Below are 60,948 nucleotides of genomic sequence, written 5' to 3'. Positions count from 1 at the left end.
ACGCTCGAGTTAAACCTGAGGCAATATCGAAGATTTTTTATAACTAAACCAAGATAGACCACAGCCTGTCGTTTCCAACGGGAACAAATGAGTCATAGTGGGCAGAACAATCTATGAGTTTGGAAGAGCCAAGTAAGAGTTAGCGAGATCATATTGGCCCGTTCTAATGACATCCCGTTAGGGAACGACTACTTAAAACGTTGACAAAGGGAAAAGTCTACAAAACTCAGTGCACTCTGTTAATAACAGAATTCTCGTTTTGGGAAAAGAAAATTGAGATCAAATATTTCATCGATGAGAACATTTGCAGAATATCGGCCATCTTCTTCCATATTCTCCCCCTGCCGGCCACTGGGCTTCCTCTACTACCATATTTGGTAGTGAGTGGAAACGCCAAGCGGATGATTCACATGTATACATCCGGTGAATATCTGCCTCATTGTTCTATCTGTGGTAACATTTGTAAGCCAATTTTTGTGACAGCCACACTGAATTTGCGGCAGCCAGCCAGTCTGTCCTCTGCTACCACTCGAACAACGTTAAAGGGGCTCGTCTCAACATAGGCCAATGATTTCCAGCTCAGCATTCCTCAAAGGGACCCGTGCGGTCCAGTGCTTCAGACCGTTACACACCACACTCATTGCCAACATGCCTATCAAGGTAAGAAATGCCGTCAGAAAAATGTTTGATCTAAAAATAACGCTCCTTCATGACCTTGACTGCAAACTCGATTCAGTTTTTTTTATTTTATTAAACACGTGATTCTTCTAGTTATTCTCCTTGTTGTCCATGATGCAAACATCCTCCATGCTCAAGCCGCATTATCTAACGTTACTCGATGGCCATAGTGCCCTGATGATGGATGGGTAAAGCATGATCGACTGGTGCATTCAATCAGTGAGCACGGTTACATGCACACGCAAACGAACTATAATCTGACTAAAACGTTTGACATGCTTTGCAATAATACAATTTTCCTTAATAATCATGTTTACATGACACATCTGAAATAAGGCTAAAGTTACCTGATGAGACGTTTTAATACATTCAGAAAATCGCCAAGCCAAATAAAAGTTATACTACACATGTTATTTTTGCGAAGTCTATTTGACTTTGAGTTCGGACATATCGTTTTCACATACACTTTATATAAAATGCATATACTTTCCTAACTCACTTCACTTGAGCATAATACCCACCAGATGCATGCGTTTTGTTTTTACAGATGTCTAGCCCGAATTTAACCGTACTTGGCGCACATGCGCTTCGCTTTTCAACTAGCTAGCAAAGCGGAAGTGTGCGGCCCAATTTGGCGGAAAATCTATTTCTCTTCAGCAGGTAGCGTTTTTTCATTTCGCCCATTTATTGTTTATTTGCTACATGAGATTTATTTTATGAAAGTCTATTCGATAATGCTTAAGTTAAAATTGTACTTATATAAGTAGGACACGTGACATCTTGGCAACTTTGAGAAAAAAAACACTTTATAGGAGTTGCCTCGATGGCTATGCATATTCATAATGAGGCAAGTAGCATAGCATCTTCTCCATTGAATTACAGGCGGTTGATGTCAACAACCCTCATCGAATATTCAAAAAATGATTACAGTAATGATATGTATCCACCAATCCAAACAAGGGATAGGCGTGATGCTGTACAGTCTGCCATGCCGCTTTGTGGACAACTACTCCCATTGTTAAGTGTCAGTATATCTATAATCTTTGAAGCTAGCAAGTTGGAGTCTGTGTGTACTTCCGTTTGTGCCACGGTGAAGCCAACACATGACTTGTTGAAGATATTGAACACAAGCAGTACACAGAACAAGGCTTCATGCCCACCAGATGCATCGAACTCTGCGTTCCAGTGGAAGTCATTCATTGTCAATGGAGCAGTCCGCAAAGCTGCGTTGGGGGGACCGCATTAGGCTGGGTGGGGTGTGTTCTGTGTACCTCATGCGTTCAATGTTTTCAACTCGTGCGTTGCTTTAATGTGTGGGGGTACAAACAGAAGTACAGACCCCAACTACCTAGTTGAAAAGCGAAGCACATGCTCGTCAATTATGGAAAATGCGGGCTAGACATCCGGCAAAACAAAACGCATATGCATGCATCTGGTAAGCCTCGTTCACATTACTACTAAGCGTTCCGTTGCACTGGATGTCATGCATTTCAATGATGACGTCCACAACGGAGTGTAAACACAACGCCCCTGCGGTTGAATGCTCCATTGCGAGACGGATGATGTTGCATACTTTGAAATTGTTCAAATTTTGCATCTTCAGTCCAGCCAGGGTCCGTCGAAGAACCGGAAGTTACCAAAGTACAGAAGAAGATGAAAATATGTGGTTTTCGGTGATGGGTTTTATGGGATAGCTAGCAACTTGGAAACAATGACCCATTCCTATAAGTGAGTACTATTTTAATAATAATGTTAAAATACACGTTGGCTGTTAAGCTAATTATATTATATAACTGTTGCCTCCCGTTTAAGTTTATTGTGATGATAATGGCGTTTGTTTTTGATCATTATTAGGTGGAGGTCGCTAGCTACAATGGTATCTTCAGCCTAGCTTTTAGCTAGCTAGCTGCTCTGCAGCACAAATCAAATCAAATCAAATGTATTTATATAGCCCTTCAAACATCAGCTGATATCTCAAAGTGCTGTACAGAAACCCAGCCTAAAACCCCAAACAGCAAGCAATGCAGGTGTAGAAGCACGGTGGCTAGAAAAAACTCCCTAGAAAGGCCAAAACCTAGGAAGAAACCTAGAGAGGAACCAGGCTATGTGGGGTGGCCATTCCTCTTCTGGCTGTGCCGGGTGGAGATTATAACAGAACATGGCCAAGATGCTCAAATGTTCATAAATGACCAGCATGGTCAAATAATAATAAGGCAGAACAGTTGAAACTGGAGCAGCAGCACGGTCAGGTGGACTGGGGACAGCAAGGAGTCATCATGTCAGGTAGTCCTGGGGCATGGTCCTAGGGCTCAGGTCCTCCGAGAGAGAGAAAGAGAGAAGGAGAGAATTAGAGAACGCACACTTAGATTCACACAGGACACCGAATAGGACAGGAGAAGTACTCCAGATATAACAAACTGACCCTAGCCCCCCCGACACATAAACTACTGCAGCATAAATACTGGAGGCTGAGACAGGAGGGGTCAGGAGACACTGTGGCCCCATCCGAGGACACCCCCGGACAGGGCCAAACAGGAAGGATATAACCCCACCCACTTTGTCAAAGCACAGCCCCCACACCACTAGAGGGATATCTTCAACCACCAACTTACCATCCTGAGACAAGGCTGAGTATAGCCCACAAAGACCTCCGCCACGGCACAACCCAGGGGGGGGCGCCAACCCAGACAGGATGACCGCATCAGTGAATCAGTCCCCTCCAGGGACGGCATGAGAGAGCCCCAGTAAGCCAGTGACTCAGCCCCTGTAATAGGGTTAGAGGCAGAGAATCCCAGTAGAAAGAGGGGAACCGGCCAGGCAGAGACAGCAAGGGCGGTTCGTTGCTCCAGAGCCTTTCCGTTCACATTCCCACTCCTGGGCCAGACTACACTCAATCATATGACCCACTGAAGAGATGAGTCTTCAGTAAAGATTTAAAGGTTGAGACCGAGTTTGCGTCTCTCACATGGGTAGGCAGACCGTTCCATAAAAATGGAGACTACACTCAATCAAATGACCCACTGAAGAGATGAGTCTTCAGTAAAGATTTAAAGGTTGAGACCGAGTTTGCGTCTCTCACATGGGTAGGCAGACCGCCTCCAGCTGTTTGCTTAGAAATTCTAGGGACAATTAGGAGGCCTGCGTCTTGTGACCGTAGCGTACGTGTAGGTATGTACGGCAGGACCAAATCAGAAAGATAGGTAGGAGCAAGCCCATGTAATGCTTTGTAGGTTAGCAGTAAAACCTTGAAATCAGCCCTTGCTTTGACAGGAAGCCAGTGTAGAGAGGCTAGCACTGGAGTAATATGATCAATTTTTTTGGTTCTAGTCAGGATTCTAGCAGCCGTATTTAGCACTAACTGAAGTTTATTTAGTTCTTTATCCGGGTAGCCGGAAAGTAGAGCATTGCAGTAGTCTAACCTAGAAGTGACAAAAGCATGGATTAATTTTTCTGCATCATTTTTGGACAGAAAGTTTCTGATTTTTGCAATGTTACGTAGATGGAAAAAAGCTGTCCTTGAAATGGTCTTGATATGTTCTTCAAAAGAGAGATCAGGGTCCAGAGTAACGCCGAGGTCCTTCACAGTTTTATTTGAGACGACTGTACAACCATTAAGATTAATTGTCAGATTCAACAGAAGATCTCTTTGTTTCTTGGGACCTAGAACAAGCATCTCTGTTTTGTCCAAGTTTAAAAGTAGAAAGTTTGCAGCCATCCACTTCCTTATGTCTGAAACACATGCTTCTATCAAGGGCAATTTTGGGGCTTCACCATGTTTCATTGAAATGTACAGCTGTGTGTCATCTGCATAGCAGTGAAAGTTAACATTGTGTTTTCGAATAACATCCCCAAGAGGTAAAATATATAGTGAAAACAATAGTGGTCCTAAAACGGAACCTTGAGGAACACCGAAATTTACAGTTGATTTGTCAGAGGACAAACCATTCACAGAGACAAACTGATATCTTTCCGACAGATAAGATCTAAACCAGGCCAGAACTTGTCCATGTAGACCAATTTGGGTTTCCAATCTCTCCAAAAGAATGTGGTGATCGATGGTATCAAAAGCAGCACTAAGGTCTAGGAGCACGAGGACAGATGCAGAGCCTCGGTCCGATGCCATTAAAATGTCATTTACCACCTTCACAAGTGCCGTCTCAGTGCTATGATAGGGTCTAAAACCAGACTGAAGCATTTCGTATACATTGTTTGTCTTCAGGAAGGCAGTGAGTTGCTGCGCAACAGCCTTTTCTAAAATTTTAGAGAGGAATGGAAGAATCGATATAGGGCGATAGTTTTTTATATTTTCTGGGTCAAGGTTTGGCTTTTTCAAGAGAGGTTTTATTACTGCCACTTTTAGTGAGTTTGGTACACATCCGGTGGATAGAGAGCCGTTTATTATGTTCAACATGAGAGGGCCAAGCACAGGAAGCAGCTCTTTCAGTAGTTTAGTTGGAATAGGGTCCAGTATGCAGCTTGAAGGTTTAGAGGCCATGATTATTTTCATCATTGTGTCAAGAGATATAGTACTAAAACACTTGAGCGTCTCTCTTGATCCTAGGTCCTGGCAGAGTTGTGCAGACTCAGGACAACTGAGCTTTGAAGGAATACGCAGATTTAAAGAGGAGTCCGTAATTTGCTTTCTAATAATCATAATCTTTTCCTCAAAGAAGTTCATGAATTTATCACTGCTAAAGTGAAAGTCATCCTCTCTTGGGGAATGCTGCTTTTTAGTTAGCTTTGCGACAGTATCAAAAAGGAATTTTGGATTGTTCTTATTTTCCTCAATTAAGTTGGAAAAATAGGATGATCGAGCAGTAGTAAGGGCTCTTCGGTACTGCACAGCACTGTCTTTCCAAGCTAGTCGGAAGACTTCCAGTTTGGTGTGGCGCCATTTCCGTTACAATTTTCTGGAAGCTTGCTTCAGAGCTCGGGTATTTTCTGTGTACCAGGGAGCTAGTTTCTTATGAGAAATGTTTTTAATTTTTAGGGGTGCAACTGCATCTAGGGTATTGCGCAAGGTTAAATTGAGTTCCTCAGTTAGGTGGTTAACTGATTTTTGTCCTCTGGCGTCCTTGGGTAGACAGAGGGAATCTGGAAGGACATCAAGGAATCTTTGTGTTGTCTGTGAATTTATAGCACGACTTTTGATGTTCCTTGGTTGGGGTCTGAGCAGATTATTTGTTGCAATTGCAAACGTAATAAAATGGTGGTCCGATAGTCCAGGATTATGAGGAAAAACATTAAGATCCACAACATTTATTCCATGGGACAAAACTAGGTCCAGCGTATGACTGTGACAGTGAGTGGGTCCAGAGACATGTTGGACAAAACCCACTGAGTCGATGATGGCGCCGAAAGCCTTTTGGAGTGGGTCTGTGGACTTTTCCATGTGAATATTAAAGTCACCAAAGATTAGAATATTATCTGCTATGACTACAAGGTCCGATAGGAATTCAGGGAACTCAGTGAGGAACGCTGTATATGGCCCAGGAGGCCTGTAAACAGTAGCTATAAAAAGTGATTGAGTAGGCTGCATAGATTTCATGACTAGAAGCTCAAAAGACGAAAACGTCATTTTTTTTTTTTGTAAATTGAAATTTGCTATCGTAAATGTTAGCAACACCTCCGCCTTTGCGGGATGCACGGGGGATATGGTCACTAGTGTAGCCAGGAGGTGAGGCCTCATTTAACACAGTAAGTTCATCAGGCTTAAGCCATGTTTCAGTCAGGCCAATCACATCAAGATTATGATCAGTGATTAGTTCATTGACTATAATTGCCTTTGAAGTAAGGGATCTAACATTAAGTAGCCCTATTTTGAGATGTGAGGTATCATGATCTCTTTCAATAATGACAGGAATGGAGGTGGTCTTTATCCTAGTGAGATTGCTAAAGTGAACACCGCCATGTTTAGTTTTGCCCAACCTAGGTCGAGGCACAGACACGGTCTCAATGGTGATAGCTGAGCTGACTACACTGACTGTGCTAGTGGCAGACTCCACTATGCTGGCCTGCACCCTGTTTCATTGTGGAGCTAGAGGAGTTAGAGCCCTGTCTATGTTGGTAGATAAAATGAGAATGATAAAATTATAAAAGCTAGCTTGATTTGCTATGAAATAAAAACAGTTGAGGAAAAGGTTACTAAACAAAACATGTTTTATTATCACCTGAAACAATATATTTATCATGTCTTGAATGAAAAGGTCATATTGGTCAATCTCCCAAAATAAATGCTTTCTCTGACGAGAGGCAGTTGCAGTGTGTTCAGTGTGGTGCATACGTTGGCTTTATCGAAAGTATGCGTCAAACTGTATGCGTAGACGGCTTGACAGAAATGGTAGCAGAAGGTGAATGTTGCATACATATCCAGATGATGCTGCATACTATTTTGCGCAGTGGGGGTCGGTGTGTTTGAAGTTTAAGACTCTGAAGATGATGTACGGGCGTATTGAAATGTGTCACGGTGTAAACAGGGCATCAGCGGGTGGCTGGGACATGCGCACATCAAATCCCCCGCGGGAACTCAGATTAATAGTGTTTTCATTGTCCTAATCATTTGAAAGATTGCTCAGAAAACCAGATGTTTTTATCGGTGTATGCTTACTTTGATTTTGACTTTACACCGATTTAGATAACTAATGACTAATGCCATACTCAGCCTTCAGTTTAATATTTTAACTATTAGTGTGAATGTAAACATACTCAGTCTACCTTTTTTTTTTATAGGTGCAACATTAGATAACCGGATGGGGCAGGTTTAGAAATGGTTACCACATCATTTGTAGGGAATCAGATCTGATATATAAAGGCATATGGCACGAAATCAGCTTTTCTACTTACCACTTTAGACCCCTGTCCTTAGATTTTTCCCAACATGCCATTTTTATTTGTGGTAATATAGCTGAGTCAGGGGTAGACATACCAACACTGTGCATGACTGAGCCAGCTGCTGTTAGTGAGTGCCCCGGAGAGGGCTCTGCTTTTGGCTCTACACATTCAGCAAAGTCACGATGCTCCAGTAGTAACTTTTCAAGGCCATTGTGGTGGCAAAATGTCCATAACCACTCCCTGCAGGTCCAATACATTATTCAAATGTTGCTATACAGAGTCAAGTTACAAATTCAATATCTGTGACTAATGGAATGGGGGTTGCAGAATAAGATTTTAAATTTTTCATGTATAACTTGATTGACCATCAAGTGTTTAACTGAATGCTTCACACTCTCTAGGTTGGAGAAAAACTTCCGGCAGTGGAGGTTCATGAGAATGAGCCAGGCAATAAGGTGTCGATGGACCAACTCTTCAAGGGGAAGAAGGGAGTTCTCTTTGCTGTGCCAGGAGCTTTCACGCCTGGGTGCTCCAAGGTAACCTCCTTTCAGATCATCCTCATTTCAATGAATTTACCTGGATGTGCATTCCTCTTTATTATTTTTTAAAAAGTTTGTTCACTATGTACATTCTGCATGCATCATCTGAAACCACTGTTTCACCGCAAGTCCTTTCTTGCTCTTATCCCTCAGACTCACCTTCCAGGGTTTGTGGAGCAGGCAGCAGCGCTGAAGAGCAAGGGTGTGCAGGAGGTCGCCTGCATCTCCATTAACGACGCATTCGTTATGGCTGCCTGGGGGAAGGAGCATGGAGCAGGCGGCAAGGTGCAGAATGCTGTTTGAAATTAACAAGCTGATACCTTGACCTTCAGCCTTCTGAATTGTCTGTTCTTGTAGTCTACATAGTGCATTATTCAGTCCTGGGCTGAATATCTCCCTTCTGTTATTCTGGTCTCCAGCACTCTACTAGGTACAGGAAATCTTAGTCATCTGGTTGCAAGTCTTTGTCCTAAGTAATCAATCTGCAGTTGCTATATACATTTTTAGACTTTTAATTGAATTATATGTACCCAGTGATGAGCGTATTTCTACTGTCCTATACTATCAGAACCCCATATATAACCTTTTCTTACTCCATTGTTGATAAACAATGTAATTGTAAACAAACACTCTAGGCTAAAAAACTTGATTAAAACTATAATTTTGAGCTCATAGATGGCCTTGCATCCATAGCTGTCTAGGAATTTGAATGGTTACATTTCCCAAGCCCCATCCCTCAGCAGTTTACCAAAAACAGTGGCGGGGTGTACGGCTTTGATGTTTTAACCTCAGATTGCCTCTTTAACATTCATTGGAAATATCTTCTTTCCCAGAGACATTATTACAACAAGCCCAGAACTGGTTAAATTATAGTACCAGTCAAAAGTTTGGACACACCTACTCATTCAAGGGTTTTTATTTGGACTATTTTCTACATTGTAGATTAATAGAAGACATCACAACTATGAAATCATGTAGTAACTAAAAAAAAGTTAAACAAATCAAAATAATTTTTAGATTCTTTAAAGTAGACACCCTTTGCCTTGACAGCTTTGCACATATGTTGAGCACTTGTTGGCTGCTTTTCCTTCACTATGCAGTCCAAACCATCTCAATTGGGTTGAGGTCAGGTGATTGTGGAGGCCAGGTTACCTGATGCAGCACTCATCACTCTCCTTGGTCAAATAGCCCTTACACGGCCTGGAGATGTGTTTTGGGTCATTGTCCTGTTGAAAACCAAATGATAGTCCCACTAAGCGCAAACTAGATGGGATGGTGTATCGCTGCAGAATGCTGTGGTAGTCATGCTGGTTAAGTGTGCCTTGAATTCTAAATAAATCACGACAGGGTCACCATCACACCACCACCTCCATGCTTCACGGTGGGAACCACACATGCAGAGTAGGATTATCTCCGCATCTCACAAAGACACGGCGGTTTGAACCAAAAATCTGAAATTTGGACTCGCTTACACCAAAGGACAGATTTCCACTGGTCATGTTTCTTGGTTCAAGCAAGTCTTCTTATTAGTATACTTTAGTAGTGGTTTCTTTGCAGTAATTCACCCATGAAGGCCTGATTTCACAGTCTCCTCTAAACAGTTGATGTGTCTGTTACTTGAACTCTGAAGTAGTTATTTGGGCTGCAATTTCTGAGGCTGGTAACTCTAATGAACTTATTTTCAGCAGCAGAGGTAACTCTGGGTCTTCCTTTCCTGTAGCGGTCCTCATGAGAGACAGTTTCATAGTGCTAGACGGTTTTTGTGACTGCACTTGGAAGTTCTTCAAAATTGTCCGGATTGACTCGTTTATCTTTGCTTAGTTGAAGTGTTGCCATTATATGGACTTGACTTTTAGTCCTATTTGGTTATCGTCTGTATACCACCCCTACCATGTGATGCCAACTGATTGGCTCAAATGAACAAAATTCTACAAATTAACTTATCAAGGCATTCCAGGTGACTACCTCATGAAGCTGGTTGAGAGAATGCCAAGCTGTCAAGGCAAATATTTATGTTTATCACAATGTAGAACATATTCAAGTTTTTTTTTTTTTTTACTGAATAGGTGTGTCCAAACCTTTGACTGGTACTGTATATTGATTGAGATCTTTCAGTCTAGGCATGTTCTTGAACATGTTGCATCTCGTGTTAGGCCGGGAATCAATCCAACTTTCAAAGTTACGTTTGCGAAGATTGCATTCAAGGTAAAAGCTGCAGATTTCGGTTCAATTGGAAATGACCTTTTAATTCATTGCCATGAACGCTACGGCTTGGTTTCGGATTGAATCCCGGCCCTAATCTGCACAGGATTGGATATAAAACATGTATGCAAGCATGAAATGAATATACCGTTTGTAGTTTAATCATACATACAGCTAGTGTACCCAATTTATACTTGCGTGTGTGGTGTCTACGGCCTGTCTTTTGCAGGTGCGAATGCTGGCTGATCCTACTGGCGCATTCACTAAGGTCAGATACGTCTTCAAAGCCTTGATTTTTATTAGTGTACACTTTGTACACTGAATGTAACCCCTATTTTATTTACAGGCAGTGGACCTATTGCTAGACAACGATCAGATTGTTGCTGTGCTTGGAAACAAGCGCTCCCAGAGGTGAGGTCTTTTCTCATATCAGTGTTAACTTGCTGCAACAGTGGGTCACAGTTAACACTTCTGTTTAGTCTCAACATTTGGATTTCACACTGCAAAAAGCATAATCAACCCCAATAAAGTAATTCATATTCCTTATGTCTCTCAGGTACGCTATGTTGGTGGAAGATGGCGTTGTGAAGAATATCAATGTGGAGCCTGACGGTACTGGTCTGACATGCAGCCTGGCCTCTAATATGCTCTCTGAGCTGGTGTAGGCCTGTTAGGACTAGCTCACTCCAACCAGACAGCAGAAGTCTAACCTTAAGTTACAATGCACTCTCATACTACTTTACCTGACCCTTGTCACATGCCTGTGAAGATAGATGTGGTTTAATGGACAGACATTGTATGGTTCATAAACTGTGATTAAAGCAAAACATGTAGACTGCAAAGATGTTCAAGTTTTTTTTCCACCTGCTTGGGGACTTTCTGGATGATGGCATGGCAGTCCAACTTGATGTTACTGGAGATTCACTAATTGCCAAATTCAACATGTAAAATTAACTCATCCTAGAGGTTTAGATATGCTTTAAAAGGCATAGCAGTTCATTTGAGTCCTTAAGGTTTGTGCAATCAACAATGCAAAATGACTACAAGCAGACATGAATACGTTCACTTTTAATTATAATGACAGAATGAAATGCTTGTTATCTAGTAATCCAGGAGGGGAATAAGAATCAAAAGGGAATAAGTGACAATTTAAAAAGCTCCAATCATTCCTATTCACTTTATGAAAGCGACATCTGGGATCTTTCCATGAGCCTGAGGAGAAACAGAAGTTCAGTATGAAGCATTCAGTCAAACGAAAGCAACACACATTGCTCCATTAGATATACTAGGATCAAGCATTTACCTTAAGGTCTGTGAAGACCTGCCCTGCTCGGTTGAAATCCCACTCATTGTCCTGCAGGCATCTGAAATACATTGATCAAGTAAGTTAAAACCCAACATCATACGAAGCAGTGTTTGTCACTACTTGAGCCCACTTAGAATCTAGGCCATGGCTGCAGATCTGTAGAGAGAAGGCACCCAGTGTCCTGTCTGAAGCATAAGCGCTACTGCGTTGCAACCTAGCGGTGGCAAAAGTCCTGGTGTGCCCATGTAAATTACAATAAGCCCTCCCAAAATGTTTTGGGCTTTAAAATAAGTTTGTGCTGAAACAGACCAATCACAGGTCCCGGTTGACTCAGGCAGGATGAAAACGACTACGTCGACCATGACCCTTTGCTAGTTACAGCCGCTTACAACGCGATTTTTTGTTGTTGGTACCATTCAGAAACATGGCACGCTTCAATTCAAATGCTTAAAATCTGGAGTTTTCCATAGGAACAAGTGGATGACGTCAGCGCTACCACTATCTACTGGTTTTAGTGTCTGTCCACCCCCCGGATCCCTTTTCCCCAGAGCTGAAGATCCTAATCACATTCTGCGCATGTTTCTTTAGATCTACTTTACACACACACACGGTCCCACTGTCAATTGTGAATGATGCATATTACAGGTGTAACGTCCATGCAGCATCTGCATACCAACCATTTGATCTCAATCAGTTTCAAGGGGAGATGCTTTAGAACTTGAGTTAAACGGTGTGTTTCGAATTATGTACAGTGAGCAACCTTTACAGCAAATGGCGTAAAACTGTAGCATAGCCTACCTGGGTCTAATTTAATCAATGTACATATTTTGCATAGTGGCGCTCTGTTGAGTTCTGGCTACATGATTACAAAAATGGACCAATTGATTCTCCTAAAATCTCAAAATGAGGTGTTTTTGTCTTACAGTAACGTTATGCTGTTATATTGGGTTCTGTTATGTACAATATCATTATGTGATCTTGCAGACATTGATTCAGCTTTGATCTAACTTTATTAGACAAGCAGCATTCACCAGAATAGCCTGTTCTCTAGAGCACAGACTGCATAAGTAGAGAATCATGCGCAGACGCTTCAGGGCCTTTAGCTGTCGGGAAGAGGGTCCAGAAAAGTCAGATCCGCAGCCACTCTAAAATCTAATGCAAGTTAACTGTGTGCCACTCACTTCTGGGACCATTCCAGGTTCATGCCGGACTTTAGGGAGAAGGCAGAAAGCATCTCTTGCTGGGGAGCTGAGAGGGTGGGGACAGGGCTGCTGGATGGTGTGGGGGCGGGTGCAACAAAGGCCCGCCGGATCTCCTCAGTTGTAGCATTACGAACAAAAAGCTCGTCGTTTACTATGCAAAGACTGTTGAAACAAAGACAAACAAGAAAATATGACATTACACATTTCCATTATCTTTTATTATACTGAGTTACAGTCAAGACATCTAGCAGAGTTGTCAATACACTACATGACCAAAAGTATGTGGACACCTGCTCGTCAAACATCTCATTCCAAAATCATGAGCATTAATACTGCTATAACAGCCTCCACTCTTCTGGGAAGGTTTTCCACTAGATGTTGGAACATTGCTGCGGTGACTTGCTTCCATTCAGCCACAAGAACATTAGTGATGTCGGGCACTGATGTTGGGCGATTAGGCTTGGCTCGCAATCGGCGTTCCATTTCATCCCAAAGGTGTTCGATGGGGTTGAGGTAAGGGCTCTGTGCAGGCTAGTCAAGTTCTTCCACAACTGACCTTGACAAACTACTTCTGTATGAAACTCGCTTTGTGCACAGGGGCATTGTCATGCAGAAACCGGAATGGTCTTCCCTAAACGGTTGCCACAATGGTGGAAGAACAGAATCTAAGGGGCCTAGCCCAAACCATGAAGAACAACCCCAAATCCATTATTCCTCCTCCACCAAACTTGACAGTTGGCATTATGGTAGCGTTCTCCTGGCCTTCGCCGAAACCCAGATTAATCCGTCGGACTGCCAGATGGTGAAGCGTGATTCATCACTCCACGGAACGAGTTTCCACTGCTCTAGAGTCCAATGGCAGCGAGCTTTACACCACTCCAGTCAATGCTTGGCATTGTGATCTTAGGCCTGTGTGCGGCTACCCAACAAACAGTTCCTGTGCTGATGTTGCTTCCAGAGGCAGGTTGGCACTCTGTAGTGAGTGTTGCAACCAAGGACAAAGCGCTTCAGCACTCGGCGGTCCCGTTCTGTAAGCTTGTGCGGCCTACCACTTTGCGGCTGAGCTGTTGTTGCTCCTAGACGTTTCCACTTCACAATAACAGCACTTGACCGGGGCAGCTCTAGCAGGACAGAAATTCGAACCGACTTGTTGGAAAGGTGGCATCTTGTGATGGTGCCACGATGAAGGCCAGTCTACTGCCGATGTTTGTCTATAGCGATTGCATGGTTGTGTGCTCAATTTTATATACCTGTCAGCAACAATTGTCGCTGAAATAGTCGAATCCACTAATTTGAAGGGGTGTCCACATACTTTTGTTAACATAGTATATTGAGGAACCATCTCTATGCTTGTGGTCTGGTACAAATGTCTAGACCTACCTTGTCCCTCCAGCCGGCACTGTGATGAACACCCGAGAGAAAGCTCTGACAGAGTCTCGGGATTTACCTTCAACTAGGGTGAAAGAGAGAAAAAGAGACATGGTTAATGACTTTTTTTGTTAATGAAAATGTATATGGGGAAACAGTATAATAAGTTTTAGAAGTTTTAAAAAGCATACCTTCTTTGAACACTCCAGTGACTGTGAACGACAGTAACGTGTTCTGTAAAAGTGGAGAGAGAGAAGAGATTGAAGCTATGAAATCAAGGATGGTCATGCATGCGAGTTGATGGTTAGAAGTGAATTCTACTCACAGTGAAGGTGTTGACGTCCACATTTAGCGATGCAGTGTCATGGTGCGTTTTGGGCAGTTCGTTCAGGAAAGCCACCACATTCAGACGGGTGTGCTTCAGTAAGCGGAATCGTGTGGCTGAAAGAACAGAGGGCAAGAGGGTTTATTTAAGAACAAAGATGTTACTCTCAATGTAGTCTTTTACTTTGTGTATATGAGTGACTTTCACAACCAAGAGGTTTACTTTATTCAGAGACTAAATTTGCACTGAAAGAGATGACAACCATTACTTCTCAAAACTTTGAACTAGAGAATCAGAAGAGACTCACAGGGATCTTTGAGCTTTTTCAGGTTCCGAGTGTCTTTATGGTAATCTCCGAGACTGCACCTAGAGACAGTGACTGACTATGTTAGAAACAGGTGACAAATAGGTGCTGCTGAGCACGTTTATAATACACTGTTTATGCTGCTGGAGACATTAACAACTAGCCGAGGGGGTACCTGGATGGGTTCTGCATGGTAATGAACATGCTCAAGGAGAAGGTCGCTCCATCATGGTAGGCATCTAACAAAGGTTGTCTGTCCCCGGAGTCATACACACTGTAGTATCTATAAAAAAAAAAGGGTGGGGTGGGGGGCGGGGGGGTTATTTTATTTTTTAAAGTTACATCAGAAGAAACATAAAACTTACATTTCCAATCGGTACAGATAGATGTTCTACCTATTGCAGATCAATTTGTCGTTTAAAGAATAATCCAAATTACATCAAATCATTCTCCCCTTTTGTTCTAACCATTTATAACAATAATATACATTGTAGCGAGTCAGTGTTTTGGGTTCAGGCTTAGTGTGTACAGTAATAATCTGTATCTGTGGTTTCCATCGTCTTTCCCTGTTACACATATAAAGAGCTAAGTGCAAACTCACTGTTGTAGGAAGGCGAGGATGGGAGTCTTGATCTCTTCTGAGCAGAAGTAGCTGGCCTGTGACAGCAGTCAAAAGTAAAGAAATTGTAAAGAAAAATCTCCTATTTTGACAAAGGTGATTACATGCACACCCCCGAATGATAAACAATTGGTTGTATGTATTACCTTGCAGGGTGGAAGGGCAGCAGGAGTCACCTCCACATCAAAGACTATAGGAGGGGGCAGATCCTGACCATCCTAGTGAGAGACAGAGAGAGGTCAAGGAGAGAACTAAAATAACTCATTAAAGAGTTGAAAAGGTTTCACAAATACAATTATAATAATATCAAAAACGGAATGGAAAAGGATGAATTTAGAATCCTTACCAGTTTGAGAAGCCTGGGGAACCTCTCTCTCACCGTGCTGTCCGACATTCACAAAAACACAGAAGATACAAGAGACGGGAGTTAGTGCTGCTGACCAAATATAAGAGACTCGGAGTCATCCCCCTGAATACCATTTAACCACACACACACACACACGTTTGCTCATGCACTCACAGCCTCATCCATGGATTATAATCTCTAATAGCTGCCCAAATGTTGATATAATCCCCGTCCAGACAATTAACAAAAATTAGGGGAGGAATTTGGCCAAAGACCAATGGACTTGATTCGTCATTATCAGGGTGGTTTGAACTTCATATTTGATTGTTCAGGATAGACCACACCCATGCCTGATCATGAACTAATCAGCTCTGCATATCAGTGAAGAGGTACTTAATGTTACACGTCCTCATGTACTAATATGAACAGGGATACAGATAATACAGATAAATCAAATGTCAAATAAATCTACGGCGACAGACCCGATTTCGCCACCCACCCCGGCCCCCTTTCCTGTGGCAATGTACTCACCCCTTTGTGATACTCACCGTCCCCCCTACACGCCGAAACACACTGACACACGCTGTCTTGGAAGGGGTGGTAGGGGTAGGGGTGTGAACGTTGGTTGTGAGCGCTCATACCAACAAGAGAAAGATCAGTGCTTTTCACACGCATAGGGGAGTGGACTGGTAATTCAGACGTGTGATGTGGCCAATGTGATTGGTAGAGTCCACAAGGGTGGTACCGTGGTAAAACTAGATGTTGCATGTTTGAGCTGTCCGATACACACGTCATAGAACCAAGAGATAGTGAAATGGAATCTAAAGACTGCAGGGATGAGATGTAGAGGTGATGATAGAGACTGTTGGAGATGACTGAATTCCATGAAGCAGGGTTATGAGGGGTTAATCCGTTACATAAAGGCTGGTTAAAGTTACACCCTGTCGTTTCATGTAGAAAGCAACTACACACTTGCCATCTGTGTATTTCACCAAAGCCATAGCGATATGTAGAACAGAGGGGGATGAAGGGAAGCGCTAGACTTATGGTAACATAGAACAAGACACGAGTCGCCGTATCAAACCAAAACAGCAAAGGGGAGTTCACGAAAAGCTTTGATAGATGATGCAATGTCTCTAGGAGTAGAAAACGAGTAAGTTGAGGAGGCCATGCACAGCATCCCCTTCAGATGAAGAAAATACACACAAATAGAACTGAAAAGATAAACAGAGTGATAGAGAACATGGAAGTTGGGCCCTGAGCACCACTACAGACAGAGCACTATTGGAAGTAGCTCTTTGTTGCTAGCATTGATTGACGTAAGAATGATACTGCATCTCACACAACGCATTTTGTACCAGAATAAATTATAAATTACATTTTGGACCCCACTTCAACTTTAACATTCCGGGGGTGGTTAAAAATAAATAAGGCATTCATGCAAAGGTGTTTTTGTTTGATATTTTTAGGGAAACATGTTGAGAGTGATATGTGAGGACTTGATCAGTGATCATTGACATGACTGCATGTCTTTATGCCCACAGAAGCTTTAAGAGTCATATCCTTAAAAGGAAATCAACTTCCTATATTGAAATCCCACTGATTGAGGGTCTCTCAATAAATGCATCTTTGTGTCCCTCATTTTCAAAGCTTCTCCTCCTCTCTGGCTGTTACATTCTGAGGACGTGTCCACCAACCTGCGAAAAACAAACAAGCCTTGAAGTAAAGGCATGTTAGATTTAAGGGAATTATGAGAAAGCTTGTATTTGGGGACTCTGCTTGGCTTTGTGGAAACCTCTCTCCCTCTCCAACCCCAGGCCTGTAGAGCAAATCTTCACCTTCGTTTTCTTCTTCACTTCAATGTCTTCTTTGCTTAGCATATACTGCATGTACGTGTGTGCGTACGATGTGGCCAGATGCACGGCTGTGCCTGTCTTAGGTTGTCCCGGTATCAAAGGTGGGATCTTACCCGTCATTGGCTAACCAGCCCTCTTCACTGGCCACATTTCAAGACCCGTTATAGGGGAGGATGGAAGGAGGTACCATCAGCCCAATCAGCATGTAGCACAAGCAGATAGTAAATACCATGTTTCCCATGTTTCCCATATGAATATTTAAGGAATCCCTTTCCACAATGCAATTTTCTTAATCCAAGCTCCTCCCAAAGTATGGGTCTCAATGACTACTACGGGTCAAAATGCTGTGGTCAGTATTATCCAAGATAAGTGTGTGTGTGTGTGCTCGAGCGAATACTTCTCGACATTTAAATTATATGGATTTCCTTTTTTTATGTAAACATTTTATACAGAGGTGTCTGTAGGGGGCACAGGGCCATCTCCACTGCAGAAAAAGATGGAAGGTAAAGATGAGCTGCAGAGTTTCGGAGAGGTAGAGCGAGACAGACAAAGAGCACTCAGACAGTTGAACCTGCATCTAGAAGGGGGGAGGGATGGAGAATAATTAAAGTGATAGATGTAGCCATTATCCTCAAATACACCATGTGTTAAGCTGGTTAATGTTGAGGTATATGGCGTGAAGAGGTTAATGGTTTGATCATGTCAAAACTTCGGCAGGTATGGCATGCATGGACCTTAAATTAAAAGAATCATAAAGGTGGCATTACATTTGAATTCTGGTGCTTCCCCACAAGCATTGAGTAGGGTATTTGTAGGAATCCAACATAAACCAAAACATTGTCAAAGAACAGATCATCTGAAATCTTAACTTCTTCACCACATATGTTATTGTAGTAAAGTGGGAGGGCTCAGTGAGAGGCTCTCTGATAGGATGGTGTTCACTAAGCCACTCCAGTTCTTTCAAATTTGAGCAGCGCGTTACTATTCAGTAGTACCACACCCAACATGTCCTTCCTGAATCATAATCCATAAATAACATGTAATTTCCCGCAGCACAGGAATTTTCTGAATACATTCAAGTTCCCCCCTGAAATACAGGGAATAGAGAGCTAAACTACCCCCCCCCCCCTCCCATACACCTCACAACACACTGTCAGCATCATACTATTACCCACCCACCCATCCTGAGCACAGACTGACCTTATGTAAGAAGCATGGTCCTTGAAATAGTCGCAAAGGGGATTCCTCTCCAGCCATAGCTCCACCAGCTTAAGACCCTTGATCCTATCCAGCTCACGCTCTGTCTTTAACTGGAATGGTAGGGACAATAAAATCTAATCAAACAACCAGTAGCCTAATTTATACTCTAAAGACCTGACAGAGAGAGAACTCATAGTCCCCAAGAGTAGTCAATTTACTAAATGAATTATGTGGATAACTGAAAAGCAACAGAACTTTGTGCAATCCCAGTAAAGATCAGTGTTTGAGTAACAACCCATTGTGCCTCAACCAGACCCGATCTCCTCACCTCATTATGAGAAAGATTGAGTGTCTTCAAGTTTGGAGCCTTGTTGACCAGCTCTGACAGGTCATCCAGCCTAAACAGCTTGTTGTTGCTGATGTTCAGACAAACAAGCTATGGAAGGAAACAAGTAGGGATCAGTGGAAAGGAAAGCATACATATTATTCAGCTACAAGTAAGGGCCACATCCATACCTCTGGAATGTTCTCCTCAATTATCTTAATAACAGCGTGCATAGAGTTCTTTCTGTTCAATGTCACATCAATGTTCTGGGAAACCAGGTCTGTGAAAATCAGGGAAGCGTAGGACTGTTAGATGGCACTACCAAAATCCATATCATATAATGTAAATGTACAGTGAAAAATATTTGATGTGACTAACTGCTCTTGCCGTGTGCTTACCTGGGTCTATCCGGATGTTGTTCAAGTCCAGGGCTTGTTGAGAGTGATCAAAGCGTTTAGCCATGCATTGCTAATGAGGGGAAAAAGGGTTTTAATAGACATTCAGCCCATACATCTCCATGCATAATAATATACTTTATTAAAACCCATCACTCCATCTCCTATTCATTAACAGCTGGTCTCCTTGTCTTACCTTTAGGTGCTCCAGATCTGCTGGCTTTAGTTCAGACTGAAGACCAGGGGGTGGAGGACAGGGATTCATCAGTACAGTCACCTGGAAAGATGGAAGTTGGAGGAGTGAATGGCATGTCTTCTAATGAGTATCCCCAAGGGGAAATGGTTCTCCTTGAATTCCAATTGGAAGCCCTAATCATTAACCACCGCTTGACCCCTTCTCAAGATCCTAATGATGGTCCTATTCTTACTGATTTGCCATCCTCAAACCATTAACCTGGCCTCAGCTGTTTTTATATCAATATCAAATCCTTTCTGGGTAACAATTAAGTACCGTACTGTAATAATCTCCATTAAAATGGGCAAAAATAACCTTTGAGCGAAAAACTATTTCTCAATAAATACTTTTGCTAGGACTGCCTGGCTGTGGTGTGAGTTGAGGGGAAAACTGAAAACTAGCCGTTATTTGGACGTCTTTGTTATTGTTCTAAAAAAAAAATGTTTTACCGCATAGTGATGTCACCATGCAAAGCCGAAACTCCCACCCATGCAAATCTGCTGATTCGTAGGTCCTGTGTAGTCCAGCAACAATCAGGAAATATGATTTTTTTATTTATTTTTTACATTTGTAAAATCTCACTTTTACAGTGTTAGTTTCATCAGATGTTGTTGTACAATTTGATATAAAAATAGGTTTGTCCTTGACTAAAACAGAAAGTTCTGTTCTTTTGGCCAATCGATTGGTCAAAAAAATAAGAACATGTACGTGTATTTCTCCATATACACACACACCCTGTGTTTTAGTAAAATCAACTATATGTATTGAGCTCGCGGTTTGATGAAACAAGACATACCTCAAGAGGGTGCCAGAGATCTAGATAACCAGAAAAAAAAAGGGGAAAAAAACTTAACCTGACCCAATTTTTCTCCTCACTCAGATTCTGCTATTACGCTCCTGAAGTTGACAGTAATAAACTACGTGAGGAGTCGGCAACCTTTCTCATGTTGAATGCCAATTCATCTTACTATTTCTACCGGTCTGCATGCCAGTTATGGTTTTCAGACAATGACTAAATTGACAAAACTCGTAAATGAAATAAACCAAAACTTGATTCTCACAAGTGTAGTATACAGTGGTTCCTCCTTTAAAAGTTGCGTCACACTGCGGCACAGCTTGTGTGCTTCCGCAGCACGTCATTTAATTATCAGCCATTTTTCCTGTTACTGCAAGTTATTGCTAGTTTGACCACCAGAGGGCATTCCGTATTGGCATTACCAGAGAATTTAAAACCTTTTTTGTAATAACATAGTTTATGGGATTAATTTTAATAAATGTGGCTCAATTTGATTAATATTATGGTGAGAGGAAAACGAAACTCTCAGGGTGGAATGGAAAATATGGTGATGCACAACATGACTGTTGGGAGTAGGCTAAAGGATTGGAGGATTCTAAATTGTTTGCCTTCATTAGACAACTTTTTTCCAATATTTCTGTAAATCAGTGATATTTATTCCCATAGTAATTCATTATGGATCCATAACTAAATCAACATCTGCTTTTTGAAAGTATTTATAATTATTTTATAAAGGAAATGTGTTTATTTGTTTATTAGGCTACTGTGCAGTCAACAATACATACTATAGAAAACATGGGAAAGTCCCTAATTCCTTACATAAGGGAGAGCAGGCCATGTCTGTACAACATAATGCAGGGCACGCGGGAGACCGGGGTTCAAATCCCCGTTGGGGAGGAAGGAGTCGGCTGTCTTTGTAAATAGGTATTTGTTCTTAACTGATTCTGTGTGTTATTTCATAGTTGTGATGTCTTCACTATTATTCTACAATGTAGAAAATAGTAAAAATAAAGAAATCCTGGAATGAGTAGGTGTGTCCAAACTTGACTGGTACTTGCTTAATTAATTTGAATAATATTATGGTGTTTCTATACCCTCAGGGTTTCTGTTAGGATGGAATGGAAAATATGGAGCTGTACAACTGCATTTTGAAAGAGTATTTATCATCATTATTTTATTAACAAAATGTGTTTTAGGCTACTGTGCCGTCTACAATACATACTGTAGTAAACATGGGAAAGTGTCTAATTCCTTACATAAGGGAGAGCAGGCCATGTCTGTACTACAGAATGTTGGGCACGCAGGAGACCAGGGTTCAAATCCCCGTTGGGGAGGAAGGAGTAGGCTGTCCTTGTACTGATTCCATAGTTGTGATGTCTTCACTATTATTCTACAATGTAGAAAATAGTAAAAATATAGAAAAATCCTGGAATGAGTAGGTGTGTCTAAACTTTTGACGGGTACTTGCTGGAACGGAAAATGATGGTCGGCAGTGCAGTACTGGGCTATTTACGAGGAAGGAGTAGGCGGTCATCGTAAATAAAAATGTGTTCATAAATGACTTGCCTAGTTACATAAAGTTTGCACTAAGAGCATAACATTTCTGCACCCTAATTTTCTAATTCTTGTCTAACCAATACCCAAATGGAGATTAAGTGAAAAATAAACATCCGCATTTGAACGTCCTTTTTTCTCGTTATTTTATTTTATTAACGAAAGCATAAAGATGTTGAAGAAATACTGTACTGCTGTTTTGAGTTAGAAATGTAACACTTTAGAGTACTTAAGCATCGGATATACATTGGAAGTTGAGGGATTTTCACAACAGTAGCCAGGCTATAAAAAGTCTATTGTCCTGCTAATAGGAAACATTTGCATGATGGGCTACATTCTTTATTGTAACCACAATGTCACACATCATTTGTATCTACCTTTCCAATTACTTTTAGAGTTTGGGAATTACAAAATGTGCGCTCTCTTTTTAGTTACACTGTTTTAGTTTGAACGTGCAGACTTAAACTCCAATTAAGCCCTCTTGTTGTTTGTAAAGTCAAATTCAAAATTCAAAAAGGCACTCGCACATCTGATCTTTTTTGCAGGTGCAACAGCCGGATAAGATGAGGAAAAAGAGGAAGGAACCCGCACACTGCTCTTGATCGTATCACTGATCTTTAATAAGCTTTACATATCGTCCTCACAGCCTCCGTCAGAGCTTTTGTGAGTTTTTTTTAATTAGCACTGTTATGTAGACCTAGCCACACCCACATCCGGTCCACGCATCGAAAGGGGTTGGAGGCGAAGTTAAACAAATAAGTGCTACCAAATATAACAATATGCATTTAAAAAATATTCAAATCAAATGTGTACATAAAACGTATTAAACACGTCTGTAAAACCACAATGGGGACATCGACTTACCAAGCAAGTTTTCATAAATCCTTGGGTACAGTGTAAGAAAAACGTCATAATTCATGTTCAAATTTACAACAACATACATATGCATTTCATCATTAAGACCTCTAGTAAATAATGTCTGGAGGGTGAAAATCCAAAAACATTCTGGCTGATTTTCTTTTGTGGCAGGCAGTTGGCATGGACCAATTTATCACGTAAATAAAACATGCCAGTGTTTCTTGACCGCATCTCCCACTTTTTGCGAGTTCAAAGTATATGTAGTTGTGAACATTACAGAGGGTTCTTTAGCGGGTCTTTTTGGTTCATCTCGTGTTTTCCCCAATGCCAAATTAAGAGCTTCATCCACACATTGTGGAGAGTAACCTCTTCTTAGAAACCTATTGCACATCTCTGCTGCTTTTTCTAGACAGTCCTGAAAATGATTTGTTCCAAGTTGGGGAGGAGGGGCGGTTCACACCTAGCTCGGCTATTAGACAATTCTTTAGTAAAGGTTGAATAGTCTATTGTTCAGCTAATAGCCCATCCTACTACACTTGTGAAAAACAAACTTTTCCCCCTTTCCACGTTAAAGATTCCAATTGATAGTGTTTTTAGCCACAATCGGCCCCAACGAATACATTTGGGCACAGTCGATAGCATGCTGGACTTCGGGCTAGAGTGTTGAGGGTTCAAAACCTGCTCCCTGCTTGTTATAATGATACACCTGGTATTGGATATGGCTGGGGAAAAAAACTTGCTAAATAGGGATTTTCGTAAATTAACTTTGACAAAATAATACGCACAATCGTTTGCCTACATTAACATATTCCTCTCAATTGTACAGTTTTTGCTGGACTAGTTATGACGCTATAACTACATACATTTGCTTCCCTGTAATGTTTTGTCAGCCATCTTTGCTGAAGTCACACTCGATATGATTAGTCATATAAAAACCTTGGGATCCAAATGCATAATGAGTGCTCTAATTCCTCCTTGTGGTGGTCTGGAGCAATGAAGCCGTGACACTGGGTACCTTCAAGTCCCGCAGTGTAAACTCGCAACTTTTAAAGGAGGAACCACTGTAGGTTGTGCACTCTGCCAACAATGTGTCCACTACGACAATGATAAGGGAAGACTGGAATAATAATATTGAATGCATTAAGATAAATTCCCAAAATCAAAGTAACAAACACGGTAGATTAGAAATTATAGGAATTAACGGTAAATGTACAACTGGTGATATATGTAATGGGGAATTGAATACACTAACAATTCACACAATGAAGTTATGAAATAATATACGTGCACAAATTGGTGGGAGAGAGCGCATTCTGGAGAGAGAAGTGGTATATCCGACATCTGCATTGGCCATGCAGCATTTATGACGATACGGCCTCAGCAGAAGTCAGGGCATTCATACTTCTTGAGCTTTGTGGAGCAGTTGTCAATGAAGTGAGTTTGTGTTTTCTATAGGATAAACCGCCCCTATCTACCGTCAACCAATCATGTCAATGCAGAGTTATACAGAGCCCTCCGCATTGTTACAAAATTTGGGAGGTGTAAGGTGATGGGGTACTGAGCTCGATTTGGCCTCTGCAGGCTCCGCAATTGCTTCACACCCTGCATATGGCGCATCCGACCACATCTTCAGATCAAACATAAATTGTCTTTTAGTTGAGGCCTCCGCAATGGATTAGTTTACTGAGATGGGTGCATACACACACACATATATATATACACACACATATATATATATATATATATAGATATACATATGTTACTGCTCCACTAAAACAATCGTGGTCCACTAATGGCCTAATGACCAAACAATCAACAGGTCGATTAATTGGGAGTCAGCCCTATATAAAACACAGGAAAAATACAATTCACTGCACTGGGCCTTTAATTTAAAAATCCTGATGACATAATGTGTTTTTATGTCTGGTTCCCAGTCTGCCAAAATCTTCCACTTAACACTAATTGATAAAACTGGCAGAGATCTTGTGGAAGGGGAAAAAAATTGTACCTTGTAGCCTTCTTTGTCTGTGATCTTCCGAGATATCTTTAACAAGGCATTCGCAGTGATGGAATCGTCAATATAGAACTGTGCTCGGTTGCCCTCTACTTGGTACTTTGGAAAACAGAGGTGTAGAAAGAACGTAGTTTAGGTTATATTAAAAACAATCAAATGAAACAATTTCAAGGGACATGGGAATTAAACTATTTATGGACTAACTTGCCAACGCAAAAGAGCCATTAGGCAGTGGTCACTTACATTTACTGGGGTGAAGGGTATAGAGCAGATACTCTGCAGTGCTGTTATGAGCCAGTCTTTGTCATATTTCTTTCCATAGGGGACCTGTAAGAGTCACAAATTAGCATTGGTTAATTACAATCCAATCGATGACAGCTTAGTAGATCAGTAAAGCCACCCAATTCATTCACAATGTTGACTCACAAATATCTTGAACCAGGTATTGCGGCCATCTCCACCTCCATCCCCTCTGTTATTACCACGACCCCTGTGACCTCCTCCACCGCCACCTCTGCGGCCACGATCAAAGCGGTCATCACCACGGCGATTCGGCCTTCCGTAAGGGTTACTGGCAAGGTAAAACCATGAGAGGGTTAAAAGGATAACTTCCATGATAAAACCTATAAACATTTTAAATGAAATATTCCCTTTCATTTGCATGACAAACCCACAATCTGTGTTGGGAGGACCCATCTTGGGAGTTGCTGTCTGTCATTGCCACATCTCCATCCTCATCGTCAAATCTCGCTCTGGGTCCCTGGCCGCCACCGCCTTTTTGGCCACCACGATATCTTGTTCTTGTCCCTGGTGCTCCTGGCCCCTGGTCACTATACATATGGGCCCTAAAAGGACCCCTGCCTTTGCGGTTGCGAAACGTTTGTCCTCCAACTCTGTCATCATGATCTGATGGACAAAGTCACAAAAATGTGTTCTTGCTTTCACAGAATAAGTACTTCAACAAGGTCACGGCAATTAGCCTGGTAATGGCCCATATTTATTGTCATCGTCGTCTGTTATCATGCATGTTTGGCAGAAGCGCTAGCTAATGCACTCTTTTACTACGCCAACACGTTCAGACTTGCAGCCACGTTACGATGTAGTTAGCTAGCTAGCTATGGAATTACTCAACGTTGCTGTTGTCTAGCCAGCTAGTTACCTAACGTTACTTCTGTCACACAAGATGTGTGAATGTTAGCTAGCCAGATATATATGCTGTCAGAGTGAGTATCAGCATGCGAGCCATGGGTCCCAGTGTAATAAAATAAAAACAGTGCTAACTTACTTATAAACCACAAATAGCTGGCTGGCTAGCTAGCTACAGTATCTAGCTGCTTTCTGCGGATAACCCCTAACGTTCGCTGGCTAACTTGTTTATGTAGCTAGTTAACGTTAGCTACCTACGTATCAATTGATAGTTACTGTCGTATTACATTTAGTATTACGAAAAAAACTTTAGCTGACAAGGAAGAACATTTCTGTTAACAGGTTTGTTAGCGAACGTCAGTTAGCTAAGCCACAACAGCTAGCTAACGCGTTAGCTAACTAACCCTCATCGTACCGTTGTGGTAACGTGAATCGTCGGCTGTTGACATAATCAGGAACCGAACACACACTTAACACGAATACGTAAGTCCAATAATACTGGATATTATCACTTCTATATGTAGATCAATTCGAGTTTATCATCCGTAGCTAGCAAAGACATTCACTTTGTTCGTAGCATGCAATGTATGACCCCGCAGTCTGAGCATGTGCATTCGATTTGAACTCGTTTTGCTCACAACACGCTCTGATAATGACGTCATGAACACTTAATTCTCTAGCATTGTCTTCAATAGAAAGAAGTATTATGTGTGTGTAGTCCTCAGATGTTGGATCTCACACTGATCTCAGTGTGTGCATTTTTTTTATTTTTTTGTTTCATAGTAGGCCTACCTGGGCCCATATTCATAAAGCATTTCAGAGTATGTGCTGGGCTGGCCTAGGATCTGATGCCTAGTTAAATAAAAAAATTAAGAATCCGTTTGGCCTTTAGATTATTATGAATGAACAGTACCTGATCCTAGAGATGACCAGGAATGTTCTCTTGATAAGTGCGTGAATTGGTCCATTTTTTGTCCTGCTAAGCATTCAAAATGTAACGGGTACTTTTGGGCGTTGGGGAAATGTATGGAGTAAGAAGCACATAATTTTCTTTAGGAATGTAGTGAAGTTAAAAGTAGTCAAAAATCTAAATAGTTAAGTACAGATACCCCCCAAAACTACTTAAGTAGTACTTTAAAGTATTTTTCTGAAGTACTTTACACTACTGGCTTTTTTCAACATTGGTGTGAACTAGGTACAAAGAAACCCCTGTCATATTTCACATCAAAAGCCAGGAAGTTAGAGCAACATCACAATACAGACTACCATCCTACTGCTAGGACAAAATTAACTAAAACTACTTCACCAGAAAATAACCTCATATTTGTTGTCTATCCTTAACATATGTAACAGATGTATATGTACTCTCCATGCGTTGTGTTTTCTCAAAATAAATCACTTCGGCCAGTGGTCCCAGTTAAGCATCATTTATTTCTGCTGTTGTTAAATGTGAAACAGCACGTTAGTTGTGCAGTGCTTAACGGTATTGATGGTTGTCGATGGCAAAATTATTTTTTTAATAAATACTTTTAAGTGCTATCCTCTGGGAATACAATGTACATCTTGCTGTATATGTTTCGACCCAAATAAATTAATTTAAATTCAATACGTGGTGGTCCTTGTAACAGCTCTAAAAAGCATATTTGCTCAAGGAAAGTCATACAATAATGTATTGCAAAGGTGTAAACATAATGCATGTTCCTTATGTATAAAAATAACAACTATACTGCAAGAAATGGAGAAACATTACATTTGTAACAGTGTAATCTTCAGGGTCAGCCTTCTGCAGCTCAGGGTACTCTGATTTATATGGTAACCATAATAAAATCAATCAAATCTATTTATAAAGCCATCTTTACATCAGCTGATGTGACAAAGTGCTATACAGAAACCCAGCCTAAAACCCCAAACAGCAATCAATGCAGATGTAGAAGCACGGTGGCTAGGAAAAACTCCCTAGAAAGGCAGGAACCTAGGAAGAAACCTAGAGAGGAACCAAGCTCTGGCTGTGCCGGGTTGAGGTTATACCAGTACATGGCCAAGATGTTCAAACGTTCATAAATGACCAGCAGGGTCAAAAAATAATCATCATCACAGTGGTTGTAGAGGATGCAACAGGTCAGCACCTCAGGAGTAAATGTCAGCTGGCTTTTCATAGCCGAGCATTCAGAGTTAGAGACAGCAGGTGCGGTAGAGAGAGAGAGAGTCGAAAACAGCAGGTCTGAGACCATAGGCTTCAATCCCAGGCACCAAGACATTCTCAACTATGTTGGTGTACCTGCTCAGTCACATTCCTTAAGATTTATAACATAAAAACCTACCTGCATATTTGCCAGCTATGCCACTCCTTGCTGTTGTTGAACCATGGGAAATGCACAGGAGAAAACTCTCCATTCCAACCAGGTGGCAGATTCATCAAGTAATTTGATGTTGAAATATCCCCCCCCCCCCCCCCCCCCCCCCCCCCCGACTGACATATTCAACACCTGCGTGAAGGGGTGGTTCCACATCAATGGGAAGGAGGCAATAGTGGTCCTCCTGCCAAAGATTAATCCACCGAGCATTGACCAGCTATGGTCTGTCTAGCTCACGCCCCTTCTGGCAAAGTTGTGAAGGTTTTGTTGCTGAATGGGTGACACAGGATAACCAAAATAACATCTTCAACCAACAGTTTGGCTGCCTCAAGGGATGCTCAACCACCCAGTGCCTTGTAAGCATGGCAGACCAGTTGTACAGAACAGCAGACACCAGAGGCACCTCCAGCACATGGGTCCTGACAGACTACAGCAAGGCCTTTGATCGTGTGGATCACACCATCGCAATGAAACACATTTTGCAATTATCTATCCGACCAGAGATCGTGCCATGGGTTTGTAACTTCCATTCCATTCCAGCAATACAGTACCATGATACTCTCCTGTGGCCTCCCCCAGGGCACAAGGCTTGGTCCAATTGTATTTGTGGCTCATGTCAAAGGTGCATCAGAGGGCACCCTATCCAACTCCCGGGCCTTTGTGGATGACCTGAACCTCATCCAATCAAGACCCTTATGTGACACTTCCACCATACAGCAGGACCTCAACCAACTAGCTGACTGGTCAGATCCAAACAAGATGAAGGGAACCGAAGGTTCTTCATGATGAACCATCTTCACCACTTCCATCTTCCGCCGAACACCTGACAGTCTACACCTGCTTTGTCTGTCCATTGCTCGATTACACCGCTCCAGTATGGCACCCAGGTCTCACAACACAACCAACTTGACAAGATCAAACGACGTGCAACCAAAATCATTATGGGCCCCACCTACAGCTCCTACAACTCTGCATGCAGTGACCTGGGATTGCAGTCCTTGGAGTCCCACCGCACCCGTCCTGCAGATCCTCTGCCCAGAAGCTTGCAAAACCCCAAGATTACAAATGGCTGACAGTGGCAGATCTACCCAATCCAGTCACAAACTGAACCTTCCCCCTACTCTGACTGACAGACAGCCCGATGTCATACTTTGTGAGACTGCTTAATGCTACTTAACTGTAATATTGTATACTACATCAAATTTTTTAAATTAAGTTACTTGTGCTGCAATTCAACTATTAGCTGCAAGTGTAAAATTTGAAATAAACCTTAAATATAACGAAGGCTGAACAACTCTGTCATTGCTACAATGATTCAGGCTAGGGAATTAAGTAAGCATTTCAAGACTGGAGTGTCACGTTGGCATAAAATGATTCGGGAGACAGACGCAGGAATGCGTAATAGTTGTTTTTTTATTCAGCCCAAATTACGACGTGCGGTGTAAGGGAACGAAGACCAAACAAACACGTAACAAAACACACAGGGTAGAAACCCAAAACAAAAGAGCGAGGAGTTCCTCAAATAAATAACACACGCACAATGATTAACACACGGGACGAGACCCGTAATCTGCGCAATCCACGAGGCCACGAATGCCCAAAACACACAGCACAGGTACTCACACACACCAACAGACATTGTGACAATAATCGACCCCACCATGGTGAACAAAGGGCACATATATACAAGCAGTAGGAATATGGGCCAGTTGTGCGCAATGAAAGTTCCGGACGGGCGAGTTGTGGCTGCTGAAGTGGCGTTGTCGGACGGACCCGTTGGGGCGACGTCGGACGGCCCAATTGCAGCTGCCCAAATTGCGGCAGCGCCGGACAGATTAGTCACAGCGTCTCCCTTAATGGTAGATTATTATGTCACATTGGCATGGATGATTTGGGAGACAGACGCAGGAATGCGTAATATATATATATTTTGCCCAAATTACGGTGTGCGTGTAAAGGCACGGGGACGAAGACCAAACAAACATGTAACAAAAACACAGGGCTGAAACCCAAACTAAAGAGCGAGGAGTGGTGGTGAACATTACAGAGTGTTCGTGGGTCTTTTTTGTACGAGTTAATCTCGTGTTTTCCCCAATGCCAAATTAAGAGCTTCATCCACACATTGTGGAGAGTAGCCTCTTTTTAGAAACCTATTGTGCATCTCCGCTGCTTTTTCTAGATTGTCCTCTGTGGAGTGGCATATACCGGGCAGTCTGAAAAACTGGCTTCACTGAAGTCCTCTTTTTAATGGTTCAGGGTGGAAGCTGTCCCCCTGTAATATAGTATTTCTGTCTGTTTCTTTTCTATACAGAGTTGTAAACAGGATTCCATTTGATTTATCAATCCACATATCGAGGTAATGAACACGTTTAGTATCACAATCAATAGTGAATTGGAGATTGGGGTCAATGTCATTGAGTAATGCCGTAAAGTCTGACAACTCTTCTCCCGTTCCTCTCCATATGCAAAAAAAATGGCGTCAATATATAGATACTATTTCAGGACTTTATTCAAAAATTGATTTTCGTTTAATGTTAACAAAACGTTCTTCAAAAAGACCCATATAAAGATTAGCATAGCTTGGAGCGAATGTGGAGCCCATCGATGTTCCATTCGTTTGGAGGTAATATTCATCATCAAACCTGAACTAGTTATACATCAAAACATATTCAGCCAACTCTAGAATAAAGTTTGTTGGTGGGTATTTGTTTGTATCTGTCTCAAATAGTCAGCTAGGGCTTCTGGTATGTGGACTCTCGACATATGTGACCAAAGTACTTCTGTTAATCCCATTATTGGTGAGATCTTGTTTATGAAGTCTATAGAGTATTTCACATATGATGGCAATGCTTGCGCGTGAGATTTAATAAAATATTCTACGAAGTTCGACAATGGCTCTAGCATTGAGCCTATTCCTGCAACCACTGGTCTGCCTGAATAATTCAATCAAATGTATTTATAAAGCCCTTTTTACATCAGCCGATGTCACAAAGTGCTAATTGCCTTGTGTTTTAGGTTTGTGTAATTTCTGAAAAATGTACAGGCATGGACATATGGCACATTTGCATCAAAGGTATTCATATTCATGTTTTGAGATAAGGTTATTTAAGATTAAAGCATATATCCCTTTGGAACACCTGTGTGGGATCAAAACTTAATTTCCTATAGAAACGTTCATTACTGAGTTGTCTCAATCTCTTCTTTGTATTTTTCATAGTCTAAAACGACCACAGCACTCCCTTGTCTGCAGGTTTGATAACCAAAGATGAACCTTTCATTAGTTCATTAAGGGCCTGTTCTTCTGAATGCATTCGACTAAACTACAACAGGTATTAATCGAGGAGTTGTTAAATATAGGACATAATTTGCTTTTGGGTTTAAAATGGGTACCAGTTCGTTGTTGGGTTTCTAGGCCTGAAACAGTGTTTTGAGAAAACATGTGCTTAAATGTAATCTTGCAAAATAATTGAAACAGATCTACTTTCGTATTGTATGGTTTATCTGTTCATGTAGGTACAAAAGAGAGGCCCTAAGATAAGACTGAGACTTACACATCAGTGAGCTCTTTTTTGGAGAGGTTAATTACCGCGTCCTGCTGTTGCTCCGTGTCCAAGGCCTGTGATCCTGGTCCCCTCTTTGACCGCTTGCCTCCTACATTGTTCATTTTCTGTCGCGGAGCCTTGTTGTGCTGCTTTCGGGCAACAACAAAAAAAAAACAGTCTGTGTGCGATGGTATCTGGAGTCGCTGTCTGTAGGGAATTCACTCTCAGTGGATGCCTCTGTGGCTGCGTGAAAGGGAAAGGCACGTCGAGGGACTTGTGAGCGATGATCCATGGTTCATAGACTCATCCAGGGTCCTCGTCTCTGTGCTGAGGCACCTTGGGTCCCGCCACTGTACCTCTATCCTGCAGATCAGCAGGCTCCTCTTCACTTGCATCGGTCTCGTAAATTTGAAGAGCCTCCAGGAGCACTGGGGGCTCATCTGACGACTACTCTAGAGCCGATACAGGGAGGCAGAAGAGACAGTTTGAGTTAGGCTGAATGAAATGAGGCACCATCCTCTACTTTTAAGGTCATTAAATAACCGTCAGAAGATAATGAAGAAATGATCATAATAGTGAAAAGGTTCCTACAAACGACTCAAGAAATTTGAAAGAGTCTGTTACCTGTTTGACACCGGCAAACCCGAAGGCTCCTTCAGTGAACCAATCACATCTGGTGTTTCCAGCTCCAGACAGAATGCAACAATAAAATGTGAACAGCAACTATGCTGAACATAAAAACAGTACGGTAACATTCATAGCATGATGTTACACAAAACATAAACAGAATCCACAACTACTCTTCACGTACAAACCAGCGTGTGACTAAACTAGTAATCTAACACATTGTGAGACGAGTCAGTATAAATTAAATCAGCATCAGTTTATTTAAAATAGCTGGTTTCTAAAATTCTAATAGTTTGCCTAATTTCAGTGTATGTGATAAAACAAGCAGAGAAAGTAGAGAATCATTGTACCATCTAAATCACTGAAATATCCCCAAATATTGTATTTTCAACAATAATTTTGTTGCCTATTTTGCCATCAATACATGTCACATATCAGTTTGCAAATAATGTCAATTTTTTTTTTTTAAATCTATGAGTTTATAAAGCCAAAAACAAACATGGTCTCTTTTTCCTTTCTTGAGTAAGGCAGCTCCAAAATGCAGGTGTTTCAGCCTAGCTGAGTGCTTTTTGTGGTGGTGGGGAAAATACAGAGTGTAGGGGTTGGTGATGTTATCTAGTTGTGCCGTGATTGGCTCAGTGTTCTGTCACTCATGGGGATACTACATCATCACAAAATCTACATAGCTCGAAAATTGAAGCTCCTTGGGTGCTACCACATATTTACATTAGAAGTGCCCATCCAAGAAGGCTCAAGGTCATTGGCTACAGATAAAATGACGTCAAATCACGTTATATCTACCGTAGCTTTGATTGGACTGATTCTTTAAAAATCTTAGCTAGAAAGCTAGACTAGCAGTCATCATCATGAATCAAGTCGATCATTTACTGGCAAATCCTTTTCAATCCTTGTCATATGAAGAAAAATGATAGATAAACCGTATCGGTACTCATCGGCCATAAACAGACAAGTTGGAAATCACAAATTCAACAATGAGTGGTGTGGAAGGAATCAATGGCTAACTGCAAGTGTTGCAAAGCAATCACTAGCCTGCTACTCATTGGAGAGGGTGTGTGGTCCATGTCTGAGTTTAAGGGTTTATTTTCCAAGCTTTAAAGGATAAACATTCACATGCAATACCATAGGCCAGAAAAGGTTGAATACATTGGCCATGTTGTCAATCCAGCATGACTTCTGCCGCATCCAAAACAACTGGAAACTCGGAAATCTCAGACTTCAGTGAGTTCACCTTCCTGTTCAAGTGAGCACAGCACAACAAGGTGAGTCCAAAAATGTATTGTATGCTGCTGCATAAATGATGTAATATGCTGGGGAGATATGTATACTGTAGCTAAGAAAATAATACTAAATGTTTGTTGTGTAGTAAGCTGTTATTATTAGGGTGAGGCACATGGGCTACTTTGGTCCCTTTCCCACTCATAACTTAGACTTCTGTTCTGACATGGTGGTGCACATGTAGCCTATAGCCTGTTGAATATTGTAAGAGCTTTCAGTGTCTGCTTATATGCCCCCTTTATTTTTCCTACGGTTCTGACTTGGTGTACAGGGAGAATACTGTAAGAACGGCCCATGTCCTGAATTCTGTCGCTGTACATTTGAAAAATGGTGAACAAATAGTTATATTGACTAAGTTATTCTTAGCTTGCTCATCAATTTCATAATTGAAATTTACATTCTAAAATCGCCACTGCGCACAGAACAGATCTATCGCTTCTTAGACTTGCTTTCAATGAGAATTACACATTTATAACTCACATTTCTATGTAAATTTGGTCAGGTTGCCAAAAAAGTTTTGGCAACATATTGGTTTAATATACTCGTGTATACACTTTCATTCACACAGTCACACCCTCACCTTTCTGTATTACTGATGCTTCTTGTCTAGGTTCTTCCAACTGCTCAGCAACATGATCATTGTCTTTCTGGGGAATTTTAGCTAAAACACATTCAGATTAACCATGTTATGTTTGTTTTACACAATACGTGTGATGCCTGTTGCAGAGTAGAACTCACTCACTTTGTGAGAAGGACATGCGCTTCCGAGCCTCTTCTCTTCTCCACTGCATGCGAGTCGTGTCTCCCATCATAACCTACGGACAAGAAAAACAAAACAAAGTTCACCTCACAGCAGTTATATTTTAATGTAAGATATAGATGTACTACAAAGATGGGGAATGTCCTATTACAGAGAAAATGAGACCGCATCTTACCCTGACTCTGACCTGCTCGGGAGGCCAAAGTCCCCCCCATATAAACTGTAGGTATCCAAAGAGCACAATGACACTGAGGAAGGCAAAGTTGCTGGCCACACCGATCACTGCAGACGTCACCGGGAAATTGTACAGGAGGTATCTATTAAGACAAAGGGTTCAGATATAGGAATAGAAGAGGATGGGAAATAGGAGGAAAACAAAAAAGATACAACAGTAGGTAAGAACAAATGACATTCCATATATTTGACTTATGGGCCTCAAATAATCTGGATTTGAAACAGAAAAAAATGTATACTATTGGAAGGTACCTGATGCCAGTGAAGAAAGCATGGATCCTGAGCTGAACTGAATAGACCTGCACCCGCTGAGACTGAATCTCAATGACAGCGCCAACAGTGGGTTGATACTGTAGTGAGAAAAATGTACAGGTAGAGAGAAGCAGAGATCAATAATAAGAGAGAAAAATATTGACCTTATTACCTAAAAAGACTAGTCTGAGTTGGCCAGTCTTGCAGCACTGAACAAATGCAAGACTAAGTGGTCTTGCTTGCAAGACAATTAAAAGTCTAATAAAATGGGAAACTCATTCTTACTTTGAAAGAGGACATTTTATTCCGACAGGTTGTATTTGTCTGGACTATTTAACAAATGAGGTCTGTCCAAGTACGGTTTAATTGAAAGCACATGAACATGAAATGCTGCTGAAAGGGAAGCATGCTTCGTCAGGGAGGGTTTCACAAGTAAATAGAATTACATCAAATAAAAATGAAATGGGTTGAGTGGAGCTGAAGGGTGGAACTAAAAATAACAAGATAACTAATGCAAAATATGTGTCTGTAAAATGTATATAGGTTCAGAGCTTGTGTGAAACAGCACAATTGAAAAAGACACTGCAAATAGGATCACGGCACAAGGCAAGACCCAAATGTAGACACAGGAGGCAGATGGTTGGAGTCTTGCAATGTTTAGTCATCCAAAGGAGTAGGCAAGACAATTTGTCTGTCCACGACCAAAGGTAAAAACCAGATCGGAGTCCAGGAGGTACAGTGGCAGACAGGCTCATGGTCAAGGCAGGCAGAATCGTCAGGCAGGCGGGTACAGAGTCCAGAAACAGGCAAGAGTCAAAACCGGGAGGACCAGAAAAAGGAGAATGCAAACCGCAGACGAACAGGAAACCAGCTGGTTGACATAGAAACACACAAAACAAACTGGCACAGAGAACCAGGAAACAGAGGGATAAATACACTGGGGACAACAAGTGACACCTGGAGGGGGTGGAGACAATAATGAGGACAGGTGGAACTGATCAGGGTGTGACAAATAGAAATCAAAACTTGATGGTGATGGGACAAAAGAGAACTATTGTAAAATACACTGTGTCCCTAAAATGAATATAGTATGTATAAGCTGGGAGTAGAAGCCTAAGTGTTGTTGTCCATTAGTTTACTCCAATTGGGGGAGGGGTGGAAGGGTTAGGGGAAAATAATAAAGGAAAAAACATACATTTATATATTTACAAAAAAAATATAGATGATGCAGAGCATTACATTGATGGAGCCACAATCTGCAATATTAAAGCTGATCTACCACCTCCCCTAAATAAATAAAAATATACAGATAACTTGCAAATGGTAATCACAAGATCATGATGATCTGATTCAGTAAGAGGGCACAGTGAACTAAGTGCAAGCTCTGTGGGAGAGGAAAACATATTTGACATGCACAGGCAACCACAAACAGCACTTACAGAATTGGCCTTGTAGTGTGAGAAGAGCTCAACCTCAACGAGCTGCTTCTGCTCCGTCATCCCAGTTAGCAGGAGAGGAGAGAACAGTAAAGTATTCAAGGTCTCCAGAAGACTAGAGCGGTAGTGCAGCATAGCCTGTTGGAGGAAAGAAAACAGTCACTCAGAGGGCCCCACAATAATCGAATACATCACATTGTGAAGTATGAGAGGATATTTTATGTGGGGAGGAAACGGAAGGAACGGACACGTTATGTTCAACCAAGAACAAACTGGCGCTGAAACGCTTGGAGAGGCTCAATAGTGGGGTTTGGTAGGAAGACAAACAGAATAAACTTGGCACTTTAGCACTCACAGAGCGCACCACAGCTGCAACTGTCTGGCCATCGTTGGTGTAGCAAGACATCTTAATCATGAACATGCCAAGCTGTTTGTTGACAAGCGACTCAGGCATTTCCAGCTCTAAAGAGATTCGATATGGCTGACCATAGATCATAACCTAGGAAAGACAGTGAGGGATAGAATACTGTGAAAGACAATGAGCATACCTGACTACAGCGATCATTTCTTAGCATATTGTAATTATATTAGCATCTACCTCAGGATAGACGGGGTGAGGGAAACGATGGTTATGTGTGAAGAGCATACCTGGTCTTTGCCATTCTTCAGCAGTGAGATGTTAGCCACAGGGAAAGAGCAGAGGACGGAATTGGGAGCATCACAGTCGGAACTAGAACAAACAGCGGCCAGGAAAAAAGGTGTGACGTTATGGGCCTATGCTTTTTACCTTGACATGGTACTAACAGCACAAAATAAAAATCAGGTGCAACAGCATAGAGCATTTTGTTAAGTGTAGCTAAATGCTAATGCAAAAGCAATTATTTGTTTTTAAAATAATAAATTCAAAGTGAGTGAAAGGAGTAGAAAGACTGGATTTTACTTCAATTTGAAGAAAAAAAGGCACCAAACAAACTGTCCATGATGTCTCCCAGTACCTGTAGTGGTAGTGCACTGGTGTAGAGAAGCTGACGGTGGGCATATAGGAGTAGTAGAAGCTACCATAGAGGAAGACGGCCACCCAGACCAGCAGCGCTAAAACGCAGAAGAGGATAGCAGCCTGCAGTAAAGTACGACGGGCTCTGTGGAGAGTTACCCCCAACACAACTTGCAGCCACAGGAAAACTGGTCCCGTTACACCACCCATGGTGACCAACCCAGAACTGACTCTTTCCAGACGTTCCTCAGCACTCGCTGAGATCTCACTGCCTTTTATTCCTGTGGCTCCTGTCAAAAGCCCCTCGCTATCTCTTCCTCTCTCTCTCTCTCTCTCTCTGTTTACTTGGAAAATGAGTTTATATTTTGAAGGTTATGGCGTCCTGTTCATTGGAAGACGCCCACTCAACAATGCCAACATTGGCCTGCTCATTTAAGTGAACTGCTGTACGGAATTATATCTATATATTTGTCACATCCCTTAATATAACATTAATTATTAGCTAATTTATCTTTTCTTTGTCTACTGCAAGTTTAAAATCTGATAATGAGCTGTTGACAGGTCTATAATATTATTTCTGTAGCAAGCTGTAAAATAGAAGAGAATAGCATTGAGACTTTAATGCAGATGGATACGGAAAACAAAAGCACCATTCAAATCTACATCACTCGGAAGATATAAATCATTCTGCTTTAGGAATTTCTAGGAATATAATTTCTAGTACATCATACAATGAGTTTTAAGACTTTTTTTCTACACGGCCAATGGACATGTGAGTGAGCAATTAGACATACACACACACACAAGACAGATATGAAACCGTAAAAGATAAAGGACTAGGGACTCATTCTATGACAAAACATTAAGTATAGCCTCATAGCTAGCTACACTACATGACCAAAAGTATGTGGACACCTGCTCGTCGAACGTCTCATTCCAAAACAATGGGCATTAATATGGAGTTGCCTCCACTCTTTTGGGAAGGCATTCCACTAGATGTTGGAACATTGCTGTGGGAACTTGCTTCCATTCAGCCACAAGAGCAATAGTGTGGTTGGGCACTGATGTTGGGCGATTAGGCCTGGTCGGCGTTCCAATTCATCCCAACAGTGTTCGATGGGGTTGAGGTCAGGACTCTGTGCAGGCCAGTCAAGTTCTTCCACACTGATCTTGACAAACCATTTCTGTATGAACCTCGCTTTGTGCACGGTGGCATTGTTATGCTGAAACAGGAAAGGGCCTTCCCCAAACTGTTGCCACAAAGTTGGAAGCACAGAATCGCTGTGAATGTCATTGTATACTGTAGCGTTAAGACTTCCCTTCACTGGAACTAAGGGGCCTAGACCAAACCATGAAAAACAGCCCCAGACCATTATTTATCCACCACCAAACTTTACAGTTGGCACTGTGCATTGGGGCAGGTAGCGTTCTCCTGGCATCTGCCAAACCCAGATTTTTCCATTGGACTTCCAGATGGTGAAGCCTGATTCATCACTCCAGAAAACGCATTTCTAGAGGCAGTTTGGTACTCGGTAGTGAGTGTTACAACCGAGGACAGCTGATTTTGTTGTGCTTCGTGGTTCAGCACTCGGCATTCACGTTCTGTGAGCTTGTGTGGCCTACCACATCATGGCTGAGACGTTGTTGCTTCTAGAATTTATAGGAATATGGTTTCTAGTGCAGCAGCATACCACCCTGCATCCCACCGTTGGCTTGCCTCTGAAGCTAAGCAGAGTTGGTCCTGGAGGGGAGACCTGATACTGATGAAAGTCGTTTTGGATGGCCAGTAGGAAGCACTCTTTCAACTGGTATAAATAAAAAATCCCAGGACATTGATTGGGGACATTGCCCTGTGTAGGGTGCGGTCTTTTGGATGGGATGTTAAACGAGTGTCCTGACTCTCTCTGGTCACATGGCACTTATCGTATGAGTAGGGGTGTTAACCCCGCTGTCCTGGCTAAATTCCCAACTGGTCCTCATACCATCATGGCCACCTAATCATCCCCAGCTTCCAATTGGCTAATTCCTCTCCCCTTGTTGCTGTAAATGAGAATCTGTTTTCAGTCAACTTACCGGGTAAAAACTATTATAGGCCTATTTCTGTTTTTCCCTCTTTACATGTGACATGTGAGAGAGCAGTTAGGCATAACAAAAACATTAATGCCTCTACTGATCCTACAGCTTGTCACGACTTCTGCCGAAGTCGATGCCTCTCCTTGTTCGGGGCGGTGCTCGGGGGTCGACGTAACCGGTCTTCTAGCCATCATTGATCCATTTTTCATTTTCCATTGGTTTTGTCTTGTCTTCCTACACACCTGGTTCCAATCCTATTCCTTATCCTGTTGTGTATTTAACCCTCTGTTTCCCCTCATGTCCTTGTCAGATATTGTTTGTTTGTTCATGTAGTTTGCATTGGTGCGCGTTGGGTCCTCGTACCCACTTTGCTTTGATTATGTATTATGGTTTTGGAGCTGTGTTTTTAAGTTATTAAACTACTCCATTATACCAAGTTTGATTCTCCTGCGCGTGACTTCCCTGCCACCTATACACATGTCGATGACACAGCTATTGTAATTAGTTATACTGTTAACAGTTATACTGTTAGCACTGAGGCGGTGTGCCCTAGGAAGTCCACTGTGTGCAGCTCACCCTGCACAAACATAAATAGCATGAACATGTCTATTTCTGCTAAGCTTCCCAGTAAAGCAATGAAAACAAGCAAGCATCCCAGAAAAGTGTGAAAAATAGCCCACGTTAACATATGTAGCTTAAGAAACAAGGTTTATGAAATCCATAATTTGTTAGTAACAGATGACATTCATATTCTGACGATCTCTGAAACTCACTTAGATAATATCTTTGATACAGTGGTAGCAATACATGGTTATAACATCTACAGAAAATACAGAAATGCCAAAAGTGGAGATGTTGCTGTTTATATTCAGAACCACATCCCTGTAAAGCATAGAGATGACCTCATGTTAAATCATGTTGTAGTAATAAGGTTACAGGTTCATCTGCCTCACCTAAAGTCCATTCTGGTGGGAAGCTGCTATAGAACACCTAGTGCTAACAGTCAGTATCTGGATAACGTGTGAAATGCTTGATAATGCATGTGATATCAATAAAGAGGTATATTTTCTGGGTGATTTAAATATTAACTGGCTTTCATCAGGCTGCCCACTCAAGAGGAAGCTTTAAAATGTAACTAGTACCTGCAACCTGGTTCAGGTTATGTCAACCTGCCAGGGTAGTTACAAACAACACAGGAATTAAATCATCAACATGTATTGATCACATTTTACTAATGCCGCAGAAATTTGCTTTAAAACAGTATCCAAATCCATCGGATGTTGGGATCACAATATAGTAGCCATATCTAGGAACACCAAAGTTCCAAAGGCTGGGCCTAATATAGTGTATAAGAGGTCATAGAATAAGTTTAGTTGTGATTCCTATGTTGTTGATGTAAATAATATTTGTTGGTCTGTGGTGTGTAATGAGGAGCAACCAGATGCTGCACTTGACACATTTATGAAATTGCTTATTCCAGTTACTAATAAGCATGCACCCATTAAAAAAATGACTGTAAAAATTGTTAAATTCTCATGGATTGGTGAGGAATTGAAAAACGGTATGGTTGAGAGGGATGAGGCTAAAGGAATGGCAAATATAGTGCATTCGGAGTATTCAGATCCCTTGACTTTTTCCACATGTTGTTACATTACAGCCTTATTCTAAAATGGATTAAATAAAACAAATGATCATCAATCTACACACAATACCCCCTAATGACAAAACAAAAAGCGTTTTTTTTAATGTTAGCAAATGTATAAAAAAACAAAAACAGAAATAAGTATTCAGATTGTTATGAGACAACAACATCGACATATAAGCTGACTCGGTGAGCGAGTTTATTAGCAAGTGCATCGGTGATGTTGTACCCACTGTAACTATTACAACCTTCCCTAACCAGAAACCGTGGATTGATGGCAGCATTCGTGCAAAACTGAAAGCACGAACCACCACTTTTAATCAAAGCGACTGGAAACAAGACCGAATACAAACAGTGTAGCTATTCCCTCCGCAAGGCAATCAAACAAGAAAATAATCAGTATAGAGACAAAGTAGAGTTGCAATTCAATGGCTCAAACACGCGACGTATGTGGCAGGGTCTACAGTCAATCACGGACTACAAAAAGAAAACCAGCCCCATCGCAGACATCGACGTCTTGCTCCCAGACAAATTACACAACTTCTTTCTTCTTTGCTCGCTTTGAGGACAATACAGTGCCACTGACACAGCCCACTACCAAAGCCTGTGGGCTCTCCATCTCCATGGCCAACGTGAGTAAAACATTTAAATGTGTTAACCCTCGTAAGGCTGCCGGCCCAGACGGCATCCCTAGCCGCGTCCTCAGAGCACACCAGCTGGCTGGTGTGTTTATGGACATATTCAATCAATCCCTATCCCAGTCTGCTGTGCCTACATGCTTCAAGATGGACACCATTGTTCCTGTTCCCAAGAATGCTAAGGTAACTGAACTACAGTGCCTTGCGAAAGTATTCGGCCCCCTTGAACTTTGCGACCTTTTGCCACATTTCAGGCTTCAAACATAAAGATATAAAACTGTATTTTTTGTGAAGAATCAACAACAATTGGGACACAATCATGAAGTGGAACGACATTTATTGGATATTTCAAACTTTTTTAACAAATCAAAAACTGAAAAATTGGGCGTGCAAAATTATTCAGCCCCCTTAAATTAATACTTTGTAGCGCCACCTTTTGCTGCGATTACAGCTGTAAGTCGCTTGGGGTATGTCTCTATCAGTTTTGCACATCGAGAGACTGAAATTTCTTCCCATTCCTCCTTGCAAAACAGCTCGAGCTCAGTGAGGTTGGATGGAGAGCATTTGTGAACAGCAGTTTTCAGTTCTTTCCACAGATTCTCGATTGGATTCAGGTCTAGACTTTGACTTGGCCATTCTAACACCTGGATGGGTTTATTTTTGAACCATTCCATTGTAGATTTTGCTTTATGTTTTGGACCATTGTCTTGTTGGAAGACAAATCTCCGTCCCAGTCTCAGGTCTTTTGCAGACTCCATCAGGTTTTCTTCCAGAATGGTCCTGTATTTGGCTCCATCCATCTTCCCATCAATTTTAACCATCTTCCCTGTCCCTGCTGAAGAAAAGCAGGCCCAAACCATGATGCTGCCACCACCATGTTTGACAGTGAGGATGGTGTGTTCAGCTGTGTTGCTTTTACGCCAAACATAACGTTTTGCATTGTTGCCAAAAAATTCCATTTTGGTTTCATCTGACCAGAGCACCTTCTTCCACATGTTTGGTGTGTCTCCCAGGTGGCTTGTGGCAAACTTTAAACAACACTTTTTATGGATATCTTTAAGAAATGGCTTTCTTCTTGCCACTCATCCATAAAGGCCAGATTTGTGCAATATACGACTGATTGTTGTCCTATGGACAGAGTCTCCCACCTCAGCTGTAGATCTCTGCAATTCATCCAGAGTGATCATGGGCCTCTTGGCTGCATCTCTGATCAGTCTTCTCCTTGTATGAGCTGAAAGTTTAGAGGGACGGCCAGGTCTTGGTAGATTTGCAGTGGTCTGATACTCCTTCCATTTCAATATTATCGCTTGCACAGTGCTCCTTGGGATGTTTAAAGCTTGGGAAATCTTTTTGTATCCAAATCAGGCTTTAAACTTCTTCACAACAGTATCTCGGACCTGCCTGGTGTGTTCCTTGTTCTTCATGATGCTCTCTGCGCTTTTAACGGACCTCTGAGACTATCACAGTGCAGGTGCATTTAAACGGAGACTTGATTACACACAGGTGGATTGTATTTATCATCATTAGTCATTTAGGTCAACATTGGATCATTCAGAGATCCTCACTGAACTTCTGGAGAGAGTTTGCTGCACTGAAAGTAAAGGGGCTGAATAATTTTGCACGCCCAATTTTTCAGTTTTTGATTTGTTAAAAAAGTTTGAAATATCCAATAAATGTCGTTCCACTTCATGATTGTGTCCCACTTGTTGTTGATTCTTCACAAAAAAATACAGTTTTATATCTTTATGTTTGAAGCCTGAAATGTGGCAAAAGGTTGCAAAGTTCAAGGGGGCCGAATACTTTCGCAAGGCACTGTAAATTACATTTTAATGGCATCAGACCGAGGCTCTGCATCTGTCCTCGTGCTCCTAGACCTTAGTGCTGCTTTTGATACCATCGATCACCACATTCTTTTGGAGAGATTGGAAACCCAAATTGGTCTACATGGACAAGTTCTGGCCTGGTTTAGATCTTATCTGTCGGAAAGATATCAGTTTGTCTCTGTGAATGGTTTGTCCTCTGACAAATCAACTGTAAATTTCGGTGTTCCTCAAGGTTCCGTTTTAGGACCACTATTGTTTTCACTATATGTTTTACCTCTTGGGGATGTCATTCGAAAACATAATGTTAACTTTCACTGCTATGCGGATGACACACATTTCAATGAAACATGGTGAAGCCCCAAAATTGCCCTCGCTAGAAGCCTGTGTTTCAGACATAAGGAAGTGGAAGGCTGCAAACTTTCTACTTTTAAACTCGGACAAAACAGAGATGCTTGTTCTAGGTCCCAAGAAACAAAGAGATCTTCTGTTGAATCTGACAATTAATCTTAATGGTTGTACAGTCTTCTCAAATACAACTGTGAAGGACCTCTGCCTTACTCTGGACCCTGATCTCTCTTTTGACGAACATATCAAGACTGTTTCAAGGACAGCTTTTTTCCATCTACGTAACATTGCAAAAATCAGATACTTTCTGTCCAAAAATGATGCAGAAAAATGTATCCATGCTTTTGTTACTTCTAGGTTAGACTACTGCAATGCTATACTTTTACCCGGATAAAGCACTAAATAAACTTCAGTTAGTGCTAAATACGGCTGCTAGAATCCTGACTAGAACCAAAAAATTGATCATATTACTCCAGTGCTAGCCTCCCTACACTGGCTTTCTGTCAAGGCAAGGGCTGATTTCAAGATTTTACTGCTAACCTACAAAGCATTACATGGGCTTGCTCCTACCTATCTCACTGATTTGGCCCTGCCGTACATACCTACACGTACGCTACGGTCACAAGACGCAGGCCTCCTAATTGTCCCTAGAATTTCTAAGCAAACAGCTGGAGGCAGGGATTTCTCCTAAAGAGCTCCATTTTTATGGAATGGTCTGCCTACCCATGTGAGAGACGCAAACTCGGTCTCAACCTTTAAGTCTTTACTGAAGACTCCTCTCTTCAGTGGGTAATATGATTGAGTGTAGTCTGGCCCAGGAGTGTGAACGTGAACGGAAAGGCTCTGGAGCAACGAACCGCCCTTGCTGTCTCTGCCTGGCCGGTTCCCCTCTTTCCACTGGGATTCTCTGCCTCTAACCCTATTACAGGGGCTGAGTCACTGGCTTACTGGGGCTCTCTCATACCGTCCCTGGGAGGGGTGCGTCACCTGAGTGGGTTGAGTCACTGATGTGATCTTCCTGTCTGGGTTGGCGCCCCCCTTGGTTTGTGCCGTGGCGGAGATCTTTGTGGGCTATACTCAGCCTTGTCTCAGGATGGTAAGTTGATGGTTGAAGATATCCCTCTAGTGGTGTGGTGGCTGTGCTTTGGCAAAGTGGGTGGGGTTATATCCTTCCTGTTTGGCCCTGTCCGGGGATGTCATCAGATGGGGCCACAGTGTCTCCTGACCCCTCCTGTCTCAGCCTCCAGCATTTATGCTGCAGTAGTTTATGTGTCGGGGGGCTAGGGTCAGTTTGTTATATCTGGAGTACTTCTCCTGTCTTATCCGGTGTCCTGTGTGAATTTAAGTCTGCTCTCTCTAATTCTCTCTTTCTCTCTTTCTTTCTCTCTCTCGGAGGACCTGAGCCCTAGGACCATGCCTCAAGAATACCTGGCATGGTAACTCCTTGCTGTCCTCAGTCCACCTGGCCGTGCTGCTGCTCCAGTTTCAACTGTTCTGCCTGTGATTATTTGACCATGCTGGTCATTTATGAACATTTGAACATCTTGGCCATGTTCTGTTATAATCTCCACCCGGCACAGCCAGAAGAGGACTGGCCACCCCACATAGCCTGGTTCCTCTCTAGGTTTCTTCCTAGGTTTTGGCCTTTCTAGGGAGTTTTTCCTAGCCACCGTGCTTCTACACCTACATTGCTTGCTGTTTGGGGTTTTAGGCTGGGATTCTGTACAGCACTTTGAGAAATCAGCTGATGTACGAAGAGCTATATAAATACATTTGATTTGGAGTTGTGGCCTGAGGGAATACACTAAATGTATTGGGTACAGGGTTCAGAAATGTAATATTTTAAACTGTATATAACTGTCTTAATGTTGCTGGACAGCAGCTAATGGGGATCCTTAAATGGGGATTCTTACAAGTACAGAATACAAATATATTTGTTACATCCCTTAATATAACATTAATTTCTAGCTAATTTACTTTTTCTTTGTCTACTGCAAGTTTAAAACCTGATAATGTGCTGGCCGGTCTTTAATAATATTTCTGTAGCAAGCTGTAAAATAGAAGAAAATAGCATTGAGACTTTAATGCAGATGGATACGGAATACAAAAGCACCATACAAATCTACATAACTCGGAAGATATAAATCATTCTGCTTTAGGAATTTCTAGGAATATAATTTCTAGTGCATCATACAATGAGTTTTAGGACTTTTTTCTACACGGCCAATGGACATGTGAGAGAGCAATTAGACATACACACACACACAAGACAGATATGAAACTGTAAAAGATAAAGGATTAGGGACTCATTCTATGACAAAACATTAAGTATAGCCTCATAGTTAGCTACACTACATGACCAAAAGTATGTGGACACCTGCTCGTCGAACGTCTCATTCCAAAATCATGGGCATTAATATGGAGTTGCTGCTACAACAGCCTCCACTATTATGGAAGGCTTTCCACCATATGTTGGAACATTGCTGTGGGGACATGCTTCCATTCAGCCACAAAAGCATTTGTGAAGTCGGGCACTGATGTTGGGCAATTAGGCCTGGCTCACAGTTGCCGTTACAATTCATCCCAAATGTGTTCGATGGGGTTGAGGTCAAGGCTCTGTGCAGGCCAGTCAAGTTCTTCCACACCAATCTCAACAAACCATTTTTATATGGACCTTGCTTTGTGCACGGGGGCATTGCCATGCTGAAAAATTGGCCTTCCCCAAACGGTTGCCATAAAGTTGGAAGCACAGAATCGTCTTAGAATGTCATTGTATGCTGTAGCGTTAAGATTTCCCTTCGCTGGAACTAAGGGCCCTAGCCCGAACCATGAAAAACAGCCCAAGACCATTCTTCCTCCTCCACCAAACTTTACAATTGGCACTATACATTGGGGCAGGTAGCGTTCTCCTGGCATCTGCCAAACCAAGATTAGTCCGTCAGACTGGCAGATGGTGAAGCATGTTTCCACTGCATCCAGAGTCCAATGGCGGCAAGCTTTACACCACTCTAGCCAACGCTTGGCACTGCGCATGGTGATCTTACGCTTGTGTGCGGCTGCTCGGCCATGGAAACCCATTTCATGAAGCTCCTGGCGAACAGTTATTGTGCTGACGCTGCTTCCAGAGGTAGATTGGAACCAGGTAGTGAGAGTTGCAACCAAGATAATTTTTGTGCGGTATGTGCTTCAGCACTCAGTGTTCACGTTCTGTGAGCTTGTGTGGCCTACCACTTCGCAGCTGAGCCGTTTTTGCTCCTAGACGTTTCCACTTCACAATAACATCACTTACAGTTGACCAGGGCAGCACTAGCAGGGAAGACATTTGATGAACTGACTTGTTGGAAAGGTGGAATCCGATGACGGTATCACGTTGAAAGTCACTTGTCAGTGTTTGTCTATGGAGATTGCATGGCGGTGTGCTCGATTTTATACACCAAATCCACTAATTTGAAGGGCTGTCCACTTACTTTTGTATGTACAGTGCATTCAGAAAGTATTGAGACCCCTTGACTTTTTCCAAATTTTGTTGCGTTACAGCCTAATTCTAAAATGGTTGAATTTGTATTTTTTTCCCTCATCAATCTTAAAAAAAAGAGAATTTCACTTAACCTTTATTTAACTAGGCAAGTCAGTTGAGAACATATTCTTATTTACAACGACGGCCTACTCCGGCCAAACCTGGACGACGCTGGGCCAATTGTGTGCCGCCCTATGGGACTCCCAATCACGGCCGGATGTGATTCAGCCTGGATTCGAACCAGGGACTGTAGTGACGCCTCTTGCACTGAGATGCAGTTCGCCACTCGGGAGCCCTAATCTACACACATACCCCATAATGACCAAGAAAAAAATAGTTTTAGAAATGTTTAAAATTTATAAAAAAAACAAAACAGAAATGCCTTATTTACAAAAGTATTCAGACCCTTTGCAATGAGACTCATAATTGAGGTCAGGTGCATCTTTTTTGACCATCCTCAAGATAATTCTACAACTTGATTGGATTCCATATGTGGTAAATTCAATGAATTGGACATGATTTGGAAAGGCACACACCTGTCCTTATAAGGTCCCACAGTTGACAGTACATGTCAGAGCAAAAACCAAGCCATGAGGTCGAAGGAATTGTCCGTAGACCTCAGAGACAGGATTGTGTCGAGGTACAGACCTGGGGAAGGGTACAAAAAAAAATATGCGGCATTGAAGGTCCCCAAGAAAGCAGTGGACTCTTCCTAGAGCTGGCCGCCCGGCCAAACTGAGTAATCGGGGCAGAATGGCCTTGGTCGAGGAGGTGACCAAGAACCCGATGGTCACTCTGACAGAACTCCAGAATTCCTCTGTGGAGATGGGAGAACCTTCTTGAAGAACAATCATCTCTGCAGTGCTTCACCAATCAAGTCTTTATGGTAGAGTGGCCAGACGGAAGCTACTCCTCAGTAAAAGGCATATGACAGCCTGCTAGGAGTTTGCCAAAAGGCACCTAAAGGACTCTCAGATAATGATAAACAAGATTATCTGGTCTGATGAAACTAAGATTGAACTCTTTGGCCTGAATCCCAATTGTCACTTCTGGAGGAAACCTAGCACCATCCCTAAGGTGAAGCATGGTGGTGGCAGCATCATAATGTGGGGATGTTTTTCCGTGGCAGGGACTGGGAGATTAGTCAGGATCGAGTGAAAGATGACCGGTGCAAAGAGAGATTCTTAATGAAAACCTGCTCCAGAGCACTCAGGACCTCAGACTGGGGTGAAGGTTCACCTTCCAACAGGAAAACGACCCTAAGCACCCAGCCAAGACAACACAGGAGTAGCTTCAGGGCAAGTTTCTGAATGTCCTTGAGTGGCACAGCCAGAGCCCGGACTTGAACCGGATCGAATATCTCTGGAGAGACCTGAAAATAGCTATGCAGCGATGCTCCCCATCAAACCTGACAGAGCTTGAGAGGATCTGCAGAGAAGAATGAGAGAAACTCTCCAAATACAGGTGTGCCAAGCTTGTAGCTTCATAACCAAGAAGACTTGATGCTGTAATCGTTGCCAAAGGTGTTTCAACAAAGTGCTCAGTAAAGGGTCTGAAATCTTATGTAAATGTGACATATCCATTTTTATTTTCAGTACATTTGCAAAAATGTCTAAAAACCTGTTTTCACTTTGTCATTATGGGGTAATGTATGTAGATTGATGAGGGGGAAAAAAACATTTAATCAATTTTAGAATAAGGCTGTATCATAACAAAATGTGGAAAAAGTCAAGGGGTCTGAATACTTTCCTGAATGCAATGTATAGTGTATGCTGCTGCTAACCAGAGGCTCTATAATAGAAGACTCATCTGCTGCTGGCTAGCTACAAAATATCTCTTGCCAAGGTGGGAGAGACCATTGAGGGCAGTATGATGATAGAAGGTAAAAGTCAAAGAGCCCAGAGACTGCAGCAGTTCCCATGGCAACAGAAGAGAGAGATAGAGAGTTACTAATAAATAATATGAATTCTAACAGTGCACATCAATGATTGTGAATATTGTATTTTGCCTGGACACAACATCATGTTCATATTTTGTTATGCCAATTATTTCATCTGTGAGACTCCTATCCACCTCATTCCCCTTTCTTTTCATGTAGAGATGGTATGATCCAGCTCGCAGAAGAAAATCGATTCCAATGGAGCCCTCCTCCCTTTGCCCGGAAGGTTCCACTCACTGCAGAGGGGGTTCTTATGCATGTACTAGGAGTCTGATGTTCATTATAACAGAATTTCAGGGCACAGGACTGTTTACCAGAACGGTGTAGCATACATGAGGGGTGGGGTTCAGTTACACTAAAATCCCTAACACGGGCAGATAGAGGGAGAGAGAGAGGGAGGGAGAGAGAGAGAGAAGTGGAGGGAGAGCACCAGAAGAGGAATACAACAAGGGTAAGGGAGAGGATGACAAGAGGTGATGAAGGGAAGGAATATCAGAGGAGCGGGAGAGGCCCAGAATGGACTGGTGTTTTTGCCTCTCTCTTTCTCCAGTTAGCGATTTCTCTTCACACTTCTTGTCCATTCATTATTTGTTTCCTGTTGAACTTTCTCTGTGTACTGTCACTTCAACTTGATGTGTATTAACCAGGCAGTGGTGTACTGTCCCTTCAACTTGATGTGTATTAACCAGGCAGTGGTGTAGTGTCCCTTCAACTTGATTTGTATTAACCAGGCAGTGGTGTACTGTCCCTTCAACTTGATTTGTATTAACCAGGCAGTGGTGTACTGTCCCTTCAACTTGATTTGTATTAACCAGGCAGTGGTGTAGTGTCCCTTCAACTTGATTTGTATTAACCAGGCAGTGGTGTAGTGTCCCTTCAACTTGATGTGTATTAACCAGGCAGTGGTGTACTGTCCCTTCAACTTGATTTGTATTAACCAGGCAGTGGTGTACTGTCCCTTCAACTTGATTTGTATTAATCAGGCAGTGGTGTACTGTCCCTTCAACTTGATTTGTATTAACCAGGCAGTGGTGTACTGTCCCTTCAACTTGATTTGTATTAACCAGGCAGTGGTGTACTGTCCCTTCAACTTGATTTGTATTAACCAGGCAGTGGTGTACTGTCCCTTCAACTTGATTTGTATTAACCAGGCAGTGGTGTGCTTATAGCCTTCGCATATTTGATGTGGATGTGATTTGATGATATTCACATACATCTAGATCTTTGTGTTGAGGCATTTGTGCATTTTGCCCAGTTTTTTTGGCTGCCTGAGCCATTCAATTGGTGTGTTCCCGTCAAATGAGGTCCCACAAATAACTGTCCATATCAAATATATCTACAAAATCCCATCATCCTGACCTAAAACTATTTGTTTTCAACAAGAATAAGGGGCTGTTTCTATACTTTCTATAAGCTCTAGAGATTGTCCTGCCATTGGGATCATAGTGCTGCCTGCTTGAACATATAATGACAGACAAACCCATGGTAAAATAAATAGAATATAACCTATTTTACATTATTCATAGATTACAGCTAGAGTGGTAATGGTAGAGAAAATCATACATGGTCTCTGAACATACGTGTATTGTACTCTTGGTGGTCCACATATTCTATAAAAAGCACTTATCTTTCAGCCAGTACATATACACATATTAAAGATGCCCTCCGGGATCCAAATTCATAACATATATTTAACGAATTGGATTCGTAACATATCCCACGAAATGCTAAATTCGAATGATATCATACAAATGGCAAAATTCGTAACATATCATACGAAATGGATGACATAGTACACAATTGGATGACGTAGTACACGAAAAACGTAGACCACGTTTGGCTCGTGACCACCACTTTCAAAACTACTGGATGAAATTTTACAAAAGTTTGAGATTGCATCTTTAACCGACTTAAGATGACTATCTGTATAGCAAATAAATTGTACACTGACAATTAAACCAATCATCCATGTACACATTATGAATTGTCCTACAGCTTGTGAAGATGCATTCAACAATTTAAACGATTTTACTGAGTTCAAATCAAATGACATTTTATTTGTCACGTGCCGAATACAACAGTATTTCCGTGAATAGATTTAAGAAAATATTTACTAAATAAAATAAAGTAAAAATTAACACAATAAAAGAACAATAACGAGGCTATATATAGGGGGTACAAGTTAGTCAAGATAATTTGTACATGTAGGTAGGGGTAACGTGACTATGCATAGATAATAAACAGCAAGTAGCAGCAGTGTAAAAACAAGGGGGGGGGGATCTATGCAAATAGTCTGGGTGGCCATTTGATTAATTGTTCAGCAGTCTTATGGTTTGGGGATAGAAGCTGTTAAGGAGCCTTTTGGACCTAGACTTGGCACTCTGGTACCGCTGGCCGTGCGGTAGCAGAGAGAACAGCCTGTGACTTGGGTGACTGGAGTCTTTGCAATTTTGTTGGGCCTTCCTCTGACACCGCCTAGTATAAAGGTCCTTGATGTTACAGTTCATATAAGGAAATCAGTCAATTGAAATAAATTCATTAAGCCCTAATCTATGGATTTCACATGACTGGGCAGGGGCGCAGACATGGGTGGGCCTCGGAAGGCATAGGCCCATCCAATTGATAGCCAGGCCCAGCCAATCATAATTAGTTTTTCCACAAAAAAGGGCTTTATTACAGACAGAAATACTCCTCAGTTTCATCAGCTATCCGGGTAGCTGGTCTCAGACGATCCCGCAAGTGAAGAGGACGGATTTGGAGGTCCTGGGTTGGCATGGTTACATGTGGTCTGCGGTTGTGAGGCCGGTTGGACGTACTGCTAAATTCTCTAAAATGACGTTGGAGGCGGCTTATGGTAGATAAATTAACATTTAATTATCTGGCAACAAGTATGGTGGACATTCCTGCAGTCAGCATGCCAACTGCACACTCCCTCAAAACTTGAGACATCTGTGGCATTGTGTTGTGTGACAAAACTGCACATTTTAGAGAAGCCTTTTGTCCCCAGCACAAGGTGCACCTGTAAAAAGATCATGCTGTTTAATCAGTTTCTTGATGTGCCACACCTGTCAGGTGGATGGATTATCTTGGCAAAGGAGAAATGCTCACAAACAGAGATGCAAACCAATTTGTGCACATCATTTGAGAGAAATAATATTTGTGTGCATATGGAACATTTCTGGGATCTTTTATTTCAGCTCATGAAACATGGGACCAACATGTTGTGTTTATATTTTTGTTCAGCATAAAAACTGATTGTTATTATATATAGATTAGATAGTTTTTCTTGGGCAGAGAGCTTATTTGTAATTTTTTTATTTAACCTTTATCTAGGCAAGTCAGTTTATAAGAACAAATTCTTATTTTACAATAACGGCCTACCACGGCCACACCTTCCCCTAACCCCGATGCTGGGCCAATTGTGCGCTGCCCTATGGGACTCCCAATCACGGCCGGCTGTGATACAGCCTGGAATCAAACCAGGATCTGTAGTGACACCTCTAGTAGTGAAATGCAGTGCCTTAGACAGCTGCGCCACTAGGGAGTCCTGAGTGGCAAGGAAGTAGTAAATTACACCATTGGTCCCTGGAGATGGAAGGAGAGCAGAGGAACGTTGAAGTAAATTAGTGGAATTGGAAAACTCATTCATATATTAATATATTCAAATATTCCTATATTTTCACTGATAAGAATCCATAGAAATGTAAGCTACCTAGAATGAATGCAGTGCAATGTTTTAATGTGATACACCATGATGTACATCTGCCTTTCCAGCCGTCAGTGGTCTTTTTTCTGAAACAAATAATTGAATGTGTTTGTGTCAATCATGTGCCATATTTATTATTGGCTCTCTTGACAGGATGAAAGGCGACACCCCAGTGAACAGCACCATGAGTGTTGGCCAAGCCAGGAAGCTGGTGGAGCAATTGAAGATTGAAGCCAGTTTTTGCAGGATCAAGGTAAGCCTCGGAGGAGGCATCATGCCCATTGAAACTGAGGGGGCACATTGCGCGTGCCTTGATGCCTTTGGTGTATGCCCACACCTTCATTTCCAGTCTTAATTACCACTACTTGCCACCCTCAGGTATCAAAGGCGGCTGCAGACCTGATGGCATACTGTGATAACCACGCGATTGAGGACCCCCTCATCACCCCTGTGCCCACCTCAGAGAACCCATTCAGGGAGAAGAAGCTCTTCTGTGCACTCCTTTGAGACAAGCCACAGGATGTTGTGAAATACAATGTCCAGACAAAAATGCAAACAATGCGTAACCATTAACATGAGTCATGATAGCCTTTCATAACAAATACACATCTAAAACACACCAAGAACGCTAACAATCTTGAACCTGAAGAAAAACATACAAGTGGATATACTGTAAATATTATGCAACATGAAATAGCTCATTTCTGAAATCAACTCAATAGGCAAGATGGATGATGGAGGGGTGACAACACAAATTGGAATTATTTGTAACTTTTAATACACACTTCATGGTAAATATCCATTGCCTGCCCTAATCAGCCTTTGTTAAATAGTTTGTGTGCGACAGACAGTCCTGGATGTCACTTTTTTAATCTTTGTTGCAGAAATGTAGGTGCCACTGGATCAGTAATTGAATCTTCATTTAACTAGGCAAGTCAGTTAAGAACAAATTCTTATTTACAATGACAGCCTAGGAATAGTGGGTTAACTGCCTTGTTCAGGGGCAGAACGACGGATTTTTACCTTGGGGATTTGATCTAGCAACCAAAAGGCTAGGCTACCTGCCGCCCAGTAAGAGGGTATTAAGAGGACAAGGCAATACACACTGACCCAAATAATTCCACTGGTGTGTACAAGTGGTAAGCTGCCTTAACACAGGATCAGTGATCTAAAAAGAGAGGTTCCCAATAAATGATCAATGATGTTTATTTATTTAACTAGGCAAGTTAAGAACAAATTCTTATTTACAATGGCGGCCTACAACGGCCAAACCCGGACGACGCTGGGCGAATTGTGTGCCGCCCTATGGGACTCCCAATCACAGCCGGTTGTGATACAGCCTGGATAAATGATAAGTGGTTTAATTTGTCAAGTGGGAGCCTAATAATAAATAAGTTATGCCTTTATGACAATATCATTAACTAAGAGGTACATTTCGAGACCAAGTCTTTAAGGTTGCTTAGGAATATTATCACTCTTAAGATCAATGTTACAATGTAGACCTTCACTGTTTATATTTCTTAAAAATAAAGAGCTCTGAATAAAAGGAGACGTCGGTAATCAAAGATTAAAATAAACACTGTCACCAAAAACAAGTTTGCATTTCATTTGTGATTTTATTTCCCCCCCAAAAATGGCAAAAACAAAACAAACCCAGAATTGTCCAGATCTTGCAGTTGGTTTTGTTCATTTCAAAAGAAAAATATAAAAACGAATATGCTTTCACAGTCAAAACACAAAAACATGAACCAGTATTTCAGAAAAACCATCATTCAGCAATTAAACGCGCATGCCTAGAAATTACTTCCTGGAACAACAGTGCTCCTTTTCGTGGGTTTACTTTAGGCTTTCATTTTGTGTGTGAAAATTAGGTGATTTGTGGTAGATAACTTAAGTAGATCGTGGATAAAAAAAAAAAATTATTACAACATTGAGGCATCTCTTCAACTTTGACAAAAACAAACACAAGATAACATGGAGCAATTACACCTTAGTGTTTCCTGTGAACTCTGTTTTGTAAAAATGAACAGTAACATCTTGACATTTTAACTATAGATGTTAAAGCTATCTGGTATCTAAAATGGTTTAAAATCCTATTATAAGTTAATTTAAATAAATTCACGGGCAAACAGTCAGTTGGAGATGAGTACAAACATTAGTTAGTTATATGAAGGGACCGTGTTGATAAGTTTTCCTTTGACAGAGAACAAATTGAAATAACACATTGCAGGAAAACCAAAATGAGCTCATTCCCAACGTTTCTGTGCAGCCAAATATTTTAATCATAGAAAAGGTCAGCATTACAGAGCTACACAGTTGGGTGTAACAACCCCATGGGTGACTGCAGCAAAGTATGTCTTACTGATTTTAAAAGCATTCTTAAGTCTGTAAGACTATAGTTCAAAAATAACTGGGTCTTACGACGTCCGACTTTGCTTAACTTCCTCATGTGCAGTGAGAGTCCATATGAGGTGTAAGTTGATGTGAGATCACAGTAGAGGTAAATGGATGTTTGCGATTTAGAAATTGGAAAAACTGAAACTGGATAAAATAGCTTCTCTACAGGAAAGAATCGCACCACTCACGCAGGCAGCCGTAGCAATCGCCCTGCTGTTTGACATTGGCCCCGCATGTATCTTTCAGCCAGTCCCGGAATAGCTCCTCATCCTTCTTCAGCACTAGGAACTGACCCAGGACCACGTAAGCCTATGGGAGTACACAAGTGAGAATTGAGGGGGAAAAAAATAGAACACGGACACACTAAGCACTAGGTAAAATTAATATACAAAACAAAGTTCCATTATCTCTTATGTCCATCGGCACAGCCACAAGAGGACTGGCCACCCCTCAGAGCCTGGTTCCTCTAGGTTCCTTTCTTTTTAGAGAGTTTAACCCGTCACCATGCCTATCTGCATTGTTTGCGCTTTGGGTTTTAGGCTGGGTTTCTGTATAAGCACTTAGTGACATCTGCTGATGTAAAAATGGGCTTTAGAAATATATTCAATCGATTGATTAAAGTTCCAAAGTTAAGTAAACTCTGCATCACCTTGTCGAAGCCCTTCTCCTCCAGTCTCTTGCCAAGCACCTCTCCAATGCCAGCAAGTGCATTGACTAACTTCTCCCCCATGGGTTCTGCCACAAACTCTTTGTGTTTCTGGGATGTTGACGACATGGCTGCTTTCTGTCAGTGATCACCTAGAGTACCTTCACACAAGGAACAGAATAGAAAATGAAGTAATTCACTACAATTGGAGGTTATTGAACCTTTTATCTACTGCTTTTGGTTTTCAACAGTTGAGGCACACACTTGATCTACACCAATATATATGGTGTTGCTAGCTGTTGCTAGGTGTTTCTAACGAACGTATATTAAACAGGACATACCGGGTGAACATGACAAACAGCAGTGCCACAATTTGCATAAAACATATTGGGAGTGCCCTAGCATGACCTCAGTGTCTTACAAGTTCCAAACTGAAACCAAAACCTTTCCATGTTCTTTGTGGGAAACAAATACTCCTTGTATGCTAACTTGACCAGGACCACAGTGTAATGCACGCAAAGCTACATTGTGAGTTTGCTAATATACATAGCCACAGTATTTTTGGAGCTCTCAAACTCCGCGCCCAACAGCTTCACTTGAGCTAGCTAGTTAGCCATTTAGCAAGCAAAAGTGTAACCAGCTAGCTTCTAGTGATAAAAAGCTTGCTACGTCAGAAATAACTAGCTTCTAGCTACGTAGACACGTGTTTGGAGCATACAATTGAACTGAAACTCACATGACTATTCAATGTTTGCTAATGGTGATTGTGTGCTAGCTAACTAGCCTGAGCTGACGGATCTAACGTGTGCGGTCTGCTTCTATGGATATATTATAGCTAGTCTCCCGTGCCACCAATCAGATTTAAAGCAAACGTAGATGTTTAGAATATTACGACTATTCGACTCGCGTAGTGGTGTATAAGCTACCTTGTTTCTTGTCGTACGCGGTTTCGTGACCTTTTCCAACCACGAAGAGTAGACGGTAGTTACCGCACCGGTTGTGTATGTGATAAATGGTTTTCATAAATTCCGATAACACTTCCTTATCCCGCCGTTATGTTATTTCCGTTTCCGTTATTTCATTTTGCAACTCAGATTTAATAAAAAAACTCTGGTTCGTAAATGTGAAGTTGCCACTTTGCCACGTGTAATTTAGGCCTACTTCTAATAATCATCGTCCAAATGTATCTCAAAAGCATTTCAATGTTTAATATTCAGCTTTCAAAAGATACACATATTGTTGATATCTTCTCTATATTTGATTGGTGTTGTCAAATTCTCTTTGATCTCCACAAGTGCATAGACTACAGTGTAGGGTCTAAGCAAGGGGCCCATTTGGGAATGTGTGTGTATGTCTGTGTGACTTACATAAAGATTTTGGTTAATGGCATCTGTCAATAATGAATCAATGCTTTGTTATTTCTACCAAAATCTTTGAAATAATTTATTCAGTGCATGTGTTGTGTGCTGTACAAGTGTGTTAAAGTGGGAGAGACAGAGGATACATATTAAACCTTACCCGACTCACATGAAATAACCTACACACAATGCTGCCCCAACTTCAGCACCTTGCAATTTCAATGGTTTAATTTGCCCCTGAAAACAAATACATTTGGGAAATAAAAAAAGGAACAAGAATTCATGTCAAATCTTTAATGTATGTAAATAACAATCCTTGTTTACATAAATCCAGGATCAAAAGCAAAAACTCTACTTTCTTTACACACAACAGCAATATGCAGCTACTTGATTTTATTCAACAAGGAAAATAAAATGTAAAACATCTCAGTCTGTGTTTGTGTCTAACGGTGCACAGCCTGCATCCTCACTGGTCAGATCCCTCCTCTCAACCACATCTATTTGGTGATGTTGTTTCTGAGGAAAGAGGAGGAATACAGGCCAAACATATTAAGAGGGAAACAGACAGCAGTGTGAGTAATATTTAGGTACATAATCTATGCAGGTCACATTCTCCTTTAAATGAAATACTGAAATGAAATATTCTGAGCTGCTCTGTCATTCTCAAACAGCGCCACTATAATTAAACTAGAAATACATACATCTAAGGCAGGGAAAGAGAGGACTAAGAAAGAGGTTTGTAAAATACTCACGCATTCATGCTCTTCCCACTCCCACTCAGAACAATGTAAGGTGTTTTTTGTGACTTCTGTTTCTCCTGAAGCAAAGCGACCGTTCCTAGAGGGGTATCACTACTGCTCATCTTCTTCAGCAGCTGATAAGAGAGACAGGTGGGGGATACATTTAAATACCTCCTCGGTCAAACCACTGACTAGACTAAAGTAGAGCTGGGCCATATGAACAAAAATCCATAGTGCGATAAATTGCCTGAATTGATGCGTTAGGGATAAATAGAACAATTACTTTAGAACATTAAATCTGCACCACAGATTTATTTATGATAATTTTAACTACTAGTTTGATGGTTGCAGCCATCAATTGCCCAATTAACAATCCCCCACATTAGCAAACTGATTTCATTCCAAAACATCACATTTCTCTAGTATAGGCTACATATTGTAATGAAATATAAGCAAAATGCCTGCGATAAGTGATCGGTATCGATAATATTTGGTTATCGTCCCAGGTCTAGACTAAACTGGGCAAGCCCTGCAACCTGAATGGTCTTGTAAGGCCTGGAAAATAAAGTGTGTTATTCAATTGAAAGCCATATGAGAGTTTGGATGAAAAGTATCAGATAAAACAAGATTTTAACTTAAATGAGAGACAAAAATACTGATTTCAGTCCTACCAAGTAGGGCTTGCCACTTCAAAAGTGACCTAAAATAATCTGAGTGAGCAAGGTCAGACATACCGCTTCCTCTTCCAGCTTTTTCATCCTCCTCTCAGTCTTCATCTTGCCAGACCCCTTCCCATGGAACCGATGTGAGAGCTGCCGGAAAGCCTAGAAAAGGAATAGGATTAGGGTGCAATATTCTCGACGAACACCCTTTACCTACATCAAAACAGCAGTTGACAAAAGCAACATTCTGTATGTCAATGATGTTAAGGGAAGATTAAATAATCTACCTCTTTGGGAGTGAGCTTCCGCCCAGATTCATCCACATACTCAATCTTGACGTCAGGCTTGTAGGCGTCCTTCTCCTTGAAGTCCTGGGTGAAGCCTCTATATTCCTCCCTCCGACTGTACTTGTCATCTATAGTCCTAGAGAATTGGAGAAACAAGACCAGAGAGTTGGAGGGGCTAAAGGGTTTTCATACATTACAGTTAGGACTCCATTTTACATCCGCAACTTAACGAGTCACTGCGCTAAAAACATGGAACACACAAAACATGCCACTTTATTTATGATGTAACTTTTTCAATGTCTTTGAGCAAGCAGCAATTATTTGGGCAGCATAAGCACACAAAGCACAGGGAACTCACATCTTGTCCTCAATGCTGTAGTTATCATTGGGCAGGGCACCGGTAGGAGCACGGACACGGGATATCTTCTGCATTTGAGTGTCCAAGAGACCTAAGGGAGAGAAGGAGAGTATGAAAGAAATAATGAAAATTGTAAAGGAGAGAGACGAGAGGAATAGACCAGAAACATTACATGACAGTCCTTTACTAAGCAAATACTGTCAGTGGGGCTACTCCAATCTCTTACCCTTATTCTTGCACAGCGCCAAGGCGGCAGCCAGCCCAGAGCTGACAATGGGTTCTTCATCCAGGATGGTGGTTGATGCTGTGGAGAACTATGAGATGGAAGCAAAAGGTGAGTAAGGTGAGCACATACAGCTGACAAACATTTTCACCTCAGTAGTTCAGATGGGAAAGCCTTGTGTATTTTTATGGGTTATCATGGTTAGGGCTGTTACGGTGACCATATTACCGCCACACCAGTGGTCACGAGTCAAGGCCGCAGTCAAATACCACGTGACCATTTAAGGTAACTAGGCTTTTCCAAAACTGCACACTGATACCACTGATGGTCATTAGTAGCCTACCAAACTTGCTAAGGCTAGTCGCTAATGGCCTGGTACTCAGCGCTCTATTGTCCCTAAATCAGGTCCTAACTGCCGGGTACTCAGGCGTCATACTGTCCCTCTAATCACTCTTTGACAATGCAAATGCCATCTAAAATCTAATCAAACACTTCATGAGAGCCCATGAGCGCATGTTGCTCAACATTTCTATAGGCACCGTTGCGGTGTGAGAAAACAGAGTTGATTGCTTCTTAAAAAGAGAATCCCATCATCTTTCGATAAACTAGGCCACCTATATTTATTTCACAACAGAGGAGTATTTGTCTGTAATAAAGCCCTTATGTGGGGGGGGAAACTCATTGTGATTGGCTGGGCCTGGCTGCCATGGCTGCACTCCTGCCCAGTCATGTGAAATCTATAGATTAGGGCATAATGAATATATTTAAATTTGACAGATTTTCTTATATGAACTGTAACTCAGTAAAATCTTTGAAATTGCCTCATGTTGCGTGTATATTTTTGTTCAGTATAATTTCACACTTATTATTTGGTATATGTGAAGACTAGATTAAATTGAGAATAGTCTGATGAGTGACAATATTCACAACTTGTGAATGATCCCCAGCATACGCTGTGTGTGTGTGTGGTATATATATATATATATATATATATATATAT

General features: G+C 41.7%; 6 protein-coding genes across 9 annotated transcripts in view; 2 read left to right on the top strand and 4 right to left on the bottom strand.

Annotated features, from left to right (window-relative positions):
- Window positions 1–416: 416 nt before the first annotated feature.
- LOC110533987 (peroxiredoxin-5, mitochondrial) lies at window positions 417–11,092 on the top strand. 2 transcript variants are annotated; one of them, XM_021618600.2, is made up of 6 exons: window positions 417–660; window positions 7,911–8,045; window positions 8,202–8,333; window positions 10,480–10,518; window positions 10,597–10,661; window positions 10,807–11,092. In XM_021618600.2, the coding sequence occupies exons 1-6, from the start codon at window positions 568–570 to the stop codon at window positions 10,913–10,915; spliced, it is 573 nt and encodes a 190-aa protein (XP_021474275.1). In that variant the 5' UTR covers window positions 417–567; the 3' UTR covers window positions 10,916–11,092. The 2 variants fall into 2 exon arrangements, with proteins under 2 accessions (XP_021474275.1, XP_021474276.1); XM_021618601.2 differs by lacking the exon at window positions 10,480–10,518.
- A 207-nt stretch (window positions 11,093–11,299) lies between these two features.
- Window positions 11,300–26,737, bottom strand: LOC110533985 (nuclear RNA export factor 1). Its single transcript, XM_021618599.2, has 21 exons — window positions 26,515–26,737; window positions 25,628–25,859; window positions 25,380–25,524; window positions 25,197–25,280; window positions 24,948–25,052; window positions 19,693–19,773; window positions 19,500–19,569; window positions 19,293–19,381; window positions 19,105–19,212; window positions 18,777–18,886; window positions 15,721–15,757; window positions 15,521–15,592; window positions 15,357–15,412; window positions 14,931–15,038; window positions 14,759–14,817; window positions 14,452–14,567; window positions 14,318–14,360; window positions 14,139–14,211; window positions 12,738–12,920; window positions 11,554–11,614; window positions 11,300–11,462 (listed from the first exon to the last, which is right to left on the bottom strand). Exons 1-21 carry the CDS (start codon window positions 26,546–26,548, stop codon window positions 11,424–11,426), a joined length of 1,905 nt encoding a protein of 634 aa, XP_021474274.2. The 5' UTR covers window positions 26,549–26,737; the 3' UTR covers window positions 11,300–11,423.
- A 7,476-nt stretch (window positions 26,738–34,213) lies between these two features.
- On the bottom strand, window positions 34,214–37,810 carry bscl2 (BSCL2 lipid droplet biogenesis associated, seipin). The gene is made up of 8 exons (XM_021619838.2): window positions 37,596–37,810; window positions 37,249–37,330; window positions 36,956–37,099; window positions 36,604–36,738; window positions 35,165–35,262; window positions 34,854–34,995; window positions 34,661–34,733; window positions 34,214–34,579 (listed from the first exon to the last, which is right to left on the bottom strand). The coding sequence occupies exons 1-8, from the start codon at window positions 37,802–37,804 to the stop codon at window positions 34,479–34,481; spliced, it is 984 nt and encodes a 327-aa protein (XP_021475513.2). The 5' UTR covers window positions 37,805–37,810; the 3' UTR covers window positions 34,214–34,478.
- An 11,989-nt stretch (window positions 37,811–49,799) lies between these two features.
- On the top strand, window positions 49,800–55,184 carry LOC110533984 (guanine nucleotide-binding protein G(I)/G(S)/G(O) subunit gamma-3). The gene is made up of 3 exons (XM_021618598.2): window positions 49,800–50,022; window positions 53,431–53,530; window positions 53,656–55,184. Exons 2-3 carry the CDS (start codon window positions 53,432–53,434, stop codon window positions 53,782–53,784), a joined length of 228 nt encoding a protein of 75 aa, XP_021474273.1. The 5' UTR covers window positions 49,800–50,022; window position 53,431; the 3' UTR covers window positions 53,785–55,184.
- On the bottom strand, window positions 54,874–57,410 carry LOC110533983 (barrier-to-autointegration factor). Of its 3 annotated transcripts, none has more exons than XM_021618596.2 (3): window positions 57,247–57,410; window positions 56,324–56,481; window positions 54,874–55,983 (listed from the first exon to the last, which is right to left on the bottom strand). In XM_021618596.2, exons 2-3 carry the CDS (start codon window positions 56,447–56,449, stop codon window positions 55,837–55,839), a joined length of 273 nt encoding a protein of 90 aa, XP_021474271.1. In that variant the 5' UTR covers window positions 56,450–56,481; window positions 57,247–57,410; the 3' UTR covers window positions 54,874–55,836. The 3 variants fall into 3 exon arrangements, with proteins under 3 accessions (XP_021474271.1, XP_021474272.1, XP_036846286.1); XM_021618597.2 differs by lacking the exon at window positions 57,247–57,410 and adding an exon at window positions 57,057–57,199; XM_036990391.1 differs by lacking the exon at window positions 57,247–57,410 and adding an exon at window positions 56,662–56,832.
- Window positions 57,411–57,957: 547 nt separating this feature from the next.
- Window positions 57,958–60,948, bottom strand: part of LOC110533982 (U4/U6.U5 tri-snRNP-associated protein 1) — a 9,231-nt gene continuing 6,240 nt past the window's right edge. Inside the window, exons 15-20 of the mRNA XM_021618595.2 lie at window positions 59,952–60,039; window positions 59,726–59,816; window positions 59,368–59,503; window positions 59,153–59,242; window positions 58,431–58,552; window positions 57,958–58,194 (exon numbers count right to left, since the gene is read on the bottom strand). Of these exons, the coding sequence (XP_021474270.2) occupies window positions 58,176–58,194; window positions 58,431–58,552; window positions 59,153–59,242; window positions 59,368–59,503; window positions 59,726–59,816; window positions 59,952–60,039 (546 nt within the window). The 3' untranslated portion in view covers window positions 57,958–58,175. The remainder of the gene's footprint in view (window positions 58,195–58,430; window positions 58,553–59,152; window positions 59,243–59,367; window positions 59,504–59,725; window positions 59,817–59,951; window positions 60,040–60,948) is intronic.

The sequence above is a fragment of the Oncorhynchus mykiss genome, chromosome 10 (assembly GCF_013265735.2).
Source record: "Oncorhynchus mykiss isolate Arlee chromosome 10, USDA_OmykA_1.1, whole genome shotgun sequence".
NCBI lineage: Eukaryota > Metazoa > Chordata > Actinopteri > Salmoniformes > Salmonidae > Oncorhynchus > Oncorhynchus mykiss.
The sequence above is the reverse complement of the archived record's forward strand: the minus strand, read 5'-3'. Positions and strand labels throughout refer to the sequence as shown.

What these genes read in the sequence shown, in the direction of transcription:
- LOC110533987 (XM_021618600.2), top strand. Translation starts at nt 568, where the DNA reads ATGATTTCCAGCTCAGCATTCCTCAAAGGGACCCGTGCGGTCCAGTGC. An exon ending in CTACTGGCGCATTCACTAAG is followed by an intron (nt 10,519 to 10,596) that starts GTCAGATACGTC and finishes TTTTATTTACAG; the next exon opens with GCAGTGGACCTATTGCTAGA. An exon ending in GGAAACAAGCGCTCCCAGAG is followed by an intron (nt 10,662 to 10,806) that starts GTGAGGTCTTTT and finishes TATGTCTCTCAG; the next exon opens with GTACGCTATGTTGGTGGAAG.
- LOC110533985 (XM_021618599.2), bottom strand. Translation starts at nt 26,548, where the DNA reads ATGTCAACAGCCGACGATTCACGTTACCACAACG. An exon ending in GGGTCCTCCCAACACAGATT is followed by an intron (nt 25,525 to 25,627) that starts GTGGGTTTGTCA and finishes TTACCTTGCCAG; the next exon opens with TAACCCTTACGGAAGGCCGA. An exon ending in CTGCCCTTCCACCCTGCAAG is followed by an intron (nt 15,413 to 15,520) that starts GTAATACATACA and finishes CTGCTGTCACAG; the next exon opens with GCCAGCTACTTCTGCTCAGA.
- bscl2 (XM_021619838.2), bottom strand. Translation starts at nt 37,804, where the DNA reads ATGGGTGGTGTAACGGGACCAGTTTTCCTGTGGCTGCAAGTTGTGTTG. An exon ending in GCTTTCTTCACTGGCATCAG is followed by an intron (nt 34,996 to 35,164) that starts GTACCTTCCAAT and finishes TTGTCTTAATAG; the next exon opens with ATACCTCCTGTACAATTTCC. An exon ending in GCGCATGTCCTTCTCACAAA is followed by an intron (nt 34,580 to 34,660) that starts GTGAGTGAGTTC and finishes AATGTGTTTTAG; the next exon opens with CTAAAATTCCCCAGAAAGAC.
- LOC110533984 (XM_021618598.2), top strand. Translation starts at nt 53,432, where the DNA reads ATGAAAGGCGACACCCCAGTGAACAGCACCATGAGTGTTGGCCAAGCC. An exon ending in CCAGTTTTTGCAGGATCAAG is followed by an intron (nt 53,531 to 53,655) that starts GTAAGCCTCGGA and finishes TGCCACCCTCAG; the next exon opens with GTATCAAAGGCGGCTGCAGA.
- LOC110533983 (XM_021618596.2), bottom strand. Translation starts at nt 56,449, where the DNA reads ATGTCGTCAACATCCCAGAAACACAAAGAGTTTGTGGCAGAACCCATG. An exon ending in AGGAGAAGGGCTTCGACAAG is followed by an intron (nt 55,984 to 56,323) that starts GTGATGCAGAGT and finishes GTACTCCCATAG; the next exon opens with GCTTACGTGGTCCTGGGTCA.